The sequence below is a fragment of the Parasteatoda tepidariorum genome, unplaced genomic scaffold (genome assembly GCF_982258835.1).
Source record: "Parasteatoda tepidariorum strain Cologne lab strain unplaced genomic scaffold, Ptep-v5.0 scaffold_12, whole genome shotgun sequence".
Taxonomy (NCBI): domain Eukaryota; kingdom Metazoa; phylum Arthropoda; class Arachnida; order Araneae; family Theridiidae; genus Parasteatoda; species Parasteatoda tepidariorum.
In genome coordinates, this window is record NW_028257371.1 from 637154 (window position 1) to 709242 (window position 72089).

The following is a 72089-nucleotide window of genomic DNA, read 5'->3' on the forward strand; positions in this document are numbered from 1 at the left end:
ACATTTTCTTTTTTTTTTCGTGGGGGACACACACTTTTTTTTTAGATTTAGGTAAAATATACAAAAATTATTTAAAGAAATTATGCCAGAAGAATGAGATAAAAACGCATATATTGCTAGTTTTGATGTAATAAACGTGTGTTCAGTTATATATTAAGATTATTTTATAGGTAAATAAACCCTTGATGTACTTATTACAGTTTAGGAAATTTTAAATATTGACTTACTGACCTCTTGGTAGACACTCATTAAGAATTGTATCATTAAGAATTAATCTTCTCTATTATGGAATTATAGAAAAATTATATGATTATAGTCATTACACGTTTATAGTCACTGTCCACTGCAATAAAGTTTCTCATTCAAACTTTTTATTCTTTCACAGGAATGGACACCAGATGAATATATACCAGATTTTTTTTACGATCTCAGAAAGCTCTCGTGTATCTGAACGACTTCATCACTGGATTGATTTAACTCTTGGTTATAAATGGTCTCTTAAACAAATGGATTTGTTTTTGGTGTGTTGAAAATCGTATTCATTTTCTGTACTGTGATTTTTAAGTAGCTTTTAGACTTATCACTATCCATATAGATTAGTTTTTCAGGTAAAAATTAAAATAAATAATGTGAGAGTACTATTTTTTTTATTTCTTATTAATTAAATTATTTATTAATAATTTAAAGTTTAAATTATTCTTTTATAATGGTTTTAATTTAGGTGGGGGAAAAAAACGAACATGGTAACGTCAACTTAAAATTTTTTTAAAAAAAAATCTATAATATTACAGCAGATATTCTTGCATTTTGTAGGGGGGAAATGCACTGTTAAGAATTGCCACGAGGCGGCGCTCATATCATATGACACATTATTATTCAGTTGCCATTCAACTCTAGAACAGGGAACATCCCCCTGTTACTCAAAATGATCTTCTCAATTTTATGTTATTAAGTTTGTAAATAAATGTTTATGTTTGTCACAGTCCACTACTTAATAGCTCAATATATCACGAACACTTAACAAAAAGTGGTCATCGCCGAGCACGAAGACAAACCGAACGCTTGTGGAAATTGAGTACGAAATCGAAACGAACAATGGCTTTGGAGCAAATAACAGTATTTAACCGAAAACGGGGTTATATACGAGGACAATTGACAAGGATTGAAAATGCACTTCAGCAAAATACTGATTTACCTGTAGACAATACGGACATCACTCAAAAATTATCAACTTTGGATAAACTTAGAACAAAGTTAGAGGATCTACGCAGCGAATGCTATTCTACTTTGTCGGATGAGGATTTGCCAGATTTTGAAGAAAGTTTAGATGGGCTGCAAATTGACCTCGAAACATGCGAGGTAAGCTTTCAAAAACTTTTAAATCCAAATTCTAATTCAAATGAAAATAGTTCGTCCTCTGGTAACTGTAAACTAAAATTACCGTCAATTAATCTTCCCGAATTTTCAGGTTTATATGTCGAATGGTTGTCATTCAAAACGCAATTTATGTCTTTAATTGACGATAACAAACAGTTGTCAGAACAACAAAAATTGTTTTACCTTCAGTCGGCACTTAAGGGTAACGCTAAACAATTAATTACGGTAAATGATACGTACAACAGTTTATTCGAAGCATTGAAAAAACGATTTGAAAATACACGGTTGCTAATTATGAGTCATATTGGTGAAATATTTAATTTTTCTAAAGTTAAATGTGAATCTGCGTCTAGTTTAAGACAGATGCTCGATAAAATTGAAAGTAATTTGCGATCATTAAAACAACTAGAATTAGAAACGAACCCTCTTTGCGAAGCAATATTAATTTATATAATTATTCAAAGAATTGATATTGACTCACGTAAATTATACGAAATGGAACTGGGTTCGGAATTACCGAGTTGGGAAAAATTTACGGAATTCTTAACTAAAAGATGTCAAGCACTAGAAAATGTAAACAGAAATTCAGGCGAATTTAAACGGGAACCAACCCCGAAATTCAAAACTCTAATGGTGAAAAACGAAAACAAAAATAATTGTTTATTAGGATGCATGGAATCCCACCCTATTTTCAGATGTAAAAAGTTTATCGATTCTAACGCAGATGATAGATTAAAATGTGTTGTAAGGAATAAATTATGCTTTAATTGTCTCGGATTTCACACAATGTCTAAATGTAAGAAAATTCATTTAAAATGTAAATCTTGTAACAAGAATCATAGTACAATGTTACACGGAGCGAACTTTTTCTTCGATAGACAAAATCAAAACAAAAATACGGGTGTGGCGCCAATGAGCAGGGAAGAAAGAAATAATTCAGTTTCGGAACAAGAAGTTACGCAATCACAAATGCAAAATGAAATTAATAACAAACCGCAAGAGGCACCATGTTTATATTCTTTTAATGTAAATAAAAACGTTCTTCTTTCTACAGTGAAAGTTAAAATATTGCAATCGAACGGAAAATATTTGCATTTGACAGGGCTATGCGATTCTGGAAGTATGAAATCTCTTATTACAGAAGAGGCAGCTAATTTATTGGGTTTAAAAAGATCGCGTTGTAGGTCAAATTTAATTGGATTGAAAAATACAGTATTTCCGATCACTGAGAAGATTTATTCGCGTATAAGTAATGATGAGGAATCATTTAGTAAGGAACTCGAATTGTTAATTTTGCCAGAAATAGCCGGAAATGTTCCTTCGGAAGAAATAAATATTTCTAATTTGAATTTACCCGAAAACGTTAAGTACGCTAATCCTAATTTTTATTTACCGCAAAAAATATCGATTCTTTTAGGAGGAGACGTATTTTTTGAATTGTTAAAAGGAAATCAAATTCGATTAAGGGGTAATTCTATTATTTTAATTGAAACAGTTTTCGGGTGGATGGTTACAGGTTCGATCCCCTCTACACACCCACATGATTCCAAATGTTATTTCATACAGGACAATGTTGATGAAGGGTTAAATAAATTTTGGGAATTAGAGTCAATTGGGATAGTTCCAAATGATAATACAGATGAGGAAAGTACTGCTTTAGCTCTCTTTAAAAATTCTGTAGATTACAAAGAAGGGAGGTATCAAGTTGGGCTACCATGGAAACATGATTTTAGGGAATTAAACGATAACTTAACTGTAGCCAGAGGACGGCTAGATCATTTGATTAGAAAATTTGAGAGACGCTCAGAACTGTATGAAGATTATCGTGAAATTCTGAACGACTATGAAAATCAAGGCATCATAGAGAAGGTCCCAAAAGACAAAGTACAAACAGATAAACCGCTATTTTATCTACCATTTTCCATGGTTTACAGAGAATCAGTCAGTTCTAGTAAACGAATAGTTTTTGATGCCAGCTCACATGAAGAAGGTGAACTTTCCTTAAATGACTGTTTATACGCAGGACTTAGCCTAAACCCCCTGATATTTAACATGCTCATATTTTTTCGTTTGAATGCTGTGGTGATCTTAGCAGATATCGAAAAAGCGTTCCTTCAAATATCGTTGAATGAGACAGATCGAAATGCAGTGAGATTTCTTTTTCCAAGTTCGAACCCGGCCATAAGTGAGCAGTATGACATAAATATTTTTAGATTTTGCAGAGTTCTTTTTGGTGTCAACGCCAGTCCCTTCTTGCTTTCTGCCACAATTAAGGAACATATCAAAAAATATCAAGAGTTGCATCCCGCTACGACGAATATGCTCAATGAATGTCTATATGTCGACGACTTCATAGGAGCTCTCGACGACGTGAAATCTGCCTTTCAGATGTCGGACGAAGCCAAGAAAATTATGGCAGAAGCAAGCATGAATCTGTGTAAATGGAGTTCAAACAGCAAGGAACTAGTACAATTATGGAAAGATTGCGGGTTCGAAACCCACCCCATTCATTCGGAAGCCAATCCTACAGCCAATTTACACAAAGTTCTAGGACTGCCATGGCATGTGCATGAAGACTACATCTCTGTAGAACTGAAAGACTTGCTTAAATTCGATGGAAAAGAAAGCATTACTAAAAGAATTGTTTTAAGAACTATCGGAAAACTGTTCGACATATTGGGTTTTCTTAGTCCGTACACAATAAGACTCAAGTGTTTACTCCAAGACTTGTGGCTTAGAAAGTGTCCGTGGGATACGGAACTTCCACCAGACATTCGCCAACAATTTATTCAGTGGAGGTCTGAGTTGTCTGTCATTTCTAAATTACAAGTTCCTAGAATGATTCTAGACTCCAGTCTAGATGATGCCAGGGTACTTCAAATTCATGTATTTTCGGATGCCAGCCAAAAAGCATACGGAACAGCAGTGTACCTAAGAGTGAAGTACTGTGACAAAATCACAGTTAATCTTATAGCATCAAAGAGTCGTGTTTCTCCATTAAAGAAACTGACTCTTCCAAAACTAGAACTAATGGGTGCATTACTTGCAACCAGACTTGCCAAAGAAATAGAACAGATTGTAAAACGAAAAGGATCCCCAACAGTTCATTTTTGGACAGATTCCCAGATCGCATTGTTCTGGATCAAAGGACCCCATAATAAATGGAAACAGTTTGTTTCCAATCGAGTGAAAGAGATTCAAGCCCTTAGCAATCCTGAATCTTGGTCACACGTTCCCGGTAAACTTAACATTGCTGACATTCTTACGAGAGGAGTTAGTGCAGAAGTTCTTCTGAAAAATGAGGCCTGGTGGTCAGGTCCCGAGTTTTTAAGAAAAGATGAGATTTCAGTGTTTGAGTGCACTAATTCTATTGCTGAAAACTCTTACCTTTCAGAGTTAAAAAAAGGTTCCTCTGTTGAAGAGGATATGTGTTTTGCTTTAACTAATCAAAATGTTATGTTTTATAATTACCTACTTAAACTTACCAATAATTTTTCTAAACTTGTTCGTATAGTTTCATATATTTTTAGATTTATCTATAACTGTAAAAATCCAAAGAACAAGGCAGGTAGGTATTTAGATTCTGAAGAATTGAACAAATCCGAAACTTTTCTCTTAAAATTTGCCCAAAGTGAATATTTAGAAGAATTGAATGCTTTAATGAAAGGTGAGAATGTGAAAGGTAAAAGTAAATTGTCTTCTCTTAATTGTTTTATTGATAAAAAGGGTCTTATACGTGTTGGAGGTCGAATTGTAAATTCAAGTGTTAATGATTATACTAAACATCCAATTGTCCTTCCAGCAAAACATCCCTTAACCTATATGATTGTACATTATTTTCATTTGAAATATTTACATGTCGGAGCACAAACTTTATTGTACTTAATACGTCAAAAATATTGGCCTGTGAACGGCAGAAATTTGTGCAGGTTGGTAATACACAATTGTGTTACGTGCACAAAAAACAAACCAGTTTTAGAGCAACAATTAATGGGTCAGTTACCTAAAGAACGAATCGAACCTTCTCCTCCATTTATCATAACAGGTATTGATTTTTGTGGACCATTTTATATAAAATTTAAAGGACAAAGGAAAGGTGTTTTAAATAAGATATATGTTGCAATTTATGTATGTTTCTGTACTAAATCAATTCATTTAGATTTTGTAAGTGACTTAACATCAACAGGGTTTATAGCTAGCTTGAAAAGATTTTTTTCTAGAAGAGGTAAGGCCTCTAAAATTTTCACTGACAATGGACGAAATTTCGTGGGTGCAGACGCTGAACTGAAACGGCTTTTCAAAATTATTAATTCACCAGATGAACCTTTGGCTCAATATTTTGCCGAGGAAAAAATTGATTGGCATTATAACCCCCCAAGATCACCAAATTTTGGAGGATTATATGAAGCCGGCGTTAAATCTTTTAAATTCCACCTAAAACGGATAGCGGGAAACTCCAATTTTACTTTGGAAGAATTCATTACAGTTTTAGCAGAGATTGAAGGAGTATTAAACTCCAGGCCATTGACTCCATTGTCAGCTGATTTCGAAAACTTTGATACCCTAACACCTGGGCATTTTCTTATTGGGAGACCCATCACTTCCATTACAGAACCCGAACTTGCAGATATCAATGAAAATAGACTCAGTAAATGGGAAAAGATTTCTAAAATTTCTCAAAAAATTTGGAGACTTTGGAAGAGAGATTATTTAAGTAATCTCCAAGAACGCCACAAATGGCAGTTCAGTAAAGATAATGTTAAAATTGGAACTTTAGTGTTGGTGAAAGAAGAGAATTTGCCAGCAACTAAATGGTTAACAGGAAGAATTGAGGAAATATTTAAGGGAAGTGATGGGAAGGTAAGAGTTGTAAATATACGTTTGCCACAAGGCAATATACTTAAAAGATCAGTACGCAACATTAGTATTTTACCTATATATTAATTCTTGTGTTAAAATTTTCATTATAATTGTAAAGTTGAAATTACGTGTATGTATATTTGATGTTTTGTATGAATATTGTCAATTTTTCATTTTATTTTATTTTGTAATAAGCATTGTAATTAATAATGATTGGATTTAAACATCCAATCGGCGGGGAGTGTTAAGAATTGCCACGAGGCGGCGCTCATATCATATGACACATTATTATTCAGTTGCCATTCAACTCTAGAACAGGGAACATCCCCCTGTTACTCAAAATGATCTTCTCAATTTTATGTTATTAAGTTTGTAAATAAATGTTTATGTTTGTCACAGTCCACTACTTAATAGCTCAATATATCACGAACACTTAACATGCACTAATAATTTCTTTTTAAGCAATTTTGTTAATTATCATCACATTAAAAGAAAATAATAAAAAAGTTGTGAAATCCATAGCAGTAACTACCGGGGGAAAAAAATATTGAAGCGAAACCACGCGAATCGGTTTCTTCGAAAAAGGGTTACTAAATGCGTGTTTTCATTTCAAGATTCAGTTGCTGTAATAAATAATATCAAATTAGTAATATAGGATTTTAAAAACTATGTGAAATCAAAAGTAATAACTAAATAAAAAAATTACTAGAATGAAAATTTCTGCTGAGAAGAAAACCGAAATTATTTACTTCCTACCAGAAAAATCTTTTTTCAAGAACTCGGTATTGTTCTGTGACAATGTTGCCACAGGGGAGAAAAATATCACCCATTAGTATATTTTTAAAATATGTTACATATGTTAAAATACAATCTAGTTAATTCCTACCTGAAAGATTACGTATCTTATGAAACTGAAGCTTTACTTTAAGTTTAAATCATTTAAGCTAGTATATTTTATTTTTCTTGACGGAAGAGCTTTTATCATATCATAATCATATGGCAGTGAAAAAAGGTAAAAATGTTATTTTTTTCTTTTATAAATTAAAATTATAGTTAAACCTGTATATCATTAACTTGAATTACATTTGTTTTTCTAACGGTGAAGGGGGGGGGAGACTCCTTTTGATAGCCAAATATTTTATTTCACAAAATATTTATAAAAGGCTTAAAAGATTCTTATTTTTTGTTGAAAAATTTGGTTATGTCAGAAAATTTGGCTATGTCAGAAGTAACTGTTTGAGGCAAATACGTGCTTTATAAAATTTAAAAGGCCAACACAGTTATTATTTTGGTGAAAATGTTAAACAAATTACCGTTTTCATTCATTAACATATTTTTTTGCTTTCTCTTTGAATTTGTAATGTAGATGTATGACTGTAATTTTATTGCTTTTAAAACTGCTGACGTACAAAATCATGCATTTTTAGGTTTTTTTTGCCCTCCCCCATCTGTCTATATACTTGGAGATGGTTGGAGGAAAAAACAGGAGCAAATAGTTCGAGATGGTGAAAGTGAGCAAGGCTCTCAATTATGCGCTTTCATTGGGATTGGAAATTCTGATCAAGAAATGCAACAGTTAGATTTCAATGGCAAAGCAAGTACTCATTATGTAAAAACTTATGTCTTTTTATTTATTGATTTCCTTTTCCTTTTTAATGTATATTTTATAAAATTTACATCATGCTGCTTTTCATTTTTCTTAAATTTAAGTAAAAATTTTAAAACAAATAGAATGTTGGCACAATTTTTATCAGAACTTAAAAACAAGGCAATAAGTCTAGCTGATTCTTAATATAACTTTTTAAATTATTTCAAGTATTGGTGGAGAAAAACTTAACCTTTTTGTTACTAAACAAAAAGTAACAGTTTTCAAATTCAATGTAAATTTATGAATAGAAATTTATAAATTATCAGTATATAGAATTGAAAGATTGTCTGTGTGCTTATTTCATTGCTCATTTAACATTTATTTAACTTAGTATTATTAACGAACATTGCTGTTGATCAGGTTCATTCGTGGATCATCTAGTTCAGTAAAATAAATATTTGTGAATTGTATTTATTGAAATATTTAATGAACAGGAAATTTTTTCCTGTGACCAGATAGCTGATAAACTGAAGTGAATAATCCACTCACAGTTAAAGAGGAGTTTAGTGTATAGTAAAATAATTATTATAGGGTAAATTTTAAATGAAAACATAGAATAAGAAAGAGCAAAAAACACAATTTCTTTTCTATCACTATTGTGTAAAAATGTTATTTCCACACAATGTCACTTGCCACACGAGCAAGCCTGTTGGGTGAAACCGAGCAAATTTAAGGCAGAGCTGTGTAAAAATTGTTCACATGATTCAAAAACACAAATAATTTTAACAGAATTGATATCATTATTTTTTTCATTCCATTTAATTTTGAAGAAATTTTAAGTTAAAAGAAAAATGGTATTGATTTCTATTTCATTTATGCACTGATTTTGCTCTAGATGTTGAAAAATTCTGTTGATTTCATGGTATTTTGTGTAGTTAAAAAATTTTACTTATTTATTATAAACCATGATCTTATTTTGCATTGAATAATTTTGTTAATTGAATACTGTTCTATTCAGAAGTATCAAGGGGTATTTGTAACGTTGTTAACTGTTTTAATTGTTTAACTGTTTAACTACTTTTTAAAAAGCTAAAACTTATGTGATCTTTTGTCAAAAATGTGGTAAGCTATAACCCTAAAATTAAAGAAAAAGAAAGATAGTTTGAGAAGATTCTCCCAACACAAAATTATGAATGTTAGCTGTACAATATTTTATTTTATATTACAGCAGATGTAAAGCTGTTTACATCTAAAACATGTTATAATTTCTTTTCTCACTGCTGAATTTGTTTTGTAGTGGATGATACTGAATCAGAGTCTGAGGAATTTACTGTTCATGATGGTTACATTCATTATGGTTCTACTGTTAAGTTAGTCTGTTCAGTTACAGGAATGGCATTACCTAGACTGGTAATTTTTCAACTTTATTGTGTTTTCTTTTAATTTAACAACATAGGTTTAATATGCAATAGTGCTTTTGTGTATCTTTCTGAATGTTGTCTTTGTTTTATTTTTAAATTTAAACTATATATTATTATTCTTTTTGAAAAGCAGAACAGAAAAATTACTTTTGGTAGTTTTAGTGGCAATATTGTTTTTGTGTATTTTTCAGAACGTTGTCTTTATTGTTTTCTTATTAGGCTTCTTTGACTTTTTTTTTGTTTGAACACATTTAAATGACAAACAAAAACGGTTTTCTTTTTTAACTATAGATTAATATTTTTTTGAAAAGAAGAAAAGCAAAAATGCAAAGCAATAAATTCTGTTTTCAAGCTACGAAAAATGGTGATTATGTGTCATGTTAATGCATTATATGATTGTTTTAATTTTGTTCTTTTTAATGAAAAATATTTTTATGCTGTTAATTAAAAAATATTAGGTTTATCTTTTAGGTCTAATTAAAGAACTTTTTAATATTTTTTATGTTTGTTGCAAAACTGAATTTTTATGAATTCTTTATTTCTTAAGTTTTATTGAAAGTAATTTGGATTTTTGTAACAATCTTACTTCAAGGTGGCCACCCACCTGGATAACCTTGAAAACCTGGAATTATCAGGGAATTTTTTTATACTGGAAAACATCAGGGAAATTTGTACAGAAACCTGGAAAAATCAGGGATTTTTTAAAGAAAAGCTGGAATTTTTTCTTTGATTTTTCTTATTTTTACTAATTTAAATTATTTACTAATTTTCTTAATTAAAATTATTTTCCAACTGTTATACCCACTTTTAGACAAAAATTTATTGCCAAGCAGTTAAAATATAAATATAAAATAATTGTCTTCACTTTTCTAACCAAAAGAGCAATAAAACTGATATAAATATTCCTGCTGTCGTACATACCACCCACAGAATTGTCAAATAGCTGCCTCACTTCACACTGTTGGAAAAAGTTTTTAGCTTCTTTAAATTGTCTTGGGCTCTTTTTGTCATTACTTCCGAAATATCGGATATCCAGAGAAACACCCCTTTGTTTGATTTCTGGTCATAAATTGCTCGGAACAAAAAATTTCTAAGACTGCTAATAAGGTCTTGTTCGTATTTCTTTATTTGGGTCACTCTGCTTCGAGATTTCCGTTGTATCATTCATTCACTTCTAATTTTTCTTTTTTACAAAATTTAGATATTTTCTTCTAATTTATAATAAAGGCTTTTTTTTCCCTTTAACTATCCTAAATGTTTCAACTAGCCTAATTGTTAAATTTACTTAATTATTGTAATTGATTTTATATTGTTTAATTAATCCAAAATAATCGCACATGAATTCGTGAACTCCGAATTTCTATATTGAAGAACATCAAGAAGACATAAATTTTTCACCTTTGGAGGTAAGTAAATGTTTTTATTAAATGAACTTTGTGGTAAAGGAAAACACGTGAAAGGTTTACACAGTTTTTCATTTATACATTTTTTAACATGATGAAATTATCAATTATCTAATAGCTTATTATATTTGCCCCTGCTTACATCAATATTTTTTACTTAAATTAAAAAATTTGTCAAATAAAAAAATATGTTTTAAAATAATTTTTAAGAGGTGAAGAACTAAGCCAAAGCTTCTTACTATAGGGTAACTTGACCCACTTTGTTCTGAAGGATGAGTATTTTATGAACCAACAAAGCAATAAGTAAGTATCTAAAAAATGCTATAATTTTGTTTAAAGAAACATCAAATCTTATTGTTATTTACTGTTGAATAGTAAGAAATCTGAAGCTACATTGTTAAATATTAATATTAATGCTTATTACGGAATGAATATTAAGGTTTATTCAGTAATTTGAACTAAGTGGAGAGAAATATATCTTTTTTTATTTATTTATTTAGTTTTTTTAATTTATTTAGTTTTTTATTTATTTATTTAGTTACCACTATTTAATTCCCTCTTTGATTTACTAAAATTCTTCATTTGGTCTACTTTGGATGAAATTCAGATCTAATTTTATTTTAATTTTACTTACGGCTAAAAGACAGAAACACCATGTGATATTGCTTGATACAGCATTGAAGTCAAGTGATCATTAGCTAAACAAATGTTTAAATATATATGTAAAAAAAAAAATGTCAAGCCTCCTGTCTAACCAAATTTTCATGTTTTCCCTAAATATGAAATATGTTTAATTTGTAAAATATTATATTTCGTACACAAATGTTTATCAATCATACTTTCTTCTATTTTTAACTTTTTTATTTTTGCTGTTATTATGTGTTTAAAGAAATAAGGCTTTTAAATTTTTAAATCAAAGTCGAAACAACTTTTTAAAATTGTAAATGGAAACTATTTATGAAGTTTAGACAGATTTGTTTTTATTTTAAGTCTGTGCATTTAATTTAATAAAATAAAAACAAATACAAAAGAAATTTAAAAAATATAAATAAATGACTGGATAAAATAAAAAACTTCTGTTGTCATTAGAAAGGAACGCATCATCTCTTAAATAATTTGAGTAAAAATAAGCAATTTTTTTAGTTTTAATGGTAAAAGAGATTTGTTTAAAAGGTAATTTTGTCCCATCATTTGCTCATGAGACTATTTAATATCTGTTTCTAAGGATCGCAATTCCTTTTTATTTTACTTTAAAATTGATACATTTAGTACTTTCATGTGATATGCAGCAGCTTTAAATACCTAAAAAATGACTGAAATTGTCAATTAAAAACACAATTAACTAATACTTTTGAATATGAATTTAAATAACTCCACACGTTTTGTTTTGCTATCTCATTTCATGCTCGCATTATTTAGAGCAGACAGTTGAGTGTGGATGATGTAAGTAAAAAAGGCATACAAAAAAATAGCCAATTTAATTTCAGTTAATGCCCTGGATATTATATTTTTAAACTACTCTCAAAAAATTAAGTAAAAAATGTAAGAGCAGAGCTGATACTTCTAATCCGTCACATTTATTCTCTCTGATATTTAATAGACTCTTTAATAAATCCTTAAAAATGTAAGCCAAAAAATATACATAAATGATAATTTTTATTCTTGCACAAAAATGAAACAAATGCACTTAAAACAATTAAAAAGAAAGCAAACGTAATGAAGAAATATTTTTAATGTAAACATCAATTAAATAAAATCAGCTTGCAATTTTTTTTTTTTTTTTTTTGCAAACAGTATTAATATAACCAGCCTTCACCTGCTCCAGGGTGTAGGGCTTAGAAGAAGAATAAAAAACATTTGTATATTTCATAATGTTGAAAAATTTACTTCGATTATTATCAACTGGAATAAGGAGGTATTGAACTGCTGGAGAGGGGTGCTGGTTGCATTCATTTTCATCCTTGTAGCGATTAGCTTTTTCTCTATATTGCTTCTTTAGTCAACATGGCTTATTTTTTAACAAGTATATCATTGCTAGATGATTATAATTTATTATTATCTAATACATTAGAAAACGAGAAAATTTACTGATTGAGAATAGTACCGAAATCAGGAATACATAAAAATTTTTTTCTAAAAATACACACTTTTTATGTAAATAAAATGTAAGGTATTAATTGCTAATTGCTTACTATTTCTAAATTCATAGTATTGAAGTATTTATTTAGATACAGAGAAGGAAATTAATTGAATTTATTGCATTGTTTTATAAAAATAGTTTACCTGCAATATTATTATTTGAAATAAGTGTAGAAATCAAAGTGTAAGAAAATAGCTTTATTTTCAAAATCGGATTTGACTTTCAATGCTAAAGTCCATTTTTAGTATTTATGTCTAAAGAGTTAAGGTGGAAGAACACAAAATGAAGCAAAAGAAGGAAAAAAGAGCTATTTTGGCCAATGAAATCAAAATATTTAAACCATTCATTTGGTCATTTGCAAACATTTTATCGAAAATTCTGGTTTTAAAAATTATTGCTCTTACTATCACACATTTAATAAAAATGCAAAATAAAATTAACTGAATTACTGATTATTCTGCCATGCTCAGCGGTTCCCAAGTGTTGTTTAGACTTCGGAACCCTAAATAATCAGTCTTCTTAAGGTAATGTTAAAACCGTGTAGTATGAAATACTAATGTAATATTTTATAAATGCTTATTCTTTTCCTAATTTGTTATACATTCAATACGTTGTTTTTAGAAATATATTTTCATTTTAAAAAATGCCATTTCGATTTAATTGGTATTTTACTTCAAATAATTTAATGAAGGAAACCAAAAATTTGAAATAAGATATGATTTATAGATTGGATCTAAATATGATCAGAGATTATGAAAAGTACTAACCAGAAGTTATAAGAGTATTTATCCCTGGTAATGAAAAGTACTAATTCGCGAAACCTCTTTAACATTCCCAGAACCCTAAAGTTTCATAGAACACAGTTTGGAACTGCTTCTCTAAGGTATCGTGATAAAACTACCAAAATTTACCACATTTGCTACCGAACAGCAAGGTAAAAAACTATATTTTTATGTTAATTTCATGAGAAGTCTTGACCAAATCGTTACGGAATAAAATTATTCTGTTTTTTGGTGCTCTTATAAATTTTACTATATTCTAATAGTTTTGACCATGCTTTTTTTTTTCTCAGTGCGGTCAATACCATGGTTCGCATTTCATAAAAGGCACTGTATTGCCGCATGCAAATACATGTGTTTTTCATAATATTTTAGAAGGTCTTCTATTTTGACATCTAAATTTTTTCTCTCGCAAAATTGAAGGGAAAAAAAACACGTGTCTAATAGTTTAACATAAAGAACGTATCGAAAATTTTCATCAAAATCAAGAACGTCAAGTGTTCAAATGACTCTTAATTTATTAAATTTTAAAAAAAATAAATAAATAAATAAAACCCGCAAAGCAGGTGTGTATAATCGGGGCTGATGAATATGAAATCTAAGGCAAAACTTAGAGATCGTGGGTTCTATTGCAGCTGATGACAGTTTTTAACTTTTATTTCTTAATACAAAAAAATTTATTTCTTATTTTTTTTAAGGTATGCTTGTTAAAAAACTAATGATTTAACAATTATTTAAGAAACTAGAAGGCTCTGCCTTTTGTTCACTTTGCTCACCAACCCTCGTGGTTCCTTCTCATTAATCATCGCAGATTATGAGGAAGAAAGGTTTATCTTCCATTTTTTTAATTATTTTTTTTACAAAAATTACGATTGAATTGTACTTATGATAGTATAGTATATCATAATATACTATCACCAATAATGTTATATGATATATAGTTTTGTATCATATAATTTTACATTATCATACAAAATTATATGATAGTTTTATATCATATAATTTATATATATGCGCAGTGGAAGTGCGCAATTAATTAAAATCTTACGTACGGAAGCTAACGTGACTTTGCAAAATCTTCCTATTGTTGTTGTTGTAGTTCATTTACGTCGCACTAGAGCTGCACAATGGGCTATTGGCGACGGTTTAAGAATCATCCCTGAGGTTGATCCGAAGACATGCCATTACGATTTTGATCTTTTGCAGAGGGGATGGCACCCCCGCTGCACTTTACAGTAGCACTGTTTAACGAACGAGAACCAATACCACACATCCTCGATCCCTACGCAGACTTATCCAAGTAGTCACCCACCCTCACACTGATCGCAGTCAGTGACGCTTGACTTCGGTGATCTGGTGGGAACCGTGTCTTAACGATCAGTCCACTGGGGCAGTGTTCCCCAACCCCAGGTCCGTGGACCGGTACCGGTCCGTGAATCAAATGGTACCGGGCTGCCCATTTCATTGAAACTGAATTTAAATTCCTAGGTTTAAACCAAAAATTAAAAATATCTGTGTTCCATTAAAATTTTATTTATTTAAAAAAAGGGGCTCCCGAAGGTAGTGACATAAATTTTGTAACGTTTTAAAACGATTACCCCCAGATGGAACCGTCTCATTGCAAAGAAACAAGTTCAAGGTTCTTATTGATTTAACGTTCTAGTAAGTTAAAATGTTAAGTCACTTTATATTTATTTTTCGGTGTAACTGCATTTTATTTTGAAGGCGTGTTTAAATACAATTAAATTAAAATTAATAAATCAAAATAATCTAAAATATAAACAATAAACGTTCCCCCCCCCCAAGCGGGCCGCGGTAAAATTATCAAACGTTGACAGGTCCGCGGTGATAAAAAGGTTGGGAAACACTGCACTGGGGGACAAATCTCCCTATTGAGTCATATTTCAAAGTAGATCTCTAAACATAGTTTTAATCTCAAAATTTTGGAAAAAAAAATGTCAGCCGTTTTTTTTTTTTTTTTTTTGTAAAACATTGTTTGATAATTTTTTTTCTTCTGAAAATCTGTCATATGTCGACATTGGTCATTGGTCCATTTCACTTGAAATAAACTCAAAGGTTTTTTTTTCCTCATTCAAAATGAGAAAATATTACACATGATATTGGAATATGAATTCTTTTCATATGCAGATGAAAATGATGAATACAAAACGGGATTTTTAGCTAATCACGATACGTGATTTTTAAATTGCGAGAAGAATCAAAACGTATGATTTTTAAAATGCGTAAATACGAATCGCGATATAGGATTTCTGAATCATGAGACTACAAATAACTTGATTTGCTACAAAATCGGCACAAATAAACCACGTAATAGTTGGATATCTAAATGAGCGATTCGTAATAATATCGAAATTTTATAAGCATCGTGGAAATACGTCATTTAAATTTGCGATAAAGTTTGCGCAAATAAAGTACGTCGAAAACGAGTTTATTTAAATGCCCCATTTCAAACTTTCAAAACGTAAAATAAATTTTTAAAATAATTGGGATTTCACAAACTGCGTGAAAATGGGTAGCAATAACTACGGAAAAGTCATTGAATTTACCATTAACCCACACACATGAAGAGCGTCATAAGTGATAACTAGAATTCAAAATTCGTATATCGTAATAATGTCGTTTTGAAAATATGGTATTTTCAAAACTATGCGTAAATCCGTAAGGTTAAAAATCGAAAAAAAGAGATCGAAAAACGACATTGATTGAGATTGGGTGTATTAAAAACCTTACTAAGCAATTATGGATTTTTTTTTAAAATTCTTATTATTTTCTTTTTTTTTTTGATTATTTTATTTAGGTTGTTGCCGCAGGCCGCTCATCGACAGTTGGCGGGCATTTATGAAACTAAACATTTTTGAAACTTAATCCCTTAATTACGCGTCCTTGCCTGTTTTTGCAGCTGACTATTTTACCAACTATTTAGTTGTATTTTTACATTTTTCAAGATCTTATTATGTACGCAACCACGCAAATTATATTTTCAATAACATACTAATCAATTGTGCTAGTCATTTAGTTTAAGTCTTTCTTTAAATTAAAGGTTCGTTTTTAAATTATTTTATTTAACAACCGTCGTTGAACAGCCGACCCAGATTTAGAGTTTAGGACTATTATTTTTCAACTCCGTAGTCTTCAAATTTTGAAGTTAATCCAGAAGAAAAGGGAAAACTAAGATCAAGTATAGGGCGAAATTTTGACTTCGTGGAGGACATTTGGTGGAACTAACCAGCATTTGCGTTACTTGGAGAGGAAAACCATGAAAACCTCTATCGATTAGCCCGACTGCAAAGGGACTCCAAACCATGATCTATCTACCACTGAAGATATTTCAAGTCAGCACTGTGGTCGATTCATGCAAATTTACAGATTTTACTCTCGCTTTTGGACTCTCCACCTACGCTATAGCACTGAACTTCTTATATGAAAAGTTAAAACAACTATTGCTTTTTTATTATTACTGTTTCTAACTATAATAACTACATCTCTTTTTCAGATAAAATTTATTAACTTCACTATATTCCTAAGTTGAACCCGATCCAGAAGACAAGGGAACTCCTGGATCAAGTATCTTTTCCTCATCACTTTTTGTGAAACTAGCCAGCATTTGCGTTATGTGGAAAGGAAAGTCACAATTTTTTTAAGAAAGAAAGTTGCGACAAGTTATAAGTTATTATTTTTTCAAATTAAGAGCCAAAGCTTCTTTCCAATCTTTACGTAAAACTTATTTTAATATCGCGTGAACTTATTTTAATTTAATATACTTTGTTACTACGTGAATAATGCCAAGTGTGAAAAATCTCTGTTTCATTACAACACGCGAGTTTTAAATCACACATTTAAATAATCACTTTTTAATGTACTGTGTTTTGTCCGTTTTTATTGAAAATCCATGTTATTCTTTAATTTTTGGCAGTTTTTATAATGCAATCCCAGATGATTTTAAAAATTCCGATATTTATTACATCATGGGAATTATAAATCATACATTCAAATAATTACTCATAGTTACTTATTCGTGCTAATTTTATCGTAAATTAATGCATTTTTTGTTCAATTATTGCGATAATAAATTTTGCTTTTAAGTTTTGCTTTTTTTTTAAACTCTATAAATTTTCTTTAATAAAGATATTTAATTTGATTTTATATTACTCATTAAAATAAATTTGTATATATATATATATATATATATATATATATATATATATATATATATATATATATATATATATATTTTACTCTTCTTTCAGTGAGCATTAAAATTTTTTTCATAGAATTTCTATTCCTTTTCCCCAATATTCAAATATCGATATATTATACTTTTTTTAGTCGAATTAATTACTGATAAATATGGAAAAAAAATTGAAAAAACGCAAAAATGGGTACTCAGCTAGTAATAGATAATAAAAAAAATGAATTCATGCTCTATTATGCCTTTAATAAAATAATAAGCAAATTCCCCAAAGAAAAATTAATCAAGAAAAAGAAAATATTTAACAGATCATCATTCGAGGGCACTTTGATAACTGTAGCATCATTTAAGTCATATAAGATTGACTCAAACTTGCTGAAGAATTTGGTTATTATTTATTAGAAGTACAGGTTTGTGCGCTCAATTTAGGCTGGGAAGATTTCCGTACCGTGATTTGTGGCCGAATAATCGCTATATCTTGGCCACTTCAGGGCAGCGGACCGCGAGAAACTTAAAGAAACGTCGTAAAATGAGACTAACTCGAAGGGTGTAACTCATAGCCACTCCCAAGCAAACATTTACATGTTTTTCTTAATAATTTTTCCCATTAAAATCAATTTGGCTCCTTGGAGATCGTAGTTGGCGTTTTAGATCACGATACGGAAATATCCCCTTTATTCTTATTATACCTTTGTCAAATAGAGAGACAGATAGCTCAATACAGAGAAGTTGGAGCACGGTGGCTCAGGGGATAGAGTTTTTGACTTCCAATAAGGTGAACCGGGTTCGAATCCCGACAATGGCTTATTGATTCGAGATCTGCACCCGGATCGCACCAATCATAGTGCTGATGTAACGTATCCTTAGTAGTAGACGGACCATGGGTTAGATTCAGTTCGTCGTCAGGAAAAACAATACTGTGGGAGTTTTTCGTGGATTTCCTTTCCATGTAACTCAAATGCGGGTTAGTTCCATCATAAAGTCCTCCACGTAGGCAAATTTCTCCCAATACTAGGCCTAGGTGTTCTCCTGTCTTCTGGATTTGGTTAAAAATTACAAGACTACCGAGTTGGACATGAGTAGTCGTGAACACAAAAAATCGGATCGGTTGTTAAATAAAATATAGAGAGTGTCCTCAGTGGTAGACGGATCGCGTATTGACAAAACATACCGTAGATTGTAAACGAGGCGATTGCAGGTGGAATTGGCGATGGATTACGCGTAAATGTGGTGGGAGAACGAAATTACATTAACCTAAACAGTGTAATTCGATATTCTTTTTCTCCTCCTCGTCTAGCCATAATGAATAAAAATAACTAATTAATTCTTTTTAAAGGAGAATTAAAAAAGAAAATAACCTTTTTATTATCAGGATCACTTTACAAATACACTGTATTCATATTTTATTAAACGCTATAATTTATATTTTATAAAACGATCTAGTTTTTTGATATAACAGATTCAATTTTTTTACAAGAATTGTGTTTGCGAAGAAATAAAAATAATTTACTACTACTGAACCAATCACAAAAAATAACATAACATTTTAATGCTATGTTTTATTGAAACGCTATTTTGAAGAATTAATTCTATTTAACTTTTATTGTAAGAAAACTTAACCTGTTTTATTTTAGTGATATTTTCTATTAAATCAATATTCTTTATAAAAGAATAATGTAAGCTTTTTTATAAAGATTCTTTTTTTAGAAATTAGCAAAGACATATTATTTACTAGAAAAAAAATTAAGTATTCAAAAATTTTATCACGCTTTAAAGTAATAGTTTTTTGTAAACGAAATAATCAATATTTTTAAAATAAAGTTTGAAAGAGTGTTTCATTACTAGAAGCATTCCTTATAAAAAAAATATATTAAATTACTTTTTTTTGCATAATTTTATTAAATAACTTTTTTTTTGCAATGAGATGAGATCTTAAACTTGAAAAATTGATTCAATTCCTTAATATATATAAAAGTCGGTAAATACTTCATTCATTATGGAGGTCATAGATAACTTGATACCTTTTCAATATAAGAATAATAAATGCAATTATGTAATAGAAAATGCACAATTTTAAAAATATATTTTATTTACATATATTGTTTGCAGGTTATTCTGCAACTATCATACGTAACATAAATATATAGATTCCTAAATACTGTTATATGAGTTTGGTAATTAAAAATATTATTAAAAAATAACATAATTAAAAAATAACATAATTAAAAAATAGCATAATTAAAAAAAATAACATAATTAAAAAAAATTTCAACCTTCAATTAAAAACTTTCTGTAGTCAAATATTAATAATAATTATAATTTTTAACAACTTTTTTGGGCACAAATTTTTACTTCTCGAACTTAATACTATCCTTCATATGAAAATATCAGAAAATTTATAAAAGAAAAACTATATTTTAAAATTGAGACATTGGCGTCAACAGAGGTTAGATGTATGTGCTGAGTTTAAATAAATTATATGTTATAAAACTCACATTTAAGATTTAGATCAATTTATTATCAGGTCATAAGATTGTTTTTTAATAAATAAATGTAGTGATTGTTTGATTTACAATTGTAAGGTCCTGGGTGTTTAATGTTAAGTTATACATCTCTTTAGAAATAATATTTGAAATATGCAAAGCAGGGCGGCATTCATTTCAACTTAAAAAACATCAGCTTAACTTTCAATAACTATAGATAAATAAAAAGCAAAAGTTTGATAAGAACTTTAAAAGAAATACTTTTAGAAAAATTCTTTCTAAATAATATTTAAATAAAACACAATCACTTCGCCTGAGTGATTTTGTTAGGAATTCTAAACTTTATAATTTTACAAGTTAGGTGAAAAGTAAATATCTACAATGGTGGTCGGGAATTAAGGAAATTCTAAATCTAAATTTTGAGTCCTAGAACGTAAACATCTGATCATTAGATCAAAAGTTAGTTTTAGATTTTTCGTTTATTGCTCACTGTACACTAAAAGGTGATTTTTTTCTTCTTTTGAAATTTTGATTTTAATGCCCTTACTTCAACCTCCTTCGAGTTATGCTTACTTTATAAATTTAATCTCAACTTTATTTTTCTTTTCACTTTTAAACCGTCAAAGACTTTTTTTCCATTTGTAAATTATGAAAAAATTTATTAATCTGATTGCGAAAACAGTTAATTTATTGAAATTGAACATTTTCAATTAATTCCTTTTAATAGTCATTTATATTATTAATAATAATTATTTGCACAAAATTATAATAAAGGAAAGTTTGATTAGAAATTTAAAAGTTCTTGCTGCAACAATTAGGGAATTTCTATTGACAAATTCAAGTAATTTTTTTTCCGGAGCAAAATGCATTTTTTTTTATAAAATTATTTTTATAAAACTGTGTATAATGAACATTTCAACTAAAATAATTAGTACAAAATAGCTGCTAAAAATTCTTTTAAACGTTTATAAATATTATACATTTATAAATTTCAGCTTTTCGCATTATTGCTAAATAATCTCTACGTCGAAAAAATATTTAAGGAATTCCATAATAACTGAAAATTAAATAAAATTTTAAAAAAATTGTAAATGGTTATAGAGCAGAACCATTAAGTTTAATTAATGAATATAGAATTAGTAACAAAGTCCCTGCTGATCAATAAATTTTTTTTAATCTTTTAAGTAAACAAACTTTATTGTAATAATCATTTCATTATTAAGGATTAGAGGTTATTATGAAATTATTAATATTAATTAGTGGATGACTAGGTAAAGAAGTTCACTACTTGAAATACATTTAATGAAAGTTATAAAATGCAGAAGGGGCTATGGTGGTAATAATATATAATTTTTTTATCTTAGTTTTATTACGACCTTCTAAAAAACGCTAATAAACACAATTATGTTAACAAATACAAACGATTATGTCGGAGCTATAACAAAAAAATACGCTTTATATTTCATTTAATGCAGAAGAATCTAATTAAGATCAGCTTATTTGAAACTCTGAAATGTCACACCCATATGTAACTTGGTGAATGATAGATACGTGATACCAAAAACAAAACAAAAACATAAGCACACAGCTGTTTGGCGATTTGCGAGACGCTCCTTTAACACCGATAGAAATTTTCGCCAACCCTTTTACAATCTACGGTATGTTTTGTCAATACGCAGACGGATCATGGGTTCCTTTGCAGTCAGGCTAACCGTGGGAGGTTTTTGCTGTTTTATTCTCCATGCAACTATAATGCGGGTTAGTCTCATCGAAAAAGTCCGTCATGGAGGCAAAATTTCTCCGAATATTTGATCCAGGGGTTCCCTTGTCATCTGTATTGGGTTCAAAATTACAAAGCTACGGAGTTGAACATCCACATTCGTAAACACCACGAAAGAAATTGGGTCGGCTGTTCAACGACTGCTATAATACAGAGAAGAGTGGCTGAGAGAATAGAGCACTTGTCTCTAAATGAGGTGACCTGAGTTCGATCCCAATGATAGCTGGTAGATTCGAACTCGGCACCCAGCTCACACCGACCACAGTACAAATGAAAAATATCCTCAGTGGTAGACGGGTCATGGGTTAGACTAATCATATGCCGTCAGACTAACTGTGGAAGGTTTTCCTTTCCATGTAACACAAATGTAGGTTATTTACTGCAAAAAAATCCTCCACGAAGGTATAATTGTCACCAATACTTGATAAAGGAGTCCCCTTATCTTCTAGATAGGGTTCAAAATTACAAGACTACAGAGTTGAACATTAGTAGTTGTAAACCGTGAAATTGGATCGGCTGTTCAATGACAGTAATAAAATAAAATACTGAGAAGGACAGTCCGAGGATAAATCCAGGGTAAAAGCGGGATTCAAACACGCTAACTCTAAACGGAAAGAAAATTAGTAAGCTAAAAGCGTAAAAATATTTTCACACAGTCCTTCGAAACTGATTTAATGTCAACAATTTTATTTTTATTAGCATTTGAATTGCTTCTAGCATTAATTAATTGAAATAATAACAAAAAGATAATTTTTAAATTAAAAAAAAAATCGACTAAAATAAAAAAAATTCTTTGAAACTACAAATTTTGGGGGGCACAACCTTTTTTAATACTTACTCTGCATGTTGACTAGTGATAGGTTGCTTGAGTATTTTATGTTATAGTAATTTTTATATAAATATTATATTCAGAAACGAAATTATCTGCAGGGATGGGGCATATATATATACATAAGATCAAAATAGTACTAGTATTTCAATTTTTGCTTTATTTAGGTCGATATTCCACTTGTTATTTTTGAGCTAGTTTTAGTTTCAAATTTATTATAAGTGCTCTCTTTTATTTTGAAGTTTTATTTGGAGAAAAATTATTGAATTGTGTTGGATATTATAAATGGTGTAAACCTATTTGGTGTGGTATATATATATATTATATCGTTCTGTAACGAAGTGAACAAGAAATTTACTCATTAGTAAGAGATAACAAAACTGAAATAATTCATTTGCTAGTTTAAAACAGTGCTTAACATTCGAGGAACCAGTTTATTTGTTTATTTATTTTCTTGATAAATTTGTGTGTATTGTGTAATACTTAGCTTTGTTAATCTGAAATGTTCTAATGTTTTTAAACATTACTTCTTAGTATTCCAATTGCTATTTTTAATTGAAATATTATCTTTATTTCATTGTTTTGTAACTGTTATATTAAGATACAAAGTCTACGGCGTTCATTCTAGACCTTAAAAAGGGCATTAGATTAGAAACTGGAAAGAGCCCCTAAAAAAGGGCACCCATCATAAAAAAAAGCATTATGTACAAATATTTGCTTGACTTTTAAGACACTCAAAATATACAAAATTTATCACTTAAAATTTTTTTTAGCGATAATTAGTTTAAATTAAAAAAAAAATAGTTCCTTAGTTAAATTGGTACTTTCTAGAAATTGGTTTTAAAGTGAGCTTATTATCAAATTTCGAAGAACATAAAAAATATCGATATGGTTTGAGAGTTGGTTGGTGTGAAATTTACAGTTTTGCAAAATCCTCAGATTGTTTTTTTTTTTCATGTTGATAGCTATGCTTATTTATGTACTTAATTTAAAATATTTTTTCTTTCTTATCTAGATGATGAAATTGTTGGACATCCTTGAAATTCTTTTGGAAGCTGAAGATTGCAAACAAGAAAGAATTGATGGTGATATCATTGGTAGTCAAAAACTAGAGGCTATCAGCTGATCTAATGGTTAGTTAGTAATTAACAATAAACTTAATTTTTGCATACAATTTATGAACTTTGATTATATTAGAGAGATGATTGTGCTCCGGAAAAAGTAGAGATTTTCCCCTTGGATTTTAAAGTTTCCTTCTTGAGGTAAATGCTTAGAAAAAAAGACTCACAAGAATTTACCATAGGTAGTTAAAGGCATTTGCATAATAAAATATGTACATAATTAAAAAATAACTTAAGCCAATAATTCTCTTTCTTGTGTGTTTTAAAATTTATAATAACTACTGAAACCAAACTTTAAATTTATTAATTGATAATGAATGAATTCTTATATGACGAGCCTACAATGTGAATTTTTAACATGTGGGTCATTTATTAATTAATTTTTGTAACATAATAGACCTGCTAAATTTAACTAAGGTGCTGGTTTTCAGTTTTGCTACCTAAATGTTTCATTTACTACCTACCTTTAACTACCTTGCATTACCTTTTATATTTTTAACATTCTATTATGTAAACACTTTTTAAATGGTATAGTTATATATTGATCAATTATCGTTTGTTGAAAGTTTAAAATCATCCTATCATTAATTTTACTTAGTGTTAAATTCTTCTAGTCTATTTCTTTATAACAGGAATAAGAAAAGTACTATGAGCATTGTTGTAAGTAGGGTGTCAGCACTGTAAAATGCATATTTATCTACTGCCTAAATTTAATAGAATATTAAGTCATATCTGTAAAATACGCTACAGCAGATAAGATACTGTAAAATTTGTATTTCACTATTTAGATATTATATTATATAATACCCTGGGTATTTACCCGGGTAAATACTTAAAATTCATAAATACCTGGGTATTTATGAGTTTTATTGAAACTTTTATGATCATGTTCTTTTGGGTGTTAAAAAATTATATGTATTTAAGGTACAATTAAGATTTACTTACATGGTCAGAAGTTAATTAGTTCTTAACTAAGAAGAAAAATTCCTTCATAAATGATTAAAATCATTGTATTTTAGTTTTTATTTGGGAATGGCTATGGATTAATCATCCTGAAGTTCACAGTTTGATTCATAATTCCTATTATTTATTGGCTTCTCATCTTAGAAATATATTTTTAAAATGTAAAATATTTTTCAGATTTTAGGTAATTTATTTTAGAAAATTCATCATACAAAAATTTCTCTTTATATGAATACTATACAATCTAACTCTGATCTATATTTAGTTGTAAAAAAAAAGTAAAACAAAAAAACTGTTTTTCAATAAACAGCTTGAAAGCTTTTTTGTATAACTCAAACAGAAAATTATTAGAAAATAAGCATTTAATGGTGTATTTTTTAAAATAGAGTATTTATTTAAAAAATAACTTTAAAATTGGTTAAAAAAAGTCATTAATATTCCCTTTTCGGAGAAAGAGATACTTATGCAAATTTTACCATATAAAAATAATTCTAACAAAGTAAATATTTGTAATAGTATTGAAAATTAAATCTATGAACACAGATAATTTTACCATTGTGTAATTATCATTTATTTTTCTTAAAAATGGAATATGAATAAATAGGCAGTGTTTCTAAGAGATGGTGGCTATTTTTACAGAAAGGGCAAAGAGGGTACATTTATAGGGATCAAAGGGTAGACAGGGCTTCTAAAGTTGTTTAAGGAAAACTCTGCATAAATCCTACGTAGTGATATAAATACATATTAACATAATACATAAATATATACACATCACATGACACCGTCTATAAAGTGCCACCCTGGCTTCCATAATTCTATAAACAAACATTAAAGAAAAAGTTATCTTTAAAAACTCATTTAATTTTTGATATTCTCCCTTATGTATCCACAATGCGTATTTTTATTCACCAAAGAGTTTAATTTAAAGAAATATTTAATTATAACTTAATGTTATAAATTTAATTGAAAATTCTTAGCAATATTAATAATCAATATTTCACATAAAACTGAAAATTAAATGAAAATGAAACTTATGAAACATTACCTCACTAGCCCAGACAGCAGTGTCAGATGCTTAAATATTTGTTAGTCTAAATTTGTAATTTTTTTTTTGTTACATTAAATCACATTAAGTTTTAAACTCTTAGTTCGATTTACATGTACAAATTCATCAGAGACAACACCTCCCTGTTTAGATATCAAAGTTTAAGTTTTGCACCACTCTGACCTCTTCTGTAAATTTAAGATAGCTGCAAAAACTCACTTTGAACTTAAAATATCGACATTTTGCTTTAAATTGTAACTTCTAACCTTTTTAAACTATAACTTCTTTCTTCTTAAACTATAACTTAAACAATTAACAGCTTTCCTCTAAATATTTTACTGTTCACTTATTTTGATAGAATGTTTCTATAATTTTTTTTAAAAATTCTAAGTAATAAAGGCTCATAGTTTTACTAGTTCCTTAGTTTTGTGATTAAAGGAGTAAATATGATGTAAGTACTAATTTTTCCAAACATAAAAGTTATTTTAAATTTGTTATTATACATATATATATAAATGAATGTCTTTGGGCTAAGTCTGTGTGCCAAATGCAATGAAATTTGGCATATATATAATTCAAAGCACTAAGAAGATCATTGTCAGTGTTATAGCATTCTATGACGAATTGTTCAAGCGGGATAGGCAAACAAGGAAATTCTGACTAGTTAAGCAGTGCCCATTGTTTTGAATTTAACTTTTGACAGTTCAGTTTTTCAACTATTTTAAATATGACATCAGTTGTGATATTTGTTAGCTTACAGATCTATTTGTAAAATAGAGTAAGGAGTTTACTGCTAGTACATTGAATTATTTTTTAATTGCTATAGAATAATCATTCAGAATAAATTTATTCTGGCTAAATTTAATCATGACTAAAATTTCTGTGAATGATGCCCATCACTCAAACCTTTATATGCTATTAGTTTAAGTAAAAGTGAATATTAAATTTAGTTTATGTTTTTTATTCTTCATAACATGAACTACTCAGTCCATCAGGGTATGTAAATGTTAAAATACTTGTCAGGATTTTAGTGATTAGGTTGAAAACTATAAGTATAAAATCTGTCTTCATACTAAACAGTTTATAATAAATTCTGTTATGTACTTACAACAAACATCAACCCTATTTAGGAAATACAAAGCTTATTAAACATGAACTATTACTAGTTATGTTAATGCAAAAATTGAACAATCAAAAGTTTTTTTCATATTTCTTAGTTTACATAAATTAAGTACATTCCATTTACCTCTATTTCATTTGGTGATTCTCCTATTGCAGGTTTTATTAAAAAAAAAAAAAAAACATGGGGTTTTCTTTTTATAAAAATGCTAAATTAGATGACTTCTGGTACTTGTATCAGAAACATTACCAACCATATCATCTATTTAGTTGCACTTGAAATTCATGTTTAAGACAGTATTTTTAAAAACACTTGGCACATCTCTATTGGAATCACCCTACACTATTGGAAGTAAGTTTTGAAATAAATGTTTTTGTTTTATTCACAAAATTAACATTGTAGTTAATTTTTGAAATATTTATCCCTATTCTTCAGTTAACAGAATAAAAATTTTACTATTGTATGTTTCAATTATTGTTTCCACGTGAAGAGGATGAAATAATAGCCCGTGCAAATCTTTTAGACAACTTAAAAACTGCAGTAAGGATGCAACCAAATAGGTAAAAGTTAAAATCCTTTTTGCACAAGTATTGTAGTGATATTTAATGGTTATAATATATAATATAATACCACTAATTAAAATATAATAAGTATTTTAGTGATTAACTAGGGCATCTACAATAAATCCCAAAAGGGTGTTTGACCTCTTTAGTAATTCTGTTCTAAATTTGAAATTTTATGGGTTGTAGCACATTCTTAATTTGCTCCCACATGGATTTAAATTAATTTCATTAAATTTTTTCTGCTTACAATTTATAATTTGTTCTCAAATTAAAATGTCTTTTGTGAATACAATAAATACATAGTAAAAGCTTGATTAGCCAGAATGTGTGTGAATTCTGAAAATTATGATTACTTGAGATAAATTAAGGTAAGTAAGGCAAAGATCATGTATATAATATTAAACATATACATGGACTTTGCCTTACTATTGGACCCCTTTATTTAATTCATAATTTTTTTTAATGTAGCTTGAGATGGAAAAACAACAAAGGACTCAAGTTGAAAATTTGGCAAAAGCTGGATGTTTATCTGATGATGCTAAAGCTGGAATAACCCCAGCACATGGAATAGTACCATGTCCTCCACCACCACCTCCATTTCGTATCGGTAAAATAGCTTTTATTTCACATAAATACAATATGTGTTAATGCATTCTATTTCAATATAATATTCTGTTATCACTGTTATCCAGTCAAGACACAAAATTCTGTCGCACCTTTTAGTAGTTATATGATAATTTTAAAAGTATTTATTCTTTGAAATGGTTTTATATACAACCATGAGTACATTAGGGAAAATAGGATTGTTTGAAAATATTGAATTTTGTTAGAATGACATGTAAGAAAAAAGACAGTACAGTTTTGAGGTGAAACCTTTGCATATATTAACTAAAACTTTTTCAATTTTCAGGAACTTCCATTATAAAGCAGACAATTTTTAAAATTATGCTCTCTGTCAATCCTACACTTAAATAATAATCCAAGCCAAAATTTCTCTTGGTGATGAAGCACATCGGTAACAATCTCTTAACCCCAAGTTGTTGACATGAAGATATAAAACCACAAGTCATGATATAAAACCACAAATATATCGAGGCATATAAAATTGTTGATAAATATTGAATTTTCTGAAAATATTAGGTAATAAAAAAAAGAAACAGTTTTAAGGGAAAAATTATTCATTTATTAACTTTGTTTGCCATTCATACAAATAAAGAAAAACCCATTATAAATTTAACAAATGACATAAATTTTAAAACTGTAGACTCTGGCAATTCTGCACATAAATGACAATCTTTAGACTTAAAAATTGTTTCTTGGTTGTAAAAACATTCATGTAAAAAGAGATGATTTCAATGAAATCTAAGTATCCTTCTTAGCTTCATGCAGTTTTATGTGCTTTTATGATTTCTTAGCTGCAAACTTTACTGCATCAAAAAATCAATCCCTGCCCCTTGTTATTCAATGTTAGTGTATAGCTAGGAAATTTTTGCACAATATTACCCAGGAGCTCAATGCTTATAGGGTCAAGTGAATTCTGAACAAATATTTTAGTATGGTAATTTTTCAACTGTTTTTATTTGTAGACATTTTATTGAATATTATGTTTTTTTGTGTCTTCTTTGATTTATTATTGTGATTATTTTCTGTATGAATAATTTTTTAGGTTCATTAAATGACAAACCTTTAAATTTGTCAAGAGTGATGTCTAAAAATATTCCTCAGCCATCAAATCCTTTGAAATCCTTTAATTGGTGTAAACTACCAGAAGTAAGAAAAACAAACTTGCTTATTAATATACTTTTCAAAAAAATAATTCATAAGTGTATAACCAATGTTATTTGAACCGTTTGGGAAAACTGTACAAAGATATTGATTTACAAAAATTTGATAAGACATTTTGTGCTTATCAAAAACAGCAGGTAACATTTTCATAAAAATTAGTAAAATAATTTTTTTCTCTGATTGCATTGGATTTAATGTATAAAATTAAACTTAGATTAAAATTAAAAATATATTCTGTGTTTTTTTTCTCAATTTCTTTGTGTTTGTTCATAGGTAATATTCCTTTTAAGTTATGAAGTATTTCAGATTTTGATAAGTTTCTACTGAAATTTATTCTCAGTGCATAACTCTTGAACGATCGTAAATATTGAGATTTTCTGTTTATTTCTAATTTGAAAACTGTGGTGAAATATACATACACATGTATATATAGTAAAGAAATAGGAATTACTCTACATTATTGTTAATTTTAAAAGATTATTACGTTTGGTTTGTGAAAATTAGTCATTAATGAGAATGCTTGAAGTTTTGGTTTTAAAATTTGAAACTATTGCAAAACTGCAGCTGCCTGTCCTGCAGAAAAAAGCATAAGCATATATTTACTTTCTGTTAAATTTATATAGTTGCTTATAGTGCTTATATACACAATAAAATTTGAAAATGTAGAATCTCATTGAAAAAAGAAAGAAAAATAGTATCCACTGTTTTTAACATCTATTGACTAGTATTAGTCATTTAGAGTAGAAAAAAAAACTTGAAGGATATTTTCAACTGTCTAATATTGTTTTAAAGAATACTAATTTTAATATTGTCTATATAATATATGTTATCTAATATATATTATATAAATATTGTCTTAAAGAATTTGTATCTGTTCAGTGCTGATAACGGCAAATGCATTTTAGAAATCATTCTTCTCACATATTTATAATTAAAATACAAGGAATGAAACTTTTATTTTATTAAAAGGCATCCACTTTATTTTTTTTAAACGCAAATAAATTTCTATCTATATTATTGACAGCAAACAAAGTGCAAACATAACGAGCAATTTCAATGTTAAACACCTACTCACCAAGCTTTTTTTTTTCGTTCTAGAAATGAATTTTAGACATATCAATCTTTAAATTCTGGACAAATTTTTACATTTATAATGTTACACAGATTTAATTTTTTAAACCTTGTTAAAGACCTTGTTTAGGAATAAATTTAGACAAACTTTCTTAATCTGCTTTCTTCTAGCTTAAATTTGCAATTCTTAATTTTAAATTAGACTATTGATAAAAATAAATTTGAAAAAAAAATAGTTTATTTTTTCTCTTTTAATTATATTATATTTGCTGTACTTAATTCTTTTAATTGGACAATAATATAAAAAATACATTTTTGTAAAATGTTTTGGAATCACTATTGAATTTATGATAATTGAATTTCCATCTAGAACAACTCTGGAAAATATTTGTGAACAAACTGGTTGCATAATATGAAGTTTCATAATAAAAATTAAAAGCTGTAGGAAATGGTTCCATTCAAATATTTCCTACTTTTTATATTTCAAAAGGAAATAGTTTATTATCTGGTTCCTTTCTTAATAACAACAGTTATGAAAATATTTTATTTTCTCTAAAAGCTAGCATTCGATTATAATTCTACTTATCAGAAAAATATGTATATTGACCTAAAAAATGCTTATTTGCATATAATTATTTGTTATTCAGAAAAGAACCCATTTCTAAACTTCTCCATTTATCACAGTTGGTACACAATTTCAATAAATACAAATCACCACTTTGGAAAGCTTTGCTTATGAAGTTGCAAAGTATGCTGGAAGTTTTGACATTGAAATTTTTTAAAGGCTATTGTATCTGGTGGAAAGCCTGTTATATTAAAAAACACAGTATAATTTTACCCAATTATATGTTTTATTTAATCTTTCCTTCATTTAATAGCCTATCCATATTTGGATATACGGCTATCAATGTTCAACTTTTTAGCCTTATAATTTTGAAACTAATTCAGAAGGAAAAAAAATTTGAAAACTTTCCACAGTTAGCCTGACAACAAAGGGTTTCTAATCTTCATTGATAAGCATATATTCTGCATTAAATTAAATTTTGATCATTTGAACTAAATTAAATAAACTTACAAATAATATGAGAGATGTTTATCACTGTAATAATGGCTTCCTTTGATTCTCAATTGTTAATTTTGGTTACGGTTTAATCATTTACAATGATTGTTTCACTGACTCAGAATATCAAATCGAATCTAAAATTTTATTTCAGATCATCAAGTAAATTGTATTTATTGCCCGTTTTCAAGGGCATATTAGTTTCCATAGTTTGTAGATTTGTATTATTCAAGTTATCTATTGCAGTTGTTCCTTATTTCTTTCCTTTACAAAACTAAAAAATTTAATTAAAAAAAATAACGCTTCTAGAAATATTTTTTAAAGGGTAAACAATGTTTACTAATACTTAGTTTACTAATATTTAATTTAGAAAAAACTAATATTTTTATTTTGAAAAAATGTTCAGAAGTTTCTGTATTCTTTTCTCAAAAACTCTTTGGAAGCGTTGAGATCAGAGAGATTATGTTTGATTACAATGCCACCCATCACCAAAAGAAAATTCAGTTAAAAAAAATTTAAAGAATAAAAGACCATATTTTTAAATGTTTAGAATAAAAATATTTAAGCTGTAAGCTAAGAATATTGTTTTTTTAAAAATTTACGACACTTTCAATTCTCTCACCACTCTATTTCGTCCAAATTCTGTTTTTTTTTTTTTTTTTTTTTTTTTTAAAGATTAATTTCCTTCTTGTTGAAATGGGACTCTGTTTCTTCCAAATACATTTTTGAAGAGAATAATCATACATAAAGTATTGTTGATAAGTTTTTCATTATGGAACAGCTTCAGTTTTTTTTTTAACAATTTTGAATATCATCCCTGATATTATGATCTCTGTTTTTTTTCTCCATAGTTCTTTCTTTAGCTACTTTTCTTCCATAAATTAATAAATACAAATTTAACCTTTATTAATGCTGTTTGGGACTTAAAATATGAATAGTTGTTTTGGGAGAAATATACTGTCATTTTCTTAATATTTCTCCAAAGTATTTTACAGATGCATAGCATTAAAGACCTTGTTTGAAAAATGTCATAAGATATGGGTTTATGTATAGTTTTCTTAAAGCATTACTTTTTGTAATGATGGATTTAACTGGTGAAGTTTCAAGTGGTGCTGTTGATCTTGCTAAGTAAAATAGACAAATTTATTTTTGAGACATAACAATATAAGTTTTATTTATGAGTTTAAAATAATTTTATAATGTATATTTCAAAGTTATTTAGTTAATCAAGTAATGTATGATGTATTAGTTTCCTTATTAATACTTTGTTTAGATTTATCCTGATCCTCCAATCAATATTGTTTTTGTGTATATTTACCACTATAGTTTAATATTAGTATAGTTTATACCATTGTTACATTACTTTTTAACTTGAGCATGAATTATCATAATGTTATTTTTACTTTGACTTCTGTGCAGCATGCTCACATCTAGCTTACATGTTTTTAAATTGTACTTATATCCTAGTTTATCAAATTTTTCATTCTAAAACAATGATTACAAGAAAAACCAAATATTTCTCCTTTTTATATGTATTAATTGCCTAGAGTTAAATAAACTTGAAAACAAAAGAAATTGTGAATATTTTTTAATATAATGCTTTTACTTTCTTAAGTTAAAAATAAACTGTTTAATGTGTCAAGTATCAATCCGAGGCTTTTCAAAATGTAAGACTTTGCATTAGCTAAAAAAAATGACAACTGCTTTAATCAGTGGATATCATGACACAACAATATTTCCTGTTTTTTATTGTAATTGATAGGTTGAGAAAGTTGGCCAATATGTCAAAAATACTACATGTTATATGCTTTTTTATTAGTTCTCATGAAAATCCTTTTTTTTTTCCTTACTTATTTACAAACAATTTAAAAAGAAACGAAATGATTTTACTTCATTAATTTTTTCTACATTTTTATTTGTTTAGAAATAATTTATAAACGATGCTCACTACTTACTGTTAACATTTTCCTGGTGATGATGCAGACATGGTTGCAGCTCAAAACAAAGCTATAATTGAAGTTGTTCAGGAACTTGTACGACAGCCGACTCAACCAAATACATGAGTTAAAGATCAGAGTAAGTATTTTTAATGTATTTTTCAATAACTTTAATAACAAACAGATTTATTTCTTTAGTTTTAATTATGTAAAAAATTAAATATTATGAACAAATATATAAATGAACGTGAAAGATTTCCTTATAAATTTATATGGTATAATACTATTTATAAAAAAAGAATAATTTTTTATCACTCAAAGAATAAATTGAAAAAATTCGAGACTTCAAAGAAATTTGTCATCAGGGTTGTTAGGAGACAGACAACCCTGACTACAGAAACTTAATTTTTTAACTTAACCAAGCTTAAGTCAGTATAGAAAATTACTACTTAAATTTTAGGGACCATAATTGTTTTTCCCTAAAATGTTCATAAGACCGGAAATTTTTAACATTAAAAATATGAATAAATTTAGTTTATCATAATATAGTTTAGTTTATCTTTATACAGTGTTAAGCAAATTTCTTTGAAAATTGGAAGATAATAATTTAAAATTTCAAAAAGCTTAAAAATATTATAGCAAAAATAGCAATATGTTGCATTAAACTGCAATTGTGATTTCAAAGGTTCTTTTAAAAAAAATAAATTTGAACTGCATTGTTCAAATTTCAAAAAGTAATGCTAAATGTTCATCCCTTAGCCTCCATTTTTAATAAAATTCTTTACAAGGTGCATGGATGAAAATGCATGTTTATTCGTAGAAGATAAAATGGTGTAATCATATATTATCTCTAATTTTCTGGATGTTTTGCATTATATATTTGGGACTCAGACAATAATTTGATATGTATATAATTATTGTAAATATTATGTAAATATATTTTTTATTTGTGGCAAGTTGTAAAAAAAATTTTCAGACAGGAAAGAGCTGGCTTGTGAGTGGTTATTTGCCCATACTTGGTTTAATTGATGAAAAACCTTTCATGTTTGATTTTTGATTTGAAAATGTAATCTTAGTATTTATTATGTTTAATTTTTTATTGGAAAATATAATCTTAGTATTTATTATGTTTTGAGGCTTTGACAAGAATATGGGAAATTTTAATTTCAGAACATTGAGAAACTGTTTGAGGCTATTATTAGTTGGTAACTTGTAGCTCAATTATTTTAAGTTTTTATTTATGTCAAGTCATAAAAAATTATTTTCAGACTGGCATGTGAGCGGTAATTATCTCATACCTGGTTTAATTGCAGAACAATTACTATTGCTTTACAAGCTGCTGATAATTGCTGTAGTCATTGCTTTTCAGTTTCCTTTGAATATCCAATTATAAGTGAATTTCATTGAAATCTGTATTCAAACTTGAAATGCAGGTGTTGTGGAACATATTCATAACTTTTAAACTTGTCTTATTTACTGAAAAAAATTGATTTTAATCTTGGAATTCGAAACTACTAATTCTTAGCTTAGCTGGATGATCACGCAACTGATCAAATTCTTCATGTGGCAATTATTTTGAAGTTGATGTAAGTAAACAATTTAATTGTTTACTTACAATTAAACAATTTAATTGTTAGTTTATTTTTAACTGAAAACAAACTTAGTAAAAAAGTATACTTAAACCTTACAATTCCAGTTGGGATAGGTGATGTTGCTTCGATAATAATTGTAGACGATATATGTTGAAAATAAAATAAATCATAAGTGATTTAAAACAGGAACAGGGTGACTGTATGAAACTTTTATTTCATAAAAATAATAATGCAGAGCTCTTGTTGCCTAGTTTACATGTAACATTTTAGGAAAAAATAATATATTTTGAATAATAATATAAGAATAAGCCATGGGAGATAAACTCACTATGACCTGTCTGATTAAATGCCAGTTAAGAAGTGCATATTTAATTGTTGGTTTGGAATACAGAAAGAGATCCATTAAAAATGGACAAAGCCAAAATTCAAGCCAATTATACTAATCTCACAATATTTAATGTTAACATTTAATTAAGCAGGCTGGAGATTTATTTCCAGGAAGTTCGTTGAAAATCAAAGTAAACCTATTAAATTGTTTTTTGTACACAGTTGGGACAGAATTGAATTATATTTGTTTAAGTTGATTTACATTAAAAAGTTAACTATTGCATTTATGAAGAAAGAAAATCATAGAAATATGTACGTTTTTTTTTTATAAAATTAATTGATTTGTTTAATTGTGAAATACATTCTCGTTTTTTATTTTATTTTTGGGGACTACTGAAATAAAAAAAATAAAGTTTTACAATAGTTTGTGAAATTTTAACTGAGGACATTGAGAAACTGTGTGAGATTATTGATAGATTGTAACTTGTAATCTTTATTTCAAATATATTCTTAGCATTTATTATCTGTGTAACATTGAAGGCCTCTAAACTGTTTTGTTTAAATTTCTATACATATTTTCTTGAGTTAATTCAGTTTGAATATTTATAGGCTATGCATTTATGGAAAGTAATTGCAGAAGTTAGAAATACAAGCATCACGAATATTATTTAGCCTCATAAAGAACTGCTCATTGATTATGTTCCATTGCAAAGACACAACCTACGACGAAACTACTACGAAAGCACAGCTTATGCTATCTCCAATAGGATTGTTAGACGGGAATACTTTCCTCATCACTTTAGAACCTCGTCTTTTCTCATGTGGTATGTAAAAGAGACCTTTTAAAAGTTCTATTAATATTGCTTAATTATGTAAAACATATTAATATTGTTTAATATTATTTACAAACAATATTATAACTAAAGAACTCAATATTACTAACTCAAATGGTTAAAAAAAATTGCAAATTTATTACTGTAAAAATAAGACAAGAACTCAATTTGTCGGTTAAATATCAAATGAAAAGTAAATAAATTTAGATTAGAAAACATCAAAAAAATAAATTATTCTAAATTGATCTTTGCAGTTCATTATTTTTTATTTCTCAAAACATAATCCTTGTCTCTGAATTAAAGGGATAATAACGATCTGTCATAAGAATAATTTCAGAAGATTGATATTTCATTTAAAACCCATCAGTGATCCTGTTAAATTTTTGGAAGCTATGGAAGCCCTTTTACCCTCTCTTAAACGAATTATTAACATTTCTCCATAATTTTGTCTTTCAGTGCATAGCTTATTATTTTACTTCAATTAGTATACATTTTGAGGATAGTAGTTAACCACAATATCAGCCTTCATCTATGAAAAAGTACCCCACTACATAGAATCGAGTTAACATGTCTTGTATACTAGTGAATTGGAATTACGGTCAAACCTGTTTATCTCGAATCTCACGGGAAAGGCGAAAAATTTGAGATTGAGAGGTTTCAAGTTATACAGGTACTTACAGTATACTAATTAGGAAATTCTATTAAAAGTGCTTTAATTGTTTTTAGTAGAAAAATATACACATTTCTTTAAATTAATTATACCATATATATCTATTTACATAAAAAAAATTTAACATATATTTAACACTGAAAATAAATTTTCCATGATTTTTGACGTATAACCTTATTTGTTTTGATTATTCTTTTGAGGTTAGAAAGAGCGCAAATACATCAAAGCCAACATTTTCCTGGGATTCAAGAATAGTTTATAAGAATTCTACAGCTTTTTCTACCTCTTTTGCATTCACTTTTGATTCATCAATATGATCTTCAGCTTCTTCCTCTTCATCTGATATTCCTGATCATTATCTATGATTTCCGCATCTGTCAATGTTCCGCATGTTGCCAGGCAGTTGTCCACTTGTAAACATCTTCAAAATTAATGTCAACATTAAAACTAGATTTTTTTGCATTCCATTCTGGTAAATCTGGCACTGCAGTTTCATCATCTTGCCTTGTGAGCCTGGGCCTTCCTCAGAAGCTTTTCCCATTCTGCCCTTCTCCCAGCAATTGATTTCCAGTTCTTTACTTTAAGGATGACAAAATCCTCATCCACACAGTCTTTCCATCTCTTTTTGGGCCTTCCTCTTGGCCTTTTATTGGAGGGGGTTGCATTAAAGACTCTTAATGCTGTTCGCTCTGGGCTCATTCTCACTACATGCCCGGCCCATCGCATTCTACTTAGTTTAATAAATTTAATGATATCGTCGCTATTAGAGATCTTATATATTTTAAAATTATATCTTTTTCTCCAGTTGTTGTTATCGAGGATAGCACCAAAAATGATTCGTAAGACCTTCCTTTCGAAGGTTGCTAATAACTTCTCTTCCCTTTTTGTTAAAGTCCATGTCTCTAAAGCATAAGTCAAAACTGACTTGATTAATACCTTATAAAGTAAAATCTTCGTCTTTTTATTAAGTGGGATTTCAATAATCATCTTAAACCATAGAGGCAGCGATTGGCTGCGATTATTCTTTTTCTGATTAATCAAAATATAAATTTACAAAACATTTATTTGTTTCATATAATTTTGAAATTTAAAAATGAGAAGCTTTATGGCATTTATCTAATTTATGTTTTACAATACTATTTACTTAATACTATTACATAAGAACTCCAACCTTAACAGAGTCAAATTAATACATATGGTGCATAGCGTTTTTTAAAAGTACTTACATGTGCTTATTTTCATTTTTTAAAAGACCTGAAAGGTCCTTTTTTCAGTGGGTGTTTTTTTAAACGTACTTAATTTTCCCTTTTCGAAAATGAGATTTTTTCCTTTACCCTGTCGATTTTCGACTTGTATTATGCAAAAGCATGTTTTTTACATTGGTTTATTCAACGTTTTACCAATTTATTCACCCACAACTTATATCGGCGTACCATCTGTTTATAGCGCACGAAAGCGCCAAACATTTTACATGTTTGATAATATACTTGCGAGACTGCATGTGCTTTTGCTGAGCTGGGTTCGGTGAGATTGAGTCTCTCATGTACAACTCTCATGTACGAGATGAGACTCTCATGTACAACTCTGCTGCATTTTGCAAAATATGATCAATTTCAGACTTCATTTTCCACCCTCTAATTTCGAACCGAAAAATCTCTCGATCGTTTTATAATGGCTAATTTAATCAAGAAAAGAGTTCTTTGTCATAAACTAGCTATTTTATCATAATCATGTAAAGTTTCTAAGAATTATTTTGTATTTTGTTAATGTATACAGTGCTGAAAAATATTTCTGAGTGCATAAAAAGTACTTAAAAGATACTTATTTCTTGTTGAAATATTTGGCTCTGCACCCTGATCAAATACTGATTGTATATTAGGGTGCACTGAGTTTTTATTTTCAAAACACTAAAGTGTATTAAAAAAAAAAGAGTCTCAAGTGAAAAGAAAAACACTGATACATAGCTGCCAACTCTACTGGATTTTTGCCAGTTTCTCTTGGTCTACTGGTTTAATAAAAAGTTTCCTAGTTTCTGTACATTTAAAAAATTCCCTAAAATTGTGTAAGTTTCTTTAAAAAAAATCACCATTGAAATAGATTAATGCTTGTTTAATTATTTAAACAAGTACATAATGACGTAGGCCTCATTTAGAGATATCAATTTAAAACTTTTTTTGTTCTAAAATCGTTCAGTTTATTTTTATTCAGGACTCCATTTGAAATTAATGAAAAAACTCTTTTAGTATCTTTGATAAATTAAATGCCTTTTAGTATTCAAAATTATGAGTGAATATAATACTAATCATTTTAAGTATATTTAATGTCAATCATAACTGAAAAATATTAAATTTTTTCTATTTTTATTACTATAAAAATCCCTAAAATTCCTTATGTGTAAAATATTTAGTACATTATGCATCAGTTATTATGAAATTTATAATATTTCGTGAAATCTACTGGATTTTTTCCTATCTATGCTGATGGGTAAAAAACTAATATTTGATGATATATTCAAATCTATGTCACCGAAAATAAGTGCTTGAAAAATGAGAAATATACGAATTTCTTGCTATTTTATTTTTTAAAACTTACTGCCATGAAATAATCATTAAAAAAAAAAAACAATTTTGTTAAAGCTTTGAGTCTCTCGTCTGGGAGTAAAATAGATGTCTACAAATTTTAATTTTATGTATATTTTTTTTCTTCTTACACAAAACTCCTTTTTGGAAATCAAGTGTTTTAAAAAATAAAAGCTTTTTTTTGCTGCCATTTTACATTTGGTACTCAACATTTATTTTAACATTTTTTGTTTAATAAAGTAGTAAAAGTTTCAAAATTTAAAATAAATATTGTATATTCTTCAGTTTTCTATTACATATTGCAATGTTTAACATCATTGAATTATTTCAGGATATGAAATGATCCGTATGTGATGGTTGAAGAAGGTTTTCTTTATCTCTATGAACTGAACATTGAAATGCTTGTGTTTTAATAAAACAGATGGGAAATATTTGCTTCTTAAAATGAATAATAATAAATATGAATTGTGTATCTTCAGAATTTGGAATTTTTTGGCTGGTAAAATTTGACATTAAGAACTGTGGTTGGTTAGATTTAAAATCATAAAAACTATGTCAAAATTCTTTTGTTCCATAGTTAGACTTTGTAAAAGTTAAGCATTACATAATTATTGAGTAGCAATAAACTGCTACTCGAAATTAACTGTATTATTTAATTTACAGTGAACTCTTGCTACTACGACATCCCATACAACAATAATTCCCTTATTACGATAATATTTCGTGGTTCCGACAAACTTGCATGCGAATGAATGTCATGCTCCTCTCATTACTACGATATTCTCTGAAGCAATAAACCCCTGTAAAACTATTTTTTTTCCAAATTTCAACCTTATTTTCTCTATTTATTATCGGTTTTCAAATAATGTAAAAAATCTTATTTTATCATCTTTTGCTAATTTTTTCCCATCTTTTCTGATAAGAGTTTTGGGTATTCATACTTAAAATTATTTGATAATGAAAATTAATATGCTATTTGTAATTGTGAGTTCAATATATGATTTTAGTAGTAACTATGTTTAATATGTGATTAGTTCATTTAATGGTATTGATAAATTGGTTATGTTCTTTTAAGTAATATAAAATACAATTTTACATAAAATATTGCAAACATAACTTAAATTCTTTTATATAAAATATATTAAAAATATCACTTATTTTAATTTTTTAAGAAATTCATAATTTTTTTTTTCTTCACTTATTTGAGAATGACATTAAAAAGCTGTAAAATTAATATTATTATTTAAACTAAATTGCTATTTTAAACTGTTTAGATATTTGATATTTCTTTTTGAAAAGGGGTTTATTCCACTTGAGTTGAAAATTTAAGAAATTTAAATTTAATTGGTAAAAAATTGGAATTGTATTGTTTAAAATTAGTTTATATTGATTAAACTGATATTTATTTAACCAATTTTTTAATTCTCAGGCTTTAAAAAATTTCGCAACAAAAGATGTTAGGACTTTTTAGATGTCTTTAGTCAACAGCAAAACTGTCACTTATTGATTTTTTTTAAATGATTGAAATTTTTAATTATTTTCCTCTCAGGTAAAATGTGCAACAAACATCTTCTATTTTAACATTTATTACTCAGTTTGAACATTCAGGTTTCTCAGTTTATTAATGTTAAGATTTATTTTTTGAAATCTGTTAACATTTGTTGGTAAACCTTATTTATGACTAAAGTTTTGAATTTTTTAATTGTTTTCATAAATAAAAAATTTCCAAGTGATGTATGAATGATGATTTTTGATGTATGTCGCATTTTTTAATAGTGTTCGTATAACGTTTGTTTTTAATAAATGTTAATCGTCGTTATGTTTGCTTTTGTTGAACTTGGTTCATTAGGTATCTTATCTATACCTAATTGTCAGGCAAAATTTAGGTTTGTTGCATCAAAATAAAAAAGGCCGACTCTCTTTTTGTTATCTTTTTTTCTTTGCCGAGCGCGAAATAACTTTGATAGACGATATAGTAGCCCACTTTCAGAGTAGGGGAGGAATTTTAACATGGTTACCATGTCTCAGCTTCGTTAAATCTGCCTGGAATAGAGAATTTAAATATTAACTTTTAAAATCTGTTTCCGTATCCTGTAATATTGGATGGAAGCTATTGAGTTTATTCGTTTAGTGTGAAAATTTTAAACTATATTCTTTTATTCAAACTTTGTTTTCATACTTGTGTATCATTTTATTGAATTGTCAATTTTGAAATAAACAATGTATTCATACGCTATTGTAAAAGAGCCCAGATGCAAAACCTTCCCACTGCTGCCTGCAGCAAGGTTTTTTCTCTAACAAAACATATAAACAGTTGTTTAAATAAATATACTGATACAATTTTAAAGAATATTCAGAATAGGAAAAAACTTCTATACAACTGCTTTTCGAGATGGTAGTTAAGATTTGCACCTAGACTAGACATTTGGGACTTTATAGATGAACTGTAATAGAAATTGTTATTTTCCAGATCATATGTTGTAACAGTTTTTTGAAGTAAATATTTAAACCATGTCTTGTACAAATACATTGTTTTATTAAATGGCAAACAACTCTTGTAAATATCTTGAATAAACTTGTAATTTTGAAATTATTTTTAGTGTTGTTGCTTAATATTACTTCTATATAGTACATTTCAATTTTTAAAGGCCGCTCAAATATTTTACCAGCGAGTTTTCGTAAATTTGGCAAAATAAGAATTGCACTTCCATCGCTTATGTAGGAAAGTCTAAAACTTTTTTTTCTCACTAACTTGAAAATAAAATACTTTGTGAAAAATCAGCTTCAAATTAAAATAAGCGATGCAAGTTAGCAAAACAAGTGTTCCATTTTATAAAGTTTCCTGTTTCTTTAGGAATCTTGAGTTTACTTTCAGTGGTAAAGTCTTGATCTCGGGAAAAGGAAATTTAGTCCAATTCTTTATTTCGTAACTTTAAATTTGAAATTAAGTTTACTAAGTGCAATTTTTTTCAATTGAGAAGTTTTGAAAATGTGGTTTTAATGTTATCGGTAAGCATTTCTCAAACTCCTCACCCTTGTGGGCAAAATAATCTCAAAACCATCTGCTTTGCTTTTGTAATATTTGAACGACCCCTTATAAATTCGAATAGTAAATAAAATTGATCAATTAAACTACTAAATGCAGCCTTCCAGAAAGTCTAAAACTCATTTTGCATTAAATGTTCATGTTTTCAAGCACATAGTGCTAGAATTCGTTTTGCACATTGTGCTTTTTTTTTGTTGATTTTTTGCTAATAAATTCTGCCTTCAATATATAGCAGATACTTACTTAAATGCATATGAGTATTATACGCTATCCAAACTACAGAAATAGTGGCAAATGTCAAAATAAATTAGTAAATTTGAAAAATATATCTCTACTGGTATTTTCAAAGTACATCCTGATAAACATATGTGCATCAAATACGAGAATATCGCCTACAATGATATTGAATACGAAAAAGTCACTATCATTATTTGTAACTATAATTATCGATTGTTAGAAAAATTAAATGTCAAGGATAACATCTTAAATATTATGTGATAATTTTTGAGTACGATATTGTGAGTCTTTAGAAATTTTGCTTGTTGCAATAAAAATATCGACCCATGTAAAAATATGAATTAAATTTAACAAAACTATATCAGGTTTTTTGAGAATACTTGGTGATAATCATATCCAATCGGTAAATAGGAATTGATGTTCTTATTGGTTGTTTAATCTGAAAAGCTGTCACCAACATGCTGTTTGTAAAACTTATATAAGTACCCTAAAATTTATGACATTAGTTTATCATAGTTCTTATTTAAAATTTTTGGCATATTAGTGTAATAAAAGTTATAATTGAAGAAAAGATTAGAAATTGAAACAACTGCTACAACTAAGTAACGAAAGTCACGGAGACTTTTATGGGATTTCAAAACAGAGTATCATCATGGGGGACATTTCAGAACGGTCATACCTGTGACTGCTGTGATATTTTCCCCAGAAAGCATGCAAACCTTGTGTTCTTTTTAGTGACACGAAAACGTTTGTACTAAAAACCTTTTTTAAATGAAGCAAAAATATTGCTGTTTCAAACCTTTCATCCTAAAATGATTAAAAATTATTTTTTAAAGCTTTTTTTTTTTAAAAAAAAAGTATTGTCGTTTAAGTAAAATGGTCACTTAGATCCATAATGACGTTTTAGCTAACGTCACACTAGCGATAGGATCAAATGGCATTGTCCATTAAAATTTCATGACAAGGTGGATTTTAGTTGAGTATACAAGACGCTTGCAAAAAGAAACTTTGTAATTAGGGTAAACCAACCAGTGAAGGAACATTTCATATATATTGATTAAAAACAAGAATTTGAAAGTTTTTCTTTAGATTGATTGGTAACAATAGCTTACTGCCAAACAATAGGAAGTCATCTAGCAATGTTTTGGATTACCTGGTCAAATAGACTTCTCTGGAAAAATTTTTGAATTTGTTATTATCTCTGCAACACCTTGTTTCTTTGAAAAAAATATAAGGTGAGTGTTTGTATTTATATGTTTGAAGTGGAATTAATTGCATGTAATAGTTTTATTTTTCGCACTGTGAAAAAGAGAATTCAAAATATAGTTATTGAACTTGCGTTTTATTTTTTTTAAGCATCATAGCATGATAAAGTACTGAGATAAGGAGGGTGTTTATTCACTGGATCACCAAACGATGAAACACCAGTGAAGGAACAAGTGTTCCTTTACTGGGTTTTTTTTTTCTAAGTTAATGACAATAAAAGATAAACTTTAATTTTCTTGTACCTTTAGGGATGTTCCGTATCAAAAGTATGTTAAAAATACGAAAAACAACTTCTAACCAGTGAGCGAACAGGCATGTTTCTTTACTGGGCATAGATTTCCCAGTGAATGAACAGTATGTGTTAATATGTTGACACATTAATTTTCAATTCATGATTACAAAAAAAAGTTAACATTTTCCAAGTATTTATATGTTATAATTTCAAGAATAGGCTTGTTTTTAAATATTTGTATGGCTTATAAATTCATAAAGAGCATTAAAAAATAACCAAAATTAAATGTTCCTTTACTGGGTGTTCATTCACTGGTAAGAGCTGTTCCTTCACTGGGTCTTCTTACTACTTACTATATGAACCTCCAAAACTTTATAACAATATTATGTAAGTTCTCTACAATTTTTTTTTACATAATTTGCAATCAGTAACAAATATGTCGACACTGTCATTTAACTAAAATTACGAGTTTTGAAATTAATATGATTTTTTAAAAGGAATTAAAAGGAAAGCAAAAATAATGAAAAAATATTTTCAATATAAACATCAATTAAATAATATCAGCTTACGAAATTTTCTTTTGATTTTAACAAACAGTATTAATGTAACGACCCTCACCTGCTCCAGGGACTGCTGGATTGCGTTTAAAAGGACAAGGCCAAGGAGTTGAATATTAGTAGTCGTAAACTCGAAATTGGGTCGGCTGTGCAATGACTGTTATAAAATAAACTAATAAATTTGGCCTGGTTAATAGGGCGTTGGACTCGTGTTCGTGAGAATGGGAGTTTGAATCCAACCGGCAGAAGAATACCCATGTATTATATGGCGACTGGTGCATGTTAAAACTGTCGGGGTCACAAAGTCCTCCAAATTCTCATAACAAATTAATACCTCTGGGTACAAATCTAGCAGTTCCCCTGTCTTCTGGATTCAGTTCAAAATTACAAGGCCACGGAGTTGAATATTAGTAGTCGTTAACTCGCAATCGGGTCGGTTGTGCAATGACTGTTATAAAATATACCAATAAATTTGGCCTGGTTAATAGGGCGTTGAACTCTTGTTGGTCAGAGTGGGAGTTTGAATCCAACCGGCAGAAAAATACCCATGTATAAAATGGTGACCGGTGCATGTTAAAACTGTCGGGGTCACAAAGTCCTCCAAATTCTCATAACAAATAAATACCTCTGGGTATAAATCTAGCAGTTCCCTTGTCTTCTGGATTCAATTCAAAATTACAAGGCCACGGAGTTGAATATTAGTAGTCGTTAACTCGCAATCGGGTCGGTTGTGCAATGACTGTTATAAAATATACTAATAAATTTGGCCTAAATAGGGCGTTGGACTCGTGTTGGTCAGAGTGGGAGTTTGAATCCAACCGGCAGCAAAATACCCATGTATAAAATGGTGACCGCTGCATGTTAAAACTGTCGGGGTCACAAAGTCCTCCAAATTCTCATAACAAATAAATACCTCTGGGTATAAATCTAGCAGTTCCCTTGTCTTCTGGATTCGGTTCAAAATTACAAGGCCACGGAGTTGAATATTAGTAGTCGTTATCTCGCAATCGGGTCGGTTGTGCAATGATTGTTATAAAATATACTAATAAATTTGGCCTGTTTAATAGGGCGTTGGACTCGTGTTGGTGAGAGTGGGAGTTTGAATCCAACCGGCAGAAGAATACCCATGTATAAAATGGTGACTGGTGCAAGTTAAAACTGTCGGGGACACAAAGTCCTCCAAATTCTCATAACAAATAAATACCTCTGGGTACAAATCTAGCAGTTCCCTTGTCTTCTGGATTCAGTTCAAAATTACATGGCCACGGAGTTGAATATTAGTAGTCGTTAACTCGCAATCGGGTCGGTTGTGCAATGACTGTTATAAGATATACTAATAAATTTGGCCTGGTTAATAGGGCGTTGGACTCGTGCTGGTGAGAGTGGGAGTTTGAATCCTACCGGCAGAAGAATACCCATGTATAAAATGGTGACTGGGGAATGTTAAAACTGTCGGGATCACAAAGTCCTCCAAATTCTCATAACAAATAAATGGGTCGCATTCATTTCATCGACAATCACTTCATCGACACACCATTTCATCGACACCACTTCATCGACAGGCCGTTTCATCGACTAGGTCATTTCGTCGACAGGCCGTTTCCTCGACAGGGTTGTTTCGTCGACAGGCCATTTCGTCGACAGGGTCATTTCGTCGACAAGTCATTTCGTCGACAGGGTCATTTCATCGACAAGTCATTTCGTCGACAGGGTCATTTCGTCGACAAGTCATTTCGTCGACCGGGTCATTTCGTCGACAAGTCATTTCGTCGACAGGGTCATTCCGTCGACAAGTCATTTCGTCGACAGGGTCATTTCGTCGACAAGTCATTTCATCGACAGGGTCATTTCATCGGTAAGTCATTTCGTCGACAGGGTAATTTCATCGACAGGGTCATTTCATCGATATGATCGTTTCATCGACAGGGTCATTTCATCGACATATCATTTCGTCGACATATCATTTCGTCGACAGGGTCATTTCGTCGACAGGGTCGCATCTTCACCTAGGTTATTACATCGACAGGGTAGTTTTGTCGGCAGGGTCATTTCGTCGACTGGGTCATTTTGTCGACAGGGTCATTTTATCGACATGATCGTTTCATCGACAGGGTCATTTCATCGACAAATCATTTCGTCGACAGGGTCATTTCGTCGACAAGTCATTTCGTCGACAGGGTAGTTTTGTCGACAGGGTCATTTCATCGACGTGATCGTTTCATCGACAGGGTCATTTTATCGACAAATCATTTCGTCGATAAGGTTATTTTCTCGACAGGGTCATTTCGTTGACAAGTCATTTCGTCGACAGGGCAGTTTTGTCGACAGGGTCATTTCGTCGACAGGGTCAATTTGTCGACAGGGTCATTTTGTCGACAGGGTCATTTTGTCAACAGGGGTCATTTCGTCGACAATATTAAGAGAAGATTATTTTGTAGGCAAAGTCATGCGTAATTTTGAAACTAGTCTTATGATTCTTTTACAATAGACGTTATGCCCCTTGCACTTTTTTGTAATTTAGTATATTTCTGATGAAATTTTTTAAGCCTAGACTGATGCAAAATCTTAATAGTATGTTGAAGTTGCCGGAAAAAAAGCATTTCATTTGAAAATTGCCTACTCCTCTATTCATATCACGTTGCAAAAACGAAACATTAATTGTATTTTACACATTTAAGTTGTATATTACACAATTTTTTTCTAATCATATTTAACACATTTGTTTCTAAGATTAATTTTTAATGTACATTATTGTAGATTATCATCGCAAAAGCAAGTGCAACAACTATTGTGAATGATTCTTGATGTAGGGAGTGAATGACGGGTGAAATTAGGAAGGAAAAAAAGACGGTATAAAATGAATCTGTGAGATAATGAAACCATGTGGTCGATAGATAATTTCAATAACAAGGTTTTTTCGTCAACAGGCCATTTCAGCTGCAAAAATTTTCTGTCGATAAAAAAGAAAATTATACTTATATAACGTTCCCCCGCAATGAGTAAAACGCATTAATACAGTTTAAAATCTTGTCCAAAAAAAAGAGAAGGAAAAGGAACTAACTTTTGCAATGATAACAATGGTGATGTTTACAAAGAATTTAATCCGAAAAACACAAACCTTTTAGATAGTTAGCTAGTAAGATTACTTCTTGTTTTATCAAAAATTTATATATTCCCTGTGTTTAGATATTTATTTTTTTCAAGCTCAGTTGATTTTTTTTCATATGCAAGTAATCGTTAATTTTGTTACTATTGACATATTAATAAAATTTTCTAACATGAAATTTCAATATTTATATATTTTCTCTTTAAAAGAAAGATCGATATAGGAAAAAAACAAACTAAGTTGTATGAGTGGCTATTACGAAGGTTGGCGAGCGAAGTGAGCGACGGGCTGAACTTCCTAGTATTATAAAAATCTTGGGAAAAAAATGCATGAGGGGAAAAATAAAATGAAAATCCAACTTGGAAAACATATTGGGAAATAATGTTGATAAAATTTTTTGTTCTAATCCTCTTCCTCATGTCTTTGTCAGCTATTCTGCTGAAGAGGGAAGTTTCTGACAATTCTTGAGAAATTTTAATGAAATATTATTTGAAACAAAAATCTTGTTCTCGCATTTCCAGTTTATTTTATTTCTTATTTAATTAATTATTTATAATGTTTTGGCGTTTAATAGTTTAATATGTATTTTATCCTATATGTTCCCTAAACATTTATAAGTTTTTTTACCTTATAAAAAAACTTCGTTAATGTAAAAAAAAAAAGAGATAAAAATCACAATGACTCCACATCCTCGGTATGCGATGCAATCGAAATGATATAAAAAATGGTTCTAAATCAGAGGAGGGGAGGAAACCTGTCTAATTGGTTTTTATGATCTAAAACATTTGGGAAAAAAACGCAATTTACTACGATATAACAAATAAATTGACTTTTGAGTTTATAATTGAAGAGAGTTATCTATATGCATCTGATTTTATTCTCATTAATGCTTTATTAAAATAAGTTTAGCAAACTTGTTTTTTTACTCAAATGTTAAAATGTTTTTCTGTCCTGATAAAGAAATGTGAATTTTTGTTACCAAAACGAAAAAAGTGGAATTTTGAATGTTGATAGAATATTTTGTGAAATTTTGCCCTTGTGGTTTTTGCTATGCATGAAAATTTTTATAAATTGTTTTTCTCATTTGTAGTCTATTGAACAAACTTGATATTTTAAATAAACATACATTTTTTATTTTCATTTTTTCTACATTTTAGTTTTGAGTCTCCTGGCTTGTTCAGGCAGAAAATAATCAAAATTTTGATTGGTGATAAGTCGTGCTAATAGTGGTCAGTAAGTGTTTGAAAATTGTGCTTTCATCCCGTGTAGAAAATCAGTTAAAAATTTCAGCAATTATACTAGTAAAAAATTGGTCAAATTTTAATTGCAAGATTTTTTTTTCCTTTTTTGTAGAGTAGGAGTTATTTATTCTTACATTTAAATTCCAAGCTTGACTTTTTGTTAATTTTCTTTTAAGCAAAATGTGTCTAATTTAAATCCTGCAAATAAAAAATGAATTAATTCATAATTTACTTACTACTATTATTATTCTTAATAAATTATACTATTATTATTCTTATTAAGTTATACTATTATTATTCTTATTAAATTATACTATTATTATTTAATTATAATAATAGTATAATTCAAAAATAGTATAATTTGATAGTATTAGATTAGAATTGAATAATTAATATTATTATTAAATTCACTATTCATAGAAAAAAACATATTTTGTGAAGACCAAACACTAACAGGCTTGCAACGTTACGCCCGTGCTTCTAAACAATTTTGGTAAGGTGAGTAGCACTTTAAATATTGTGGGAATCTACAACCGCCTCGGTAAATACCTAAACATCAAGTTTGTGTTCCTATTGTTCTTCGAAATCTCTAATAGTAATAACGAAACTAAGACTCAGTTTTATTGTTCGAATAAGCCTATTCCTGTCCTAATGTTAAAGATGCTGAGCAAAAAGTTTAAAATTGCAATTAAAGTGAACATTAAGAAATTACTTTTCCATCATAAAAAACCTAGAATTTTTTTTCTACTTATGCAGATATAATAATTAGGTCTATGATTATTTTCATTTCTGTGAGAATTCGACTGATGTCCATGTTTTTGTTAAAATTTATGTAAAAATGTTGAAAATTTTTACAGCAATAAATTTAGCTTTCCTCTCCTTGAAATAGTGTCTAAATTTTCATTGTAATATATTTTTATTACTTTTAATTCTAAAAATATATTTTATTAATTTGATTTGATATTAAAAACAATTTGATTGTTAACGTCACACTATATTAACTGTAACCACGGTCCGGATACCATGCTTGGTAATGTTCTGAAGACAATCCTTACCTATCCTAAAAATAAGTGTCGAGCTATTATGATTTAGATATAGAAATGTAGACTTCGATACATCAACCGTTTAAACGCTTCTCAACTGCCTATTAATTAATTTAAAAAGCGAACTTCTTTTAGTGCAATTGGAACAATAAACCGCCATAAAGAATTTTACTTTAGTATAGAATTAAATAAGGGCATTTTTCTAATTAATAATAGAAATATTTAGAATAAATCTCAAAAATAGTTTCAGAATTACGCATGACACTATCAACGAAATGACCCTGTCGACGAAATGACCCTGTCAACGAAAAGACCCTGTCGACGAAATGACTTGTCGACGAAATGACCCTGTCGATGAAATGACCCTGTCGACGAAATCACTTGTCGACGAAATGACCCTGTCGACGAAATGACCCTGTCGACGAAATGACCCTGTCGAAATGACCCTGTCGACGAAATGACTTGTCGACGAAATGACCCTGTCGACGAAATCACTTGTCGACGATATGACCCTGTCGACGAAATGACCTGTCGACGAAATGACCCTGTCAACGAAATGACTTGTCAACTAAATGACCTTGTCGACGAAATGACCCTGTCGACGAAATGACCCTGTTAATGAAAAGACCCTGTCAACGAAATGACTTGTCGACGAAATGACCATGTTGACGAAACGACCCTGTAAATGAATAGACCCTGTCGACGAAATGACTTGTCGACGAAATGATCCTGTCGACGAAATGACCCTGTCGACGAAATGACTTGTCGACGAAATGACCCTGTCGACGAAATAACCCTGTCGACGAAATGACTTGTCGAAGAAATGACCCTGTCGACGAAATGACCCTGTCGAGGAAACGGCCTGTCGACAAAATGACCTAGTCTATGAAATGGCCTGTCGATGAAGTGGTGTCGATGAAATGGCCTGTCGATGAAGTGATTCTCGATGAAATGAACCAGACCCCAACGAAATGACCCTGTTAGACGAAATGACCCTGTCAACGAAATGACTTGTCGACGAAATGACCCTGTCGACGAAATGACCCTGTCGACGAAATGACCTTGTCGACGAAACGACCCTGTCGACGAAATGACTTGTCGACGAAATGACCCTGTCGACGAAATGACCTTGTCGACGAAATGACCCTGTCGACGAAATGACCTTGTCGACGAAATGACCCTGTCGACGAAATGACTTGTCGATGAAATGACCTTGTCGACGAAATGACTTGTCGACGAAATGACCCTGTCGACGAAATGGCTTGTCGACGAAACAACCCTGTCGAGGAAACGGCCTGTCGACGAAATGACCTAGTCGATGAATTGGCCTGTCGATGAAGTGGTGTCGATGAAATGGCCTGTCGATGAAGTGATTGTCGATGAAATGAACCAGACCCCAAATAAATACCTCTGGGTACAAATCTAGCAGTTCCCTTGTCTTCTGGATTCGGTTCAAAATTACAAGGCCACGGAGTTGAATATTAGTAGTCGTTAACTCGCAATCGGGTCGGTTGTGCAATGACTGTTATAAAATATACAAATAAATTTGGCCTGGTTAATAGGGCGTTGGACTCGTGCTGGTGAGAGTGGGAGTTTGAATCCAACCGGCTGAAAAATACCCATGTATAAAATGGTGACTGGTGCATGTTAAAACTGTCGGGGTCACAAAGTCCTCCAAATTCTCATAACAAATAAATACCTCTGGGTACAAATCTAGCAGTTCCCTTGTCTTCTGGATTCGGTTCAAAATTACAAGGTCACGGAGTTGAATATTAGTAGTCGTTAACTCGCAATCGGGTCGGTTGTGCAATGACTGTTATAAAATATACTAATAAATTTGGCCTGTTTAATAGGGCGTTGGACTCGTGTTGGTGAGAGTGGGAGTTTGAATCCACCCGGCAGAAGAATACCCATGTATAAAATGGTGACTGGTGCAGTATAAAATGGTGACTGGTGCATGTTAAAACTGTCGGGTCACAAAGTCCTCCAAATTCTCATAACAAATAAATACCTCTGGGTACAAATCTAGCAGTTCCCTTGTCTTCTGGATTCGGTTCAAAATTACAAGGTGACGGAGTTGAATATTAGTAGTCGTTAACTCGCAATCGGGTCGGTTGTGCAATGACTGTTATAAAATATACTAATAAATTTGGCCTGTTTAATAGGGCGTTTGACTCGTGTTGGTGAGAGTGGGAGTTTGAATCCAACCGGCAGAAGAATACCCATAAAATGGTGACTGGTGCATGTTAAAACTGTCGGGGTCACAAAGTCCTCCAAATTCTCATAACAAATAAATACCTCTGGGTACAAATCTAGCAGTTCCTTTGTCTTCTGGATTCGGTTCAAAATTACAAGGCCACGGAGTTGAATATTAGTAGTCGTTAACTCGCAATCGGGTCGGTTGTGCAATGACTGTTATAAAATATACTAATAAATTTGGCCAGGTTAATAGGGCGTTGAACTCGTGTTGGTCAGAGTGGGAGTTTGAATCCAACCGGCAGAAAAATACCCATGAATAAAATGGTGACCGGTGCATGTTAAAAAATTCGGGGTCACAAAGTCCTCCAAATTCTCATAACAAATAAATACCTCTGGGTATAAATCTAGCAGTTCCCTTGTCTTCTGGATTCGGTTCAAAATTACAAGGTCACGGAGTTGAATATTAGTAGTCGTTAACTCGCAATCGGGTCGGTTGTGCAATGACTGTTATAAAATATACTAATAAATTTGGCCTGGTTAATAGGACGTTGAACTCGTGTTGGTCAGAGTGGGAGTTTGAATCCAACCGGCAGAAAAATACCCATGTATAAAATGGTGACCGGTGCATGTAAAAACTGTCGGGGTCACAAAGTCCTCCAAATTCTCATAACAAATAAATTCCTCTGGGTATAAATCTAGCAGTTACCTTGTCTTCTGGATTCGGTTCAAAATTACAAGGCCACGGAGTTGAATATTAGTAGTCGTTAACTCGCAATCGGGTCGGTTGTGCAATGACTGTTTTAAAATATACTAATAAATTTGGCCTGGTTAATAAGGCGTTGAACTCGTGTTGGTCAGAGTGGGAGTTTGAATCCATCCGGCAGAAAAATACCCATGTATAAAATGGTGACCGGTGCATGTTAAAACTGTCGGGGTCACAAAGTCCTCCAAATTCTCATAACAAATAAATACCTCTGGGTACAAATCTAGCAGTTCCCTTGTCTTCTGGATTCGGTTCAAAATTACAAGGTCACGGAGTTGAATATTAGTAGTCGTTAACTCGCAATCGGGTCGGTTGTGCAATGACTGTTATAAAATATACTAATAAATTTGGCCTGTTTAATAGGGCGTTGGACTCGTGTTGGTGAGAGTGGGAGTTTGAATCCACCCGGCAGAAGAATACCCATGTATAAAATGGTGACTGGTGCAGTATAAAATGGTGACTGGTGCATGTTAAAACTGTCGGGGTCACAAAGTCCTCCAAATTCTCATAACAAATAAATACCTCTGGGTACAAATCTAGCAGTTCCCTTGTCTTCTGGATTCGGTTCAAAATTACAAGGTCACGGAGTTGAATATTAGTAGTCGTTAACTCGCAATCGGGTCGGTTGTGCAATGACTGTTATAAAATATACTAATAAATTTGGCCTGTTTAATAGGGCGTTTGACTCGTGTTGGTGAGAGTGGGAGTTTAAATCCAACCGGCAGAAGAATACCCATGTATAAAATGGTGACTGGTGCATGTTAAAACTGTCGGGGTCACAAAGTCCTCCAAATTCTCATAACAAATAAATACCTCTGGGTACAAATCTAGCAGTTCCCTTGTCTTCTGGATTCGGTTCAAAATTACAAGGTCACGGAGTTGAATATTAGTAGTCGTTAACTCGCAATCGGGTCGGTTGTGCAATGACTGTTATAAAATATACTAATAAATTTGGCCTGTTTAATAGGGCGTTTGACTCGTGTTGGTGAGAGTGGGAGTTTGAATCCAACCGGCAGAAGAATACCCATAAAATGGTGACTGGTGCATGTTAAAACTGTCGGGGTCACAAAGTCCTCCAAATTCTCATAACAAATAAATACCTCTGGGTACAAATCTAGCAGTTCCCTTGTCTTCTGGACTCGGTTTCAAAATTACAAGGCCACGGAGTTGAATATTAGTAGTCGTTAACTCGCAATCGGGTCGGTTGTGCAATGACTGTTATAAAATATACAAATAAATTTGGCCTGGTTAATAGGGCGTTGGACTCGTGCTGGTGAGAGTGGGAGTTTGAATCCAACCGGCTGAAAAATACCCATGTATAAAATGGTGACTGGTGCATGTTAAAACTGTCGGGGTCACAAAGTCCTCCAAATTCTCATAACAAATAAATACCTCTGGGTACAAATCTAGCAGTTCCCTTGTCTTCTGGATTCGGTTCAAAATTACAAGGTCACGGAGTTGAATATTAGTAGTCGTTAACTCGCAATCGGGTCGGTTGTGCAATGACTGTTATAAAATATACTAATAAATTTGGCCTGTTTAATAGGGCGTTGGACTCGTGTTGGTGAGAGTGGGAGTTTGAATCCACCCGGCAGAAGAATACCCATGTATAAAATGGTGACTGGTGCAGTATAAAATGGTGACTGGTGCATGTTAAAACTGTAGGGGTCACAAAGTCCTCCAAATTCTCATAACAAATAAATACCTCTGGGTACAAATCTAGCAGTTCCCTTGTCTTCTGGATTCGGTTCAAAATTACAAGGTCACGGAGTTGAATATTAGTAGTCGTTAACTCGCAATCGGGTCGGTTGTGCAATGACTGTTATAAAATATACTAATAAATTTGGCCTGTTTAATAGGGCGTTTGACTCGTGTTGGTGAGAGTGGGAGTTTAAATCCAACCGGCAGAAGAATACCCATGTATAAAATGGTGACTGGTGCATGTTAAAACTGTCGGGGTCACAAAGTCCTCCAAATTCTCATTACAAATAAATACCTCTGGGTACAAATCTAGCAGTTCCCTTGTCTTCTGGATTCGGTTCAAAATTACAAGGTCACGGAGTTGAATATTAGTAGTCGTTAACTCGCAATCGGGTCGGTTGTGCAATGACTGTTATAAAATATACTAATAAATTTGGCCTGTTTAATAGGGCGTTTGACTTGTGTTGGTGAGAGTGGGAGTTTGAATCCAACCGGCAGAAGAATACCCATAAAATGGTGACTGGTGCATGTTAAAACTGTCGGGGTCACAAAGTCCTCCAAATTCTCATAACAAATAAATACCTCTGGGTACAAATCTAGCAGTTCCCTTGTCTTCTGGATTCGGTTCAAAATTACAAGGCCACGGAGTTGAATATTAGTAGTCGTTAACTCGCAATCGGGTCGGTTGTGCAATGACTGTTATAAAATATACTAATAAATTTGGCCAGGTTAATAGGGCGTTGAACTCGTGTTGGTCAGAGTGGGAGTTTGAATCCAACCGGCAGAAAAATACCCATGAATAAAATGGTGACCGGTGCATGTTAAAAAATTCGGGATCACAAAGTCCTCCAAATTCTCATAACAAATAAATACCTCTGGGTATAAATCTAGCAGTTCCCTTGTCTTCTGGATTCGGTTCAAAATTACAAGGTCACGGAGTTGAATATTAGTAGTCGTTAACTCGCAATCGGGTCGGTTGTGCAATGACTGTTATAAAATATACTAATAAATTTGGCCTGGTTAATAGGACGTTGAACTCGTGTTGGTCAGAGTGGGAGTTTGAATCCAACCGGCAGAAAAATACCCATGTATAAAATGGTGACCGGTGCATGTAAAAACTGTCGGGGTCACAAAGTCCTCCAAATTCTCATAACAAATAAATTCCTCTGGGTATAAATCTAGCAGTTACCTTGTCTTCTGGATTCGGTTCAAAATTACAAGGCCACGGAGTTGAATATTAGTAGTCGTTAACTCGCAATCGGGTCGGTTGTGCAATGACTGTTTTAAAATATACTAATAAATTTGGCCTGGTTAATAAGGCGTTGAACTCGTGTTGGTCAGAGTGGGAGTTTGAATCCAACCGGCAGAAAAATACCCATGTATAAAATGGTGACCGGTGCATGTTAAAACTGTCGGGGTCACAAAGTCCTCCAAATTCTCATAACAAATAAATACCTCTGGGTACAAATCTAGCAGTTCCCTTGTCTTCTGGATTCGGTTCAAAATTACAAGGTCACGGAGTTGAATATTAGTAGTCGTTAACTCGCAATCGGGTCGGTTGTGCAATGACTGTTATAAAATATACTAATAAATTTGGCCTGTTTAATAGGGCGTTGGACTCGTGTTGGTGAGAGTGGGAGTTTGAATCCACCCGGCAGAAGAATACCCATGTATAAAATGGTGACTGGTGCAGTATAAAATGGTGACTGGTGCATGTTAAAACTGTCGGGGTCACAAAGTCCTCCAAATTCTCATAACAAATAAATACCCCTGGGTACAAATCTAGCAGTTCCCTTGTCTTCTGGATTCGGTTCAAAATTACAAGGTCACGGAGTTGAATATTAGTAGTCGTTAACTCGCAATCGGGTCGGTTGTGCAATGACTGTTATAAAATATACTAATAAATTTGGCCTGTTTAATAGGGCGTTTGACTCGTGTTGGTGAGAGTGGGAGTTTAAATCCAACCGGCAGAAGAATCCCCATGTATAAAATGGTGACTGGTGCATGTTAAAACTGTCGGGGTCACAAAGTCCTCCAAATTCTCATAACAAATAAATACCTCTGGGTACAAATCTAGCAGTTCCCTTGTCTTCTGGATTCGGTTCAAAATTACAAGGTCACGGAGTTGAATATTAGTAGTCGTTAACTCGCAATCGGGTCGGTTGTGCAATGACTGTTATAAAATATACTAATAAATTTGGCCTGTTTAATAGGGCGTTTGACTCGTGTTGGTGAGAGTGGGAGTTTGAATCCAACCGGCAGAAGAATACCCATAAAATGGTGACTGGTGCATGTTAAAACTGTCGGGGTCACAAAGTCCTCCAAATTCTCATAACAAATAAATACCTCTGGGTACAAATCTAGCAGTTCCCTTGTCTTCTGGATTCGGTTCAAAATTACAAGGCCACGGAGTTGAATATTAGTAGTCGTTAACTCGCAATCGGGTCGGTTGTGCAATGACTGTTATAAAATATACTAATAAATTTGGCCAGGTTAATAGGGCGTTGAACTCGTGTTGGTCAGAGTGGGAGTTTGAATCCAACCGGCAGAAAAATACCCATGAATAAAATGGTGACCGGTGCATGTTAAAAAATTCGGGGTCACAAAGTCCTCCAAATTCTCATAACAAATAAATACCTCTGGGTATAAATCTAGCAGTTCCCTTGTCTTCTGGATTCGGTTCAAAATTACAAGGTCACGGAGTTGAATATTAGTAGTCGTTAACTCGCAATCGGGTCGGTTGTGCAATGACTGTTATAAAATATACTAATAAATTTGGCCTGGTTAATAGGACGTTGAACTCGTGTTGGTCAGAGTGGGAGTTTGAATCCAACCGGCAGAAAAATACCCATGTATAAAATGGTGACCGGTGCATGTAAAAACTGTCGGGGTCACAAAGTCCTCCAAATTCTCATAACAAATAAATTCCTCTGGGTATAAATCTAGCAGTTCCCTTGTCTTCTGGATTCGGTTCAAAATTACAAGGCCACGGAGTTGAATATTAGTAGTCGTTAACTCGCAATCGGGTCGGTTGTGCAATGATTGTTATAAAATATACTAATAAATTTGGCCTAAATAGGGCGTTGGACTCGTGATGGTGAGAGTGGGAGTTTGAATCCAAGCGGTAGAAGAATACCCATGAATAAAATGGTGACCGGTGCATGTTAAAACTGTCGGGGTCACAAAGTCCTCCAAATTATCATAACAAATAAATACCTCTGGGTACAAATCTAGTAGTTCCCTTGTCTTCTGGATTCGGTTCAAAATTACAAGGCCACGGAGTTGAATATTAGTAGTCGTTAACTCGCAAGCGGGTCGGTTGTGCAATGACTGTTATAAAATATACTAATAAATTTGGCCTGTTTAATAGGGCGTTGGACTCGTGTTGGTGAGAGTGGGAGTTTGAATCCAACCGGCAGAAGAATACCCATGTATAAAATGGTGACTGGTGCAAGTTAAAACTGTCGGGGACACAAAGTCCTCCAAATTCTCATAACAAATAAATGCTTCTGGGTACAAATCTGGCAGTTCCCTTGTCTTCTGGATTCGGTTCAAAATTACAAGGCCACGGAGTTGAATATTAGTAGTCGTTAACTCGCAATCGGGTCGGTTGTGCAATGACTGTTATAAGATATACTAATAAATTTGGCCTGGTTAATAGGGCGTTGGACTCGTGCTGGTGAGAGTGGGAGTTTGAATCCAACCGGCAGAAAAATACCCATGTATAAAATGGTGACCGGTGCATGTTAAAACTGTCGGGGTCACAAAGTCCTCCAAATTCTCATAACAAATAAATACCTCTGGGTATAAATCTAGCAGTTCCCTTGTCTTCTGGATTCGGTTCAAAATTACATGGCCACGGAGTTGAATATTAGTAGTCGTTAATTCGCAATCGGGTCGGTTGTGCAATAACTGTTATAAAATATACTAATAAATTTGGTCTGGTTAATAGGGCGTTGGACTCGTGTTGGTGAGAGTGGGAGTTTGAATCCAACCGGCAGAAGAATACCCATGTATAAAATGGTGACTGGTGCATGTTAAAACTGTCGGGGTCACAAAGTCCTCCAAATTCTCATAACAAATAAATGCTTTTGGGTACAAATCTGGCAGTTCCCTTGTCTTCAGGATTCGGTTCAAAATTACAAGGCCACGGAGTTGAATATTAGTAGTCGTTAACTTGTAATCGGGTCGGTTGTGCAATGACTGTTATAAAATATACTAATAAATTTGGCCTGGTTAATAGGGCGTTGGACTCGTGTTGGTAAGAGTGGGAGTTTGAATCCTTCCGGCAGAGGAATACCCATGTATAAAATGGTGACTAGTGCATGTTAAAACTTTCGGGGTCACAAAGTCCTCCAAATTCTCATAACAAATAAATACCTCTGGGCACAAATCTAGCAGTTCCCTTGTCTTCTGGATTCGGTTTCAAAATTACAAGGCCACGGAGTTGAATATTAGTAGTCGTTAACTCGCAATCGGGTCGGTTGTGCAATGACTGTTATAAAATATACTAATAAATTTGGCCTGGTTAATAGGGCGTTGGACTCGTGTTGGTGAGAGGGGGAGTTTGAATCCTACCGGCTGAAGAATACCCATGTATAAAATGGTGACTGGTGCATGTTAAAACTGCGGGGGTTACAAAGTCCTCCAAATTCTCGTAACAAATAAATACCTCTGGGTACAAATATAGCAGTTCCCTTATCTTCTGGATTCGGTTCAAAATTACAAGGTCACGGAGTTGAATATTAGTAGTCGTTAACTCGCAATCGGGTCGGTTGTGCAATGACTGTTATAAAATATACTAATAAATTTGGCCGGGTTAATAGGGCGTTGGACTCGTGTTGGTGAGAGGGGGAGTTTGAATCCTACCGGCTGAAGAATACCCATGTATAAAATGGTGACTGGTGCATGTTAAAACTGCGGGGGTCACAAAGTCCTCCAAATTCTCGTAACAAATAAATACCTCTGGGTACAAATATAGCAGTTCCCTTGTCTTCTGGATTCGGTTCAAAATTACAAGGCCACGGAGTTGAATATTAGCAGTCGTTAACTCGCAATCGGGTCGGTTGTGCAATGACTGTTATAAAATATACTAATAAATTTGGCCTGGTTAATAGGGCGTGGGACTCGTGCTGGTGAGAGTGGGAGTTTGAATCCAACCGGCAGAAGAATAACAATGTATAATATGGTGACTGGGGCATGTTATAAATGTCGGGGTCACAAAGTCCTCCAAATTCTCGTAACAAATAAATACCTCTGGGTACAAATCTAGCAGTTCACTTGTCTCCTGGATTCGGTTGAAAATTACAAGGCCACGGAGTTGAATATTAGTAGTCGTTAACTCGCAATCGGGTCGGTTGTGCAATGACTGTTATAAAATATAGTAATAAATTTGGCCTTGGACTCGTGTTAGTGAGAGTGGGAGTTTGAATCCAACCGGCAGAAGAATACCCATGTATAAAATGGTGACTGGTGCATAATAAAACTGTCGGGGTCACAAAGTCCTCCAAATTCTCATAACAAATAAATACCTCAGGGTACAAATATATTTATATATTTATTACTTATATTTTGTAATATTAATATTTTGTAACATTAATATTTTGTAATATTAATATTTTTGTAATATTTTACTTTCTATTGTGGCGGCATCTATTGGCTGACAAATGAAGCAAAATATTATGAAAAAATATTTATTATTTATTTTGTGTAATAAAAATATTTTCTATTGTGGCGACATCTATTGAATAACAAACGAAGCAAAATATCATGAAAAAATATTTATTATTTATTTTGTGTAATAAAAATATTTTCTATTGTGGCGACATCTATTGAATAACAAACGAAGCAAAATATCATGAAAAAATATTTATTATTTATTTTGTGTAATAAAAATATTTTCTATTATTGTGGCGACATCTATTGAATAACAAACGAAGCAAAATATCATGAAAAAATATTTATTATTTGTATTTTGTAATATTAATATTTTGTAGTATTATATCTGTCGGGGTCACAAAGTCCTCCAAATTCTCATAACAAATCAATACCTGTGGGTACAAATCTAGCAGTTCACTTGTCTTCTGGATTCGGTTCAAAATTACAAGGCCACGGAGTTGAATATTAGTAGTCGTTAACTCGCAATCGGGTCGGTTGTGCAATGACTGTTATAAAGTATACTAATAAATTTGGCCTGTTTAATAGGGCGTTTGACTCGTGTTGGTGAGAGTGGGAGTTTAAATCCAACCGGCAGAAGAATACCCATGTATAAAATGGTGACTGGTGCATGTTAAAACTGTCGGGGTCACAAAGTCCTCCAAATTCTCGTAACAAATAAATACCTCTGGGTACAAATATAGCAGTTCCCTTATCTTCTGGATTCGGTTCAAAATTACAAGGTCACGGAGTTGAATATTAGTAGTCGTTAACTCGCAATCGGGTCGGTTGTGCAATGACTGTTATAAAATATACTAATAAATTTGGCCTGGTTAATAGGGCGTTGGACTCGTGTTGGTGAGAGGGGGAGTTTGAATCCTACCGGCTGAAGAATACCCATGTATAAAATGGTGACTGGTGCATGTTAAAACTGCGGGGGTCACAAAGTCCTTCAAATTCTCGTAACAAATAAATACCTCTGGGTACAAATATAGCAGTTCCCTTGTCTTCTGGATTCGGTTCAAAATTACAAGGCCACGGAGTTGAATATTAGTAGTCGTTAACTCGCAATCGGGTCGGTTGTGCAATGACTGTTATAAAATATACTAATAAATTTGGCCTGGTTAATAGGGCGTTGGACTCGTGTTGGTGAGAGTGGGAGTTTGAATCCAACCGGCAGAAGAATAACCATGTATAAAATGGTGACTGGTGCATGTTAAAACTGTCGCGGTCACAAAGTCCTCCAAATTCTCATAACAAATAAATACCTCTGGGTACAAATCTAGCAGTTCCCTTGTCTTCTGGATTCGGTTCAAAATTACAAGGCCACGGAGTTGAATATTAGTAGTCGTTAACTCGCAATCGGGACGGTTGTGCAATGACTGTTATAAAATATACTAATAAATTTGGCCTGGTTAATAGGGCGTTGGACTCGAGCTGGTGAGAGTGGGAGTTTGAATCCAACCGGCAGAAGAATACCCATGTATAAAATGGTGACTGGTGCATGTTAAAACTGTTGGGGTGAAAGTCCTCCAAATTCTCATAACAAATAAATACCTCTGGGTACAAATCTAGCAGTTCCCTTGTCTTCTGGATTCGGTTCAAAATTACAAGGCCACGGAGTTGAATATAAGTAGTCGTTAACTCGCAATCGGGTCGGTTGTGCAATGACTGTTATAAAATATACTAATAAATTTGGCCTGGTTAATAGGGCGTTGGACTCGAGCTGGTGAGAGTGGGAGTTTGAATCCAACCGGCAGAAGAATACCCATGTATAAAATGGTGACTGGTGCATGTTAAAACTGTTGGGGTGAAAGTCCTCCAAATTCTCATAACAAATAAATACCTCTGGGTACAAATCTAGCAGTTCCCTTGTCTTCTGGATTCGGTTCAAAATTACAAGGCCACGGAGTTGAATATAAGTAGTCGTTAACTCGCAATCGGGACGGTTGTGCAATGACTGTTATAAAATATACTAATAAATTTGGCCTGGTTAATAGGGCGTTGAACTCGTGTTGGTCAGAGTGGGAGTTTGAATCCAACCGGCAGAAAAATACCCATGTATAAAATGGTGACCGGTGCATGTTAAAACTGTCGGGGTCACAAAGTCCTCCAAATTCTCATAACAAATAAATACCTCTGGGTACAAATCTAGTAGTTCCCTTGTCTTCTGGATTCGGTTCAAAATTACAAGGCCACGGAGTTGAATATTAGTAGTCGTTAACTCGCAAGCGGGTCGGTTGTGCAATGACTGTTATAAAATATACCAATAAATTTGGCCTGTTTAATAGGGCGTTGGACTCGTGTTGGTGAGAGTGGGAGTTTGAATCCAACCGGCAGAAGAATACCCATGTATAAAATGGTGACTGGTGCAAGTTAAAACTGTCGGGGACACAAAGTCCTCCAAATTCTCATAACAAATAAATGCTTCTGGGTACAAATCTGGCAGTTCCCTTGTCTTCTGGATTCGGTTCAAAATTACAAGGCCACGGAGTTGAATATTAGTAGTCGTTAACTCGCAATCGGGTCGGTTGTGCAATGACTGTTATAAGATATACTAATAAATTTGGCCTGGTTAATAGGGCGTTGACCTCGTGCTGGTGAGAGTGGGAGTTTGAATCCAACCGGCAGAAAAATACCCATGTATAAAATGGTGACCGGTGCATGTTAAAACTGTCGGGGTCACAAAGTCCTCCAAATTCTCATAACAAATAAATACCTCTGGGTATAAATCTAGCAGTTCCCTTGTCTTCTGGATTCGGTTCAAAATTACATGGCCACGGAGTTGAATATTAGTAGTCGTTAATTCGCAATCGGGTCGGTTGTGCAATAACTGTTATAAAATATACTAATAAATTTGGTCTGGTTAATAGGGCGTTGGACTCGTGTTGGTGAGAGTGGGAGTTTGAATCCAACCGGCAGAAGAATACCCATGTATAAAATGGTGACTGGTGCATGTTAAAACTGTCGGGGTCACAAAGTCCTCCAAATTCTCATAACAAATAAATGCTTTTGGGTACAAATCTGGCAGTTCCCTTGTCTTCAGGATTCGGTTCAAAATTACAAGGCCACGGAGTTGAATATTAGTAGTCGTTAACTCGTAATCGGGGCGGTTGTGCAATGACTGTTATAAAATATACTAATAAATTTGGCCTGGTTAATAGGGCGTTGGACTCGTGTTGGTAAGAGTGGGAGTTTGAATCCTTCCGGCAGAGGAATACCCATGTATAAAATGGTGACTAGTGCATGTTAAAACTTTCGGGGTCACAAAGTCCTCCAAATTCTCATAACAAATAAATACCTCTGGGCACAAATCTAGCAGTTCCCTTGTCTTCTGGATTCGGTTTCAAAATTACAAGGCCACGGAGTTGAATATTAGTAGTCGTTAACTCGCAATCGGGTCGGTTGTGCAATGACTGTTATAAAATATACTAATAAATTTGGCCTGGTTAATAGGGCGTTGGACTCGTGTTGGTGAGAGGGGGAGTTTGAATCCTACCGGCTGAAGAATACCCATGTATAAAATGGTGACTGGTGCATGTTAAAACTGCGGGGGTTACAAAGTCCTCCAAATTCTCGTAACAAATAAATACCTCTGGGTACAAATATAGCAGTTCCCTTATCCTCTGGATTCGGTTCAAAATTACAAGGTCACGGAGTTGAATATTAGTAGTCGTTAACTCGCAATCGGGTCGGTTGTGCAATGACTGTTATAAAATATACTAATAAATTTGGCCGGGTTAATAGGGCGTTGGACTCGTGTTGGTGAGAGGGGGAGTTTGAATCCTACCGGCTGAAGAATACCCATGTATAAAATGGTGACTGGTGCATGTTAAAACTGCGGGGGTCACAAAGTCCTCCAAATTCTCGTAACAAATAAATACCTCTGGGTACAAATATAGCAGTTCCCTTGTCTTCTGGATTCGGTTCAAAATTACAAGGCCACGGAGTTGAATATTAGCAGTCGTTAACTCGCAGTCGGGTCGGTTGTGCAATGACTGTTATAAAATATACTAATAAATTTGGCCTGGTTAATAGGGCGTGGGACTCGTGCTGGTGAGAGTGGGAGTTTGAATCCAACCGGCAGAAGAATAACAATGTATAATATGGTGACTGGGGCATGTTATAAATGTCGGGGTCACAAAGTCCTCCAAATTCTCGTAACAAATAAATACCTCTGGGTACAAATCTAGCAGTTCACTTGTCTCCTGGATTCGGTTGAAAATTACAAGGCCACGGAGTTGAATATTAGTAGTCGTTATCTCGCAATCGGGTCGGTTGTGCAATGACTGTTATAAAATATAGTAATAAATTTGGCCTTGGACTCGTGTTAGTGAGAGTGGGAGTTTGAATCCAACCGGCAGAAGAATACCCATGTATAAAATGGTGACTGGTGCATAATAAAACTGTCGGGGTCACAAAGTCCTCCAAATTCTCATAACAAATAAATACCTCAGGGTACAAATATATTTATATATTTATTACTTATATTTTGTAATATTAATATTTTGTAACATTAATATTTTGTAATATTAATATTTTTGTAATATTTTACTTTCTATTGTGGCGGCATCTATTGGCTGACAAATGAAGCAAAATATTATGAAAAAATATTTATTATTTATTTTGTGTAATAAAAATATTTTCTATTGTGGCGACATCTATTGAATAACAAACGAAGCAAAATATCATGAAAAAATATTTATTATTTATTTTGTGTAATAAAAATATTTTCTATTGTGGCGACATCTATTGAATAACAAACGAAGCAAAATATCATGAAAAAATATTTATTATTTATTTTGTGTAATAAAAATATTTTCTATTATTGTGGCGACATCTATTGAATAACAAACGAAGCAAAATATCATGAAAAAATATTTATTATTTGTATTTTGTAATATTAATATTTTGTAGTATTATATCTGTCGGGGTCACAAAGTCCTCCAAATTCTCATAACAAATCAATACCTGTGGGTACAAATCTAGCAGTTCACTTGTCTTCTGGATTCGGTTCAAAATTACAAGGCCACGGAGTTGAATATTAGTAGTCGTTAACTCGCAATCGGGTCGGTTGTGCAATGACTGTTATAAAGTATACTAATAAATTTGGCCTGTTTAATAGGGCGTTTGACTCGTGTTGGTGAGAGTGGGAGTTTAAATCCAACCGGCAGAAGAATACCCATGTATAAAATGGTGACTGGTGCATGTTAAAACTGTCGGGGTCACAAAGTCCTCCAAATTCTCGTAACAAATAAATACCTCTGGGTACAAATATAGCAGTTCCCTTATCTTCTGGATTCGGTTCAAAATTACAAGGTCACGGAGTTGAATATTAGTAGTCGTTAACTCGCAATCGGGTCGGTTGTGCAATGACTGTTATAAAATATACTAATAAATTTGGCCTGGTTAATAGGGCGTTGGACTCGTGTTGGTGAGAGGGGGAGTTTGAATCCTACCGGCTGAAGAATACCCATGTATAAAATGGTGACTGGTGCATGTTAAAACTGCGGGGGTCACAAAGTCCTTCAAATTCTCGTAACAAATAAATACCTCTGGGTACAAATATAGCAGTTCCCTTGTCTTCTGGATTCGGTTCAAAATTACAAGGCCACGGAGTTGAATATTAGTAGTCGTTAACTCGCAATCGGGTCGGTTGTGCAATGACTGTTATAATATATACTAATAAATTTGGCCTGGTTAATAGGGCGTTGGACTCGTGTTGGTGAGAGTGGGAGTTTGAATCCAACCGGCAGAAGAATAACCATGTATAAAATGGTGACTGGTGCATGTTAAAACTGTCGCGGTCACAAAGTCCTCCAAATTCTCATAACAAATAAATGCTTCTGGGTACAAATCTGGCAGTTCCCTTGTCTTCTGGATTCGGTTCAAAATTACAAGGCCACGGAGTTGAATATTAGTACTCGTTAACTCGCCATCGGGTCGGTTGTGCAATGACTGTTATAAGATATACTAATAAATTTGGCCTGGTTAATAGGGCGTTGGACTCGTGCTGGTGAGAGTGGGAGTTTGAATCCTACCGGCAGAAGAATACCCATGTATAAAATGGTGACTGGGGAATGTTAAAACTGTCGGGATCACAAAGTCCTCCAAATTCTCATAACAAATAAATACCTCTGGGTACAAATCTAGCAGTTCCCTTGTCTTCTGGATTCGGTTCAAAATTACAAGGCCACGGAGTTGAATATTAGTAGTCGTTAACTCGCAATCGGGTCGGTTGTGCAATGACTGTTATAAAATATACTAATAAATTTGGCCTGGTTAATAGGGCGTTGAACTCGTGTTGGTCAGAGAGGGAGTTTGAATCCAACCGGCAGAAAAATACCCATGTATAAAATGGTGACCGGTGCATGTTAAAACTGTCGGGGTCACAAAGTCCTCCAAATTCTCATAACAAATAAATACCTCTGGGTATAAATCTAGCAGTTCCCTTGTCTTCTGGATTCGGTTCAAAATTACATGGCCACGGAGTTGAATATTAGTAGTCGTTAACTCGCAATCGGGTCGGTTGTGCAATAACTGTTATAAAATATACTAATAAATTTGGTCTGGTTAATAGGGCGTTGGACTCGTGTTGGTGAGAGTGGGAGTTTGAATCCAACCGGCAGAAGAATACCCATGTATAAAATGGTGACTGGTGCATGTTAAAACTGTCGGGGTCACAAAGTCCTCCAAATTCTCATAACAAATAAATGCTTTTGGGTACAAATCTGGCAGTTCCCTTGTCTTCAGGATTCGGTTCAAAATTACAAGGCCACGGAGTTGAATATTAGTAGTCGTTAACTCGTAATCGGGTCGGTTGTGCAATGACTGTTATAAAATATACTAATAAATTTGGTCTGGTTAATAGGGCGTTGGACTCGTGTTGGTAAGAGTGGGAGTTTGAATCCTTCCGGCAGAGGAATACCCATGTATAAAATGGTGACTAGTGCATGTTAAAACTGTCGGGGTCACAAAGTCCTCCAAATTCTCATAACAAATAAATACCTCTGGGCACAAATCTAGCAGTTCCCTTGTCTTCTGGATTCGGTTTCAAAATTACAAGGCCACGGAGTTGAATATTAGTAGTCGTTAACTCGCAATCGGGTCGGTTGTGCAATGACTGTTATAAAATATACTAATAAATTTGGCCTGGTTAATAGGGCGTTGGACTCGTGTTGGTGAGAGGGGGAGTTTGAATCCTACCGGCTGAAGAATACCCATGTATAAAATGGTGACTGGTGCATGTTAAAACTACGGGGGTCACAAAGTCTTCCAAATTCTCGTAACAAATAAATACCTCTGGGTACAAATATAGCAGTTCCCTTATCTTCTGGATTCTGTTCAAAATTACAAGGTCACGGAGTTGAATATTAGTAGTCGTTAACTCGCAATCGGGACGGTTGTGCAATGACTGTTATAAAATATACTAATAAATTTGGAATGGTTAATAGGGCGTTGGACTCGTGTTGGTGAGAGGGGGAGTTTGAATCCTACCGGCTGAAGAATACCCATGTATAAAATGGTGACTGGTGCATGTTAAAACTGCGGGGGTCACAAAGTCCTCCAAATTCTCGTAACAAATAAATACCTCTGGGTACAAATATAGCCGTTCCCTTGTCTTCTGGATTCGGTTCAAAATTACAAGGCCACGGAGTTGAATATTAGTAGTCGTTAACTCGCAATCGGGTCGGTTGTGCAATGACTGTTATAAAGTATACTAATAAATTTGGCCTGTTTAATAGGGCGTTTGACTCGTGTTGGTGAGAGTGGGAGTTTAAATCCAACCGGCAGAAGAATACCCATGTATAAAATGGTGACCGGTGCATGTTAAAACTGTCGGGGTCACAAAGTCCTCCAAATTCTCGTAACAAATAAATACCTCTGGGTATAAATCTAGCAGTTCCCTTGTCTTCTGGATTCGGTTCAAAATTACATGGCCACGGAGTTGAATATTAGTAGTCGTTAACTCGCAATCGGGTCGGTTGTGCAATAACTGTTATAAAATATACTAATAAATTTGGTCTGGTTAATAGGGCGTTGGACTCGTGTTGGTGAGAGTGGGAGTTTGAATCCAACCGGCAGAAGAATACCCATGTATAAAATGGTGACTGGTGCATGTTAAAACTGTCGGGGTCACAAAGTCCTCCAAATTCTCATAACAAATAAATGCTTTTGGGTACAAATCTGGCAGTTCCCTTGTCTTCAGGATTCGGTTCAAAATTACAAGGCCACGGAGTTGAATATTAGTAGTCGTTAACTCGTAATCGGGTCGGTTGTGCAATGACTGTTATAAAATATACTAATAAATTTGGTCTGGTTAATAGGGCGTTGGACTCGAGCTGGTGAGAGTGGGAGTTTGAATCCAACCGGCAGAAGAATACCCATGTATAAAATGGTGACTGGTGCATGTTAAAACTGTTGGGGTGAAAGTCCTCCAAATTCTCATAACAAATAAATACCTCTGGGTACAAATATAGCAGTTCCCTTGTCTTCTGGATTCGGTTCAAAATTACAAGGGCACGGAGTTGAATATTAGTAGTCGTTAACTCGCAAGCGGGTCGGTTGTGCAATGACTGTTATAAAATATACCAATAAATTTGGCCTGTTTAATAGGGCGTTGGACTCGTGTTGGTGAGAGTGGGAGTTTGAATCCAACCGGCAGAAGAATACCCATGTATAAAATGGTGACTGGTGCAAGTTAAAACTGTCGGGGACACAAAGTCCTCCAAATTCTCATAACAAATAAATACCTCTGGGTACAAATCTAGCAGTTCCCTTGTCTTCTGGATTCGGTTCAAAATTACAAGGCCACGGAGTTGAATATTAGTAGTCGTTAATTCGCAATCGGGTCGGTTGTGCAATAACTGTTATAAAATATACTAATAAATTTGGTCTGGTTAATAGGGCGTTGGACTCGTGTTGGTGAGAGTGGGAGTTTGAATCCAACCGGCAGAAGAATACCCATGTATAAAATGGCGTCTGGTGCATGTTAAAACTGTCGGGTCACAAAGTCCTCCAAATTCTCATAACAAATAAATGCTTCTGGGTACAAATCTGGCAGTTCCCTTGTCTTCTGGATTCGGTTCAAAATTACAAGGCCACGGAGTTGAATATTAGTAGTCGTTAACTCGCCATCAGGTCGGTTGTGCAATGACTGTTATAAGATATACTAATAAATTTGGCCTGGTTAATAGGGCGTTGGACTCGTGCTGGTGAGAGTGGGAGTTTGAATCCTACCGGCAGAAGAATACCCATGTATAAAATGGTGACTGGGGAATGTTAAAACTGTCGGGATCACAAAGTCCTCCAAATTCTCATAACAAATAAATACCTCTGGGTACAAATCTAGCAGTTCCCTTGTCTTCTGGATTCGGTTCAAAATTACAAGGCCACGGAGTTGAATATTAGTAGTCGTTAACTCGCAATCGGGTCGGTTGTGCAATGACTGTTATAAAATATACTAATAAATTTGGCCTGGTTAATAGGGCGTTGAACTCGTGTTGGTCAGAGAGGGAGTTTGAATCCAACCGGCAGAAAAATACCCATGTATAAAATGGTGACCGGTGCATGTTAAAACTGTCGGGGTCACAAAGTCCTCCAAATTCTCATAACAAATAAATACCTCTGGGTATAAATCTAGCAGTTCCCTTGTCTTCTGGATTCGGTTCAAAATTACATGGCCACGGAGTTGAATATTAGTAGTCGTTAACTCGCAATCGGGTAGGTTGTGCAATAACTGTTATAAAATATACTAATAAATTTGGTCTGGTTAATAGGGCGTTGGACTCGTGTTGGTGAGAGTGGGAGTTTGAATCCAACCGGCAGAAGAATACCCATGTATAAAATGGTGACTGGTGCATGTTAAAACTGTCGGGGTCACAAAGTCCTCCAAATTCTCATAACAAATAAATGCTTTTGGGTACAAATCTGGCAGTTCCCTTGTCTTCAGGATTCGGTTCAAAATTACAAGGCCACGGAGTTGAATATTAGTAGTCGTTAACTCGTAATCGGGTCGGTTGTGCAATGACTGTTATAAGATATACTAATAAATTTGGCCTGGTTAATAGGGCGTTGGACTCGTGCTGGTGAGAGTGGGAGTTTGAATCCTACCGGCAGAAGAATACCCATGTATAAAATGGTGACTGGGGAATGTTAAAACTGTCGGGATCACAAAGTCCTCCAAATTCTCATAACAAATAAATACCTCTGGGTACAAATCTAGCAGTTCCCTTGTCTTCTGGATTCGGTTCAAAATTACAAGGCCACGGAGTTGAATATTAGTAGTCGTTAACTCGCAATCGGGTCGGTTGTGCAATGACTGTTATAAAATATACTAATAAATTTGGCCTGGTTAATAGGGCGTTGAACTCGTGTTGGTCAGAGAGGGAGTTTGAATCCAACCGGCAGAAAAATACCCATGTATAAAATGGTGACCGGTGCATGTTAAAACTGTCGGGGTCACAAAGTCCTCCAAATTCTCATAACAAATAAATACCTCTGGGTATAAATCTAGCAGTTCCCTTGTCTTCTGGATTCGGTTCAAAATTACATGGCCACGGAGTTGAATATTAGTAGTCGTTAACTCGCAATCGGGTCGGTTGTGCAATAACTGTTATAAAATATACTAATAAATTTGGTCTGGTTAATAGGGCGTTGGACTCGTGTTGGTGAGAGTGGGAGTTTGAATCCAACCGGCAGAAGAATACCCATGTATAAAATGGTGACTGGTGCATGTTAAAACTGTCGGGGTCACAAAGTCCTCCAAATTCTCATAACAAATAAATGCTTTTGGGTACAAATCTGGCAGTTCCCTTGTCTTCAGGATTCGGTTCAAAATTACAAGGCCACGGAGTTGAATATTAGTAGTCGTTAACTCGTAATCGGGTCGGTTGTGCAATGACTGTTATAAAATATACTAATAAATTTGGTCTGGTTAATAGGGCGTTGGACTCGTGTTGGTAAGAGTGGGAGTTTGAATCCTTCCGGCAGAGGAATACCCATGTATAAAATGGTGACTAGTGCATGTTAAAACTGTCGGGGTCACAAAGTCCTCCAAATTCTCATAACAAATAAATACCTCTGGGCACAAATCTAGCTGTTCCCTTGTCTTCTGGATTCGGTTTCAAAATTACAAGGCCACGGAGTTGAATATTAGTAGTCGTTAACTCGCAATCGGGTCGGTTGTGCAATGACTGTTATAAAATATACTAATAAATTTGGCCTGGTTAATAGGGCGTTGGACTCGTGTTGGTGAGAGGGGGAGTTTGAATCCTACCGGCTGAAGAATACCCATGTATAAAATGGTGACTGGTGCATGTTAAAACTGCGGGGGTCACAAAGTCTTCCAAATTCTCGTAACAAATAAATACCTCTGGGTACAAATATAGCAGTTCCCTTATCTTCTGGATTCTGTTCAAAATTACAAGGTCACGGAGTTGAATATTAGTAGTCGTTAACTCGCAATCGGGACGGTTGTGCAATGACTGTTATAAAATATACTAATA

The 72089-nt window shown here is 32.3% G+C and overlaps 2 protein-coding genes across 15 annotated transcripts; both read left to right on the plus strand.

Annotated features, from left to right (window-relative positions):
- The first annotated feature begins 527 nt into the window (after positions 1-527).
- LOC147800841 (uncharacterized) lies at positions 528-42129 on the plus strand. Of its 14 annotated transcripts, none has more exons than XM_087156316.1 (10): positions 528-7249; positions 7665-7846; positions 9123-9235; positions 10860-10952; positions 23886-24003; positions 28151-28289; positions 29349-29452; positions 33523-33674; positions 36064-36278; positions 39868-42129. In XM_087156316.1, the coding sequence occupies exon 1, from the start codon at positions 1096-1098 to the stop codon at positions 6319-6321; it is 5226 nt and encodes a 1741-aa protein (XP_087012442.1). In that variant the 5' UTR covers positions 528-1095; the 3' UTR covers positions 6322-7249; positions 7665-7846; positions 9123-9235; positions 10860-10952; positions 23886-24003; positions 28151-28289; positions 29349-29452; positions 33523-33674; positions 36064-36278; positions 39868-42129. The 14 variants fall into 14 exon arrangements, with proteins under 14 accessions (XP_087012442.1, XP_087012440.1, XP_087012450.1 ...); XM_087156314.1 differs by having other exon boundaries at positions 10894-10952; XM_087156324.1 differs by having other exon boundaries at positions 10894-10952; positions 40966-42129.
- LOC147800842 (recombining binding protein suppressor of hairless-like) lies at positions 7604-23996 on the plus strand. Its single transcript, XM_087156295.1, has 3 exons — positions 7604-7835; positions 9123-9235; positions 23886-23996. Exons 1-3 carry the CDS (start codon positions 7604-7606, stop codon positions 23994-23996), a joined length of 456 nt encoding a protein of 151 aa, XP_087012421.1.
- Positions 42130-72089: the final 29960 nt, after the last annotated feature.

What these genes read in the sequence shown, in the direction of transcription:
- LOC147800841 (XM_087156316.1), top strand. Translation starts at nt 1,096, where the DNA reads ATGGCTTTGGAGCAAATAACAGTATTTAACCGAAAACGGGGTTATATA.
- LOC147800842 (XM_087156295.1), top strand. Translation starts at nt 7,604, where the DNA reads ATGTATGACTGTAATTTTATTGCTTTTAAAACTGCTGACGTACAAAAT. An exon ending in AGATTTCAATGGCAAAGCAA is followed by an intron (nt 7,836 to 9,122) that starts GTACTCATTATG and finishes TTTGTTTTGTAG; the next exon opens with TGGATGATACTGAATCAGAG. An exon ending in GAATGGCATTACCTAGACTG is followed by an intron (nt 9,236 to 23,885) that starts GTAATTTTTCAA and finishes TTTCTTATCTAG; the next exon opens with ATGATGAAATTGTTGGACAT.